Source organism: Pinus tabuliformis, chromosome X (genome assembly GCF_031772625.1).
Source record: "Pinus tabuliformis cultivar Carrire ecotype Pingquan chromosome X, CPIR1, whole genome shotgun sequence".
In the NCBI taxonomy this organism is placed as follows: domain Eukaryota; kingdom Viridiplantae; phylum Streptophyta; class Pinopsida; order Pinales; family Pinaceae; genus Pinus; species Pinus tabuliformis.
Window position 1 is genome coordinate 1,193,659,710 of NC_142308.1, and position 71,304 is coordinate 1,193,731,013.

General features: G+C 38.4%; 1 protein-coding gene across 1 annotated transcript; it reads right to left on the minus strand.

Moving 5' to 3' along the window:
- Positions 1 to 22,348: 22,348 nt before the first annotated feature.
- LOC149144218 (uncharacterized protein C16C9.01c-like) lies at positions 22,349 to 60,184 on the minus strand. The gene is made up of 5 exons (XM_089449269.1): positions 60,166 to 60,184; positions 24,090 to 24,204; positions 23,937 to 23,980; positions 23,582 to 23,790; positions 22,349 to 22,752 (listed from the first exon to the last, which is right to left on the minus strand). Exons 2-5 carry the CDS (start codon positions 24,120 to 24,122, stop codon positions 22,640 to 22,642), a joined length of 399 nt encoding a protein of 132 aa, XP_089305395.1. The 5' UTR covers positions 24,123 to 24,204; positions 60,166 to 60,184; the 3' UTR covers positions 22,349 to 22,639.
- Positions 60,185 to 71,304: the final 11,120 nt, after the last annotated feature.

Sequence of the window (71,304 nt, forward strand, 5' to 3'; positions counted from 1 at the left end):
AGCGATCAAGCTTCTACCAAAGGACCTGCTCTGATACCAATTGTTGGAAATAATACTGAGAGGGGGTGTGGGCGAGGGGGTGGTGAATCAATTTTCATCAAATCAATAACTTTTTATTTTCATACTTTGATTTATATACGCTACTTCAATGAAGGTAACTCACGTGTGTACGCAATTGTATTTAAGGCAACTAGCGTATATCCAACAAACTTATGATTCAATTAATTCATCAGATGTTGATCTTTAATCAATGCATCAATACTTCATTAACCATATAAACAGTAACCATGTGCATTAATAATAGAACAAACCATCACACATAAGAAACACACATGAACACCAAGATTTAAGATGGAAACCCAATGCGGGACAAAAACCACTTGTTGTTGTCTTCTTTTAATATAAGTAAAACCTGTTTACAATCTTGTACTAGTGCAGACTCATACTAGTACACAGGTACCCACTTGCAGAAGGCTACGACCTTCTATCATTCTTCAGCTTCTACTGGAAGGGAGCTACAACCCACTAGCTCTTGTACTAGCTGATCTGTTTACTATTACATAGGCACTGACCTAAAGAAGGCTCAAACTGTCACTCGTTTTCTAGCTGCTACTAGAAGGGAGCTCCAACCCCCTGGCTCTTGTACTAACCGATCCATTTAGTAGTACGTAGGCGCTAGCCTACAGAAGGCTTCAATGTTCACTCGTTTTCCAGCTACTACTGGAAGGGAGCTCTAACCCCCTGGCTCTTGTACTGGATGATATGTTTACCAGTACATAGGCACCAGCCTACAGAAGGCTACGACCTTCTCTCTTCCCCCAGGGACCATGTTTCATTAATTTTCAGACTGGATACTCCTGGAACACAACACCACATTCTGAAGGCCTCATTCATATTTTCATACTAGACCCATTAGCATCATTGAAGCTCAAAATCAATCACCACTACGAGACAACCAATAACTGAAAACCCATCTTCACTAAAGCAAATAAAAGTCAATCAATCTTAACATTCAAAAAATTATCACCAGAACACAGAGAAGAACCCAGAACTATGCATCAACAACCATAACGAACTGCAACTTCAAATATCATATTTCATAATGTAGACACTACTTTTATGTGCTGAACTAGCGTGTATATGGGCTTTTACCAAAGCAAACCAACGTACATACCTACAAATGCTAACTTAAAACATCACAACTATTCCAAACTTCAGTCATAACCAGATCAGAACATTTACAATGTAAATCACACATTAGCATTCATATCTAGACTATCCATGATCAAACCATATAATAATAATTCATTTTAGGTCTCATGATCATGATCCATCATTAGATATCATCCCCCATTGACCGCTAAGTTTCATCCTTAGTTCAAATCAAGCAAAGCACCAGAAACCCATAACATGCATATTTGATTCTGATCTCACTCTTCATATGTTCATTACTTGCACACCTTGGCCTAATGATCTTCTCCTCCTTATATAGTTTTAGGCCTTTCTCAATACCTCGGACCAAAACCACTTATGACCAATACCTTGGACCAAATACCTCAGACCAATACCTCGGACCAAATACCTCAAACCAATACGTTGGACCAAAACCTTTATTTTCCATCCCATACACGCTTTTCCTTCGGTGAAAGTCTGTGTATACGTATACATTCCTTTTGTTCTGTTAACCTATGTGTACACGCTGCTTAGACTAAGTGAACCAGCGTATACTTCTTAAACCACTCTCTTTCTTCAATCTATGGAGTCTGATATGTAATCCTTTGTTTTTAACTTATTGTACTGTGAATTGTCATCTATGTGAGTTGCCATCAAGGACAACACCTGTATCATAATGACAACATTTTAGCCCACTAATTGGGGTCACTAACTTCAATCTTGAATAACTTACAAACCGTGAGGAATTACGAGGAGAGCTATATATCGATAGAAAGATATTTTTGAGTAGAGTATTCCTATAATGGTTATGAGACAAGAAACCATATATATGATGCCCAATGTGCCATGGAAGTTTAGGGTCATCATTGGTGCTTCTTGGGTTAACATCAATGACAAACTCAGATCATCTTTAGATCAACAATTACATGTATAGAAACAAAACCATAAATGTTATCATCATGATTCATCAATCAAATCCATTAACATGCATAAAAATGAATATAATTTATTTCATTTATAATGTAACGGTATCATTAAACATCCATTTAGAATCTATTTTCGTTATGTTTGTCATCGTGGGCTAGATCATCACACTATAAGTGCCATGTTCTCATCAAGATATTGATTTTTTTTTATTCTCATGTCCTCTTATTCAATAAGAAGGTAGAGAAATTTTGGGTAGTTATAGTCACCCTATCATAACACTAAACTTCCAAGTAAGCCTCATCATTTGAAGCCTTAATGTCTAGTTATGCACTTTTCCCTGCCTACAGAAATTTGGTGAAATCCAACATTAAGTTATTATTGGGTTTACTATCACGCCTTAAATCATCATATCAAAATTTAAAGTATTTTCCTTGGATATCATTACCCATGATTCTTACATCACTTTACATATTTTGCTTATTCATTCTGTACCGCTATACCTAAAGCACATAGACACTAGGTTATCATTGTTTTATTTTTTTTTTCATGTATTATCCACTTGGAAAAAGGGAGGGTTAAACCCCAATGTCTTATACAAAGCCTATTAATTATCACTATTCAACTTAAAAAGGATTGGCTCATGTCATCATGTTGCCAACTCAATACCACTTAACTTTTTTATTGTAGATGCACCCTTCATCAAGTTGAAGTAGGGTTTATTCCCCTTCACTTTTGGCCTTATTAGATACTATCTCTGATTTGGAATTTGAAGCACTTGAAACTACTACTACCATTATCATCCATAAAAAGGTTTTGTATTCTTGGTGTTCTTTGGAAATAACTTCTTTGAATGCAAATGGTGCAAACCTGATAAGTTTCTCTATATGAAGTCTTAGTATATCACTGATCTATGCTCATGAAATAATGACTACAATTTAGTTAAATTCACAGCCTATTAGTTGATATGCTTCTTTTGTTAAAATTTTCACAATTCTTTTCAAGTCCTTGTTATAGAATTTCCCTCAACCTTCCTTCTTACACTTCATACTAGGGATTTTCTCATTAATCTTCATAGTCTATTTCCTTTTCCAAAAGGTATACAATTTTTATCCTTTATCATCTAACCTTTAAACATTTTCTCGATTTATCACTCGTCATTCTTGACCAAATACGAGTGTTCATAACTCCCAATCTTAACACTTTTCAATTATATAGGTCATCACTTTGACCCTTACCAATCATATTTTTTAATCCACTTATCAATATCCTTAAGAGAACTTTCCATTTGAGAGATAGAACCCTTAGTATTATCACATAAATTATGCCTAGAAATTATTACATTTTCATATCTCCTTTTACACTTTAATGTTATACACCTTATTAACTATTCCAACTCTAAAATTCCACAGCATTGTTATGTTGATAAATCAAGGGGCAGCTTAATTAGATTATTTCTCTTACTTTGATAACTTCTTATGATGTATTTTTACTTAACTTGATTAGCTTCTTCTTTCTCTTGATTATTATTGTGTTTGCTATCATCAAGAAACTACCAAAAAATGAAGATCAATGAGACAAGAGGACACAAAATATAGGATGCAAGCTAGGGCCAAAACCTCTCCTTTTGAGAGTAAAACCCACAAGAATTCTTCTCTTCTTATAGAATGTTCAGATGATGGATTCCAAGACATAAGAACCTTGTCAAAATTCCCTCCAAGGCCAAGCCAACTTTCTTTCTATATGAGCAATTTCAACCTAGAAGCTTCCAACAACTTTGACCTAGCAACTTCCAACGATTTCAACCTAGCAACTTCCAACAACTTCAATTCCCAATGACTTCTTCTGCAGCTCTGACTTCCCCTCAGCAACTTCTTTTGCAACTTCGACTTCCCCAACAATTTCTTCTGCAACTTCGACTTCCCCAGAAACTTCTTCTACAACTTCGACTTCCCCAACAACTTCTACAATTTCAGTCTAGAAGCTACTTTATAAACCCTAACACAAGAGAGAGAGAGGTCCAAAACTTTGATCTTTCTTATCTTCTTCTCTTCCTTGACTTTCGTCCTTTTTCTTTTTTCTTCCATCTTCTTTCTTAATGAGATTGAACTTGCTTGTCTTCTCTTCAAATGGGGATGAGTTCCTTCTTATATATAGTCTTCCTTGGAGGTTGAATAATTATCCATGGGGTTGACTTGTCTTGCTAGTAGGCCAACTTGTCCTAATGTAGGCCGTCTTATCTTGGAGGGGGTATTTTGACTTACCAAAATTCTTTTGAAATGAAATCAATATTCCAAATATAGTCTTCAACATATTAGAATGACTCTTTTGGCCTCATGACTTCACTACAAATTCCTAGAATCACTCAATGGGTGCTTGACCTATAAATAAATTTACCTTGAGCATGAAATCCATGCATCAAGAATGGCAATAATAAATTTCTTTTTCTCTTTACATCAAATACATACAATCATTATTGCATTAGACATTATGAAGACTTAACCTAATTACACATTTCAACGCTGCCTCTAACTAGGGAGGCATTCATAATCCATACAAGGTACTTGGACATTCTCATACTGAAGAATTCCCATAAGAAGAATCAGATTGGTAAGCCATATCATATGTTATTTTATCAACTTATACTAGTGTATCACATCATATTAACCAACATTGTCACATAGCAATGTCTTGACTAACATCGTTATCTCTCCACAGATCATAGCACAATGTTGGTGAGACAATTACTAATAGAATCATTTCATCATTATCTCTCAAGGCACATAGCCCATCGAATGTTCACAAGGTATGTCCTTTTAGGACCATTCTTGTCTTGGAATAACACATCCTCAAGGAATTTCCTTTTCAACTACTCTTGCATATTGGATGCCCTACCACATCCTTAAAGAGTATCGGAATCAATCTCAGATTCTTACCCAATCTTTCATTATTTCTTCATAATATGAAGACAAGAATGATTTGTCTCTCTCTCCATCTCAACTAGGAAAGATCTACACATTCCTATAAAAGGAATATTCCCAAACTCCCTTTTAACAAGGGACTTGCCCAAGATCCCTCTCAACTAGGGACTTGTTTCCAACAACAACTATCTTATCTTTGGTGGAGATCATGGTACTATCAATTTCTTGTAGGGATCCTCTTTCTACATCATGTCATTAACTTCATCTTCTTCATTATGGAACCTTCTTCATCACTACTACTTTTTAGGGCTTCATCCATCTTTCTCCATCACTTCTCTTCAATGAACCACATGGTTCAACCAATAGTCATGTCATCCTTCTCTTCATCAGAAACTGATTTTCTAGTCCACATCTAGATTTTCTTCATACAATCACCTATTCCAAGTCATGTTTTTTTTTAGTATCTTCCATCCAATCTCATGAGAATTAGTTGTAGTTGACTTCTACAACCCTCTTTCGGTAGCCTTGTTTTAACCCAACCAGATGTTTTCAAAAATCAAAATGAACATTAAATCAAAGTTACCTTTTTGTGATGGCCTTTTGTTGTGACATCAACTTCTTGCAACGTCAACATCCTGCACATGTATGAATCCATCTCCAATACATTCATTACCAAGATTCTTATCTTGCAATATACATACTAGGGTCTTCATACCTTCTTCTTTCATGGAGATATCATAGCTAATTCTTCTAGTTATCAGATGTTGATCACTTATCTTATCTTACGTGACTATACTTGGATATTTTATGAATTCTTCTTCCTTTCTTCACATATTTCTTCCCCAGGAACTTCTATACATAGTTCCTTCATCATAGGAACCATAGTTTCCAACCACCTCATATTCTTCATGAGGTCATATTATGTTGATTTCATTCTGTCAATATGTAGAAGAGTTCAAGGTACATTGTCTACATACCTTCAAATATCATTCATAAGGAAGAGTCCCTTCTTCTTCAATCATGCTCATGAGATAGAGAATTCAACCATTCTATTTGCAACCATATGATGATATGAATTTATCTATCTATTACCAAATATATACATTCCTCTTCCTTCATGTGGTCATCTAGACTTCCTTCAACAACTTCTTTTCCTTGCTTGAAGATGAAAGTACTTCAACCAAGTTGACATGCTACACTCCTTTGTCACCATACCATCACCCTTCTAAACAATGTATCCTACATAAGGTGGAATATGTACCATCAATGAGGCAATTACTTCTTCCAAGTAGAGGTGAACCTTATAATGAATATTTTGATGGAGGATTTTTTATGATCCTCACTTGCGAATTCTCCTCCCTAATAATGATGATGTATGATGATTTTTCGTATTTCTAGATGACTTTCTTCCAACCATATATACTACTACTTGTATTTTCCTTATATGCTTTCTAATGGAGATTCCATGAGCTACTTTCTTTCTATCATGATGACTGCTACAACTATGTAGGCTTTTTACTTCAACTATCCTTCCATGATTCTATGAGGATGCCATCTCTATTTATTTTATAATGCATCCTATCATACTTGTGATTATTTCCATCATGACTTTCTATCTTCTACAAACTAAAAAGAACTAAGTATATAAAGTCATCTTAGTCATAGTAGAGGTCTTTTACTTCTTCCTTCTTTGACTTCTTTTTAGGTTCTTATAATTCTTCGGTGACATGAGCTTCATTTCTATCTTTTATTTTATTGTTATCATTCTTTAGTTTAGGACAATTCCTCTTAAATTTTCCATATTCATAGCATTGGATCTTTGACATGTCAAGCTTCTTATTTTTCCAAGGATCAAACTTTTCAAACTTCCCTTTCTTTCTAGCCATAACTACATATGATTTAGCTTGTTCACTTGATCCAACATCACTCTTTTCCTTCAACCTAGTTTATTCAATCTTACATAATGACCAAATTTCACTAAATTGAGTGGCTTCCTTCTTTCCATAGATACTTGATACAATGTTTCCCCATTCATCAAGTAGTGCATTGAGTACAATGGTGGTCTTTTCTTTATCAGGCATTATTTCTCCTAGTTCTTGTAGTTGATCTCTTATTTGAGATAGCCTCATAATGTATGAAGGTACCCCTTCTTCCTTTGATACCTTCATTTTGTACATTTCGGTTCTCAATGATATGACTTCTCCTGCAATGCTTACTGAAAGCAATTATACCAACTTTTCATATATTTATTTTGATGTTTCCATCTTAGATACATAAGGGATGAGTGAATCCTTGATTGATTCTATGAGGATTATTTGAGCCCTTACTTCCCCTTTCATTTACTTCGATTGTGCTTGATATTTATCTTTAGATTGTTTGGAGATTGACTTTCTTAACATATTCAATAACTTCATTATCTATGAGAATTTGATCGATCCTCTTCTTCAATGCAAGGAAAGTTGATGACCCAACCAATTAATTTCTTTCCTTGCAGAATGAAGTCATTTTGATAGGAGATTAAAACTTAAATATAAATATACTTACTTGACAAGTGAAGATGCTCCTTTCAAGTTGATATCTTCAACTTGATGCCTTCTTGATGATATTGATAATTGGAGATGCCTTTATTCAAAGATGTCAAAGATGTGATTCTTTCTTCAATGTGAGGGAGATGTCCTTGATTCCTTCAATGATGGTAATGATTATTATTTTTTCTTTTGGATAATGTGGTCTTCCCAAGAATTCTTCAAGCGTGGAGTATTTATTTGAATGACGTAGGGTCTTTGAGGTCTTCTTCTTTTACAAAGTGTTGATCCTTCTAGATGATATGATCCTTGTAATGAGATGGGTAGTCCTATTTGATGCTCCTTAGTTCCTTCCTTCAAGATGATGTGTGGATTATTATTTCTTGTTGATCTCCTTGTGATTGAACCTTATGTATCCCTCTTCGAGTGATCTTCAAGTTGCCTCTTCTTATTTTGTCACCTTAGCTCTGATACCATGTTGAGAAATCAAGGGACAACTTAATTAGATGATTTTATCTTACTTTGATAATTTCTTGTGATGTATTTTTACTTAAATTGATTATATTCTTCTTTCTCTTTATTATTATTGTGTTTTATATCATAAAAAAACTACCAAACAATGAAAATCAATGAGACAAGAGGACACAAAATATAGGCTACATGTCAAGGCCAAAACCTCTCCTTTTGAGAGGAAAACCCACAAGACTTATTCTCTTCTTATAGAATGTTCAGATGATGAATTCCAAGACCTAAGATCCGTATCAAAGACCCCTCTAAGGCCAAGCCAACTTTTCTTTTCGATGAGCAATTTTGAACTAACAGCTTCCGGCAACTTCGACTTAGTAGATTCCATCATTTTGACCTAGCAGCTTCTAGCAACTTTGAATTCCCCAGCAACTTTGCCTACAACTTCGACTTCCCCAACAACTTCTTCTACTACTTTGACTTCCACAACAATGTTTGCAATTTTGGTCTAGCAACTAGCTTAGATACCCTAACATGAAAGAGAAAGAGAGAGGTCCAAAACTTTGATCTTGCTTCTATTATTCTTTTCCTTGATTTTCATATTTTTTCTTTTGTCTTCCATCTCATTTCTTGAGGAGATAGAACTTGCTCATATTCTCTTCAAATGGGGCCGAGTTCCTTCTTATATATAGTCTTCCTTGGAGGTCGAATATTTGTCCATGGGACCAACATGTCTTGCTGGTAGACCAACTTGTCCTAATGTAGGTCGACTTGTCTTGTAGGGCATATTTTGACTTACAATAATTCTTTTGACATGATAAAATATTCCCAATAAGGTCTTTAACATATTATAATGACTCCTTTTACATCATGAATTCATGACAAATTCCTAGAAGCACTCAATGGACCTATAAATAAATTTATCTTGAGCATGAAGCCCATGAATCAAGAATGATAATAATAAATTTCTTTTTCTCTTTACATGAAATACATAAGATCATGATTACATTAGACATTATGGAGACAAATCCTAGTTACACTTTTCTAAATGTTATTCATACTAGCACCCAACTTGACTATCATTAATTTTGAACTTACCATGAAAATACTATATTTGTGTTGAGGCATTTTACCCTTTTCACTCGCAAAATATTTCCAATTTCTATTTTTATCTTTTTAATTCCCATCATCCATGAATTCATGGGTTTATTACCATTGTAATATAATGTTTGCATTCTTCCTACAATTCCTTAAAATGTCCTTAATCAGTATCCCATATTCATTGGTTGATTGATAATATTTACTTCCTAATAGACATTGTCCTCATTTAGACTTGATAGTGATCCTTATTATGGAAATACTTTTTTGATTCCACTACCATTTGCCACAAGGTTTATTTATTCATGGAATACCTCGATAGTGTAAAACTTTTTTTTTATCTCTGATTGTTTATAAATTCAAAATATTCCATAATGTTCTATGATTAACCACGACTTCTTACTGATTTCTTACACTTGTTTGGTAAAAATTACACTCACTTACCTCAATAATCTATCTATTAATATTTTATGTTTTTCCCATCCTTCAAATTTGATTATGCTTACAAGATCTACAATAATTTATCATCATTAGAAATATTGTAAGTTCATCATTTTCCCTTCCTTCATAAGGTAACCTACTTGTATTGTTAACACTGGGGATGAAACTTATAAGCCTTCTTTTATTTATTAAAACACTTGTCTCATGTACTTATTTTTCGATCTTCTTGTTCTAACGATGTGTTTACTATCTTTTTAGGGTAGTTGTATAATTCTATCTTATGGTATTTTTCTTCCCATTTTGACTCTCATTTGAATCATGTAAACCTTTGAGAACTTGGACTACTTATTTCTCACTTTGATTAGTTACAATTATTGTCTTTTATACTTACTTAGGTTACCTTAGCAAGTTTCACATATTTTATGTGATTGCATATAACTTTTTGTCTAATGACCTCTTCTTAATATCTCTAGTCAATTGATTGAGTTTATAATATGAAACAATTAAGAAACTTAAAGATATATCTTGATTTCTCATGAAATCATTAGTGCATGTGCACAACATAATTCCATTATCTTATTACTTGATTGTGAGCACCAACATGCTATAAGAAGTGTATGAAAGGTTTCTATGATCTCTTTCAAACTAATTATAATTTGTTGCCTTTTCCTTGATATATGGAAGTCTTATCAGTAGATTCAATATAATTTCATGAATCTGAGTTTAATCATATCCTCATTTTTTTCATGTCTATCTTATAGGGGATGGAAAACATCCTTCAAATCACTCTTTCTTTCAATGATATATCCTTTGTTCGTGTGTATTGTGAAAAAAAATGGTGGAAGATTCCTTGCCCAAGCGTGGGGTTTCCCTGTGTCCTGGAAGGATGTTTTATCAAATTCTTCTTGATGGCTCTACCTGTGAGGAGGGCTCCTTCGAACTCTAATTCGGATGCCTCTTGTGCATGGTTTTTCGACCCTTTTCTATCTATTTGCTATTGTTCCTGTTCTTTTTTTTCCTTTGCATGATTTCGATTTAGAATTTCTTGGACTGTCAGCCACACTGAATACACTCTGCCCTATTTTGGAAATGTATTTTGGAGATGTGTAGTGCCAGATGTAGTAATTAAGTTCTTAACTAATAGGCTATCTGATCGAGGAACTTTATCCTCCCAAGCTATATGAAACTCTTGTTATTTATAAAGGAAGATATGTTTTTTTCCTCTGGAAAAACAAAAAAACAAACAAAAAAACAAAAACAAAAACAAAACAAAACAAAAAAACGAAAACAAAAACAAAACAAAAAAAACAAAGAAAACAAACAAACAAAGTGTGTTGCAATGTCTTTTATAGATGCTCATTCAAAATATCTTAAGCCACTATAACTCAACAATCGCTCATATATATATATATATATATTCTTAATCATTCACTCTTCTTTAAACCATAAAGTTTTCATCACTAGTTTCCTTTTCATTATTCTCTTCTCAAAATTGTGTAAGTAATTAGAGATTACCTCCATCCTTGCATCACCTTTTGAATAAAAAGCATCACAAACTTAATAATTTATACGCATTTTTAACTTATCCATTACTCAATTTTATTTTATTTTTAAATAAAATTTTCAATTTTATATCTACAAAATTATATATAAACCTTAGCACATTGATTGGTCTAAATTTCTTTTATACAAATACGTAACTCAAACTAAAATATTAATTCATCCACTAATGATAATAATATATTTTAACTTAAATAATTATCACTATTAATCCCTTACGGACACAAAACTTAGAAAATCTCATTTTTAATTTAACTTTATTGAAATGTCTCAACATTAAGCGACCTCCTTTAAATTATTGGCCTATACCAATAGCTGTATAGTTAAAGGAGCGTATAGTAATGGTGGGAACATATCACTTTCTTATAAAAGAAATCTTTCTATTATGTCGTATCCCAAATATCAAACTACTAAATAATTTGAAAATTCATGTGCTTTTGTGTCTCTTTTACATCAAAATTTAATATTGCAAATATTAAAATTGAGCATGAATAAGAAAACATTAAAGATGTTATATATGAAAAATTCTAATTAAAACGTAAATGTTAAAATCAGAATGATATGAAAAAGGTATTAATAGTGTAATAAGCTAACAAAATTAGTTATTAATTTAAAGGTAGTGTTAGTGCAATAACAAGGTAGTGTTAGTGCAATAACCCAACAAAATTAGTTATCCTATTTCCAAGTTAAGGATATCATTAACCCCTGGCCTCATTTAATAATTAAGCAAATCATATGATTTTTTGTTATTTTAAAGGTAGTGTTGGTGCAATAACCCAGCAAAAGTGGTTATCCTATTTCCAAGTTAAAAATATCATTGACCCCCAACCTCATTTAATAATTAATCAAATCATATGATATGTAATATGAGCATGTACGAGATAAAGAAATATAATTTACACTAACAGTGTCGTAAGAAATGTGACAAGATTTTTGGAAAACTCTCATAAAGATCCCTTGCAACTAATATAGGATTACTCCAATGGCCGTATGTAACATTTAATCTAAAATAACTAATAACCCAAACCCCAAAATTGTGTATATTTGTGAGGGGCCTTTGTTGTGAAAATGTTGTATAACATTGTGTTGGCACTGCGGTATCATTAATTTCTTAAAAAGTTATTTTTTTACCTTGGTCTATGGGATTTAAAGCATATACTTGAAAAATTCATAGAAGTGCTAGATTTTCTTTGTGTTGCAAAAAGATCAATACACCATCAAAAATTGATACCAACACCTTGCTTATCTTTTGAAGTGTCATATATTTCATCTAGTATTAATTTCCTTAAACTTAAGTCAATAATGTTAAATTTTATTTGTGTCATCACATATTCTTTGGGGAGATCCTTCAGAAAATCTGCATTGTAAGTTAATCACTCATTTTCATTAGTTCTAAAACTCTTATTAATTCACTACAAATATTAATGTGCTTGCATGCTACCCTATTTTTCCTTGGTTTGAAGGCATCATTAATGAAAACAACATTCGAGCTTTAGGAAGCTATTTACCCATGTCACAATTTCTCTTGAGATTAGGCATAACATTATATAATTTTAAATAAATAATTTATTATCCTATGTCTCAATTTTACTTCAGAATAGGGAGAACATTATACAATTTTAAATAAATGATTTACTATCCCCTAAATCAACTTATACTTTGTAATTTTTAGTTGAAATTGTTTGCTCGAAAGTGTTGTTGGAGGCATAAAGCAAAAATTATCTACTCTGAAAATGTGATTTTGCCTCCAAATTATGGTATTTATCGATTACATAGAAATCCAACATATCACAATGGTGAATACAACAAAGTAATAATTCGTGGAATACGGTAAAGATCACATGAGTGGGTGTAGTTTTACATCATAGCCCTAACATAATCAACAAAAGAAACAAAGAGTGAGTAATGTTAATGCAACCAGAAGAAATAAATTTCACTGATCTTAGAAACAAATATACAAGTAAGAAAATAGTTGAGCCCAGACCTAACCCATGAAAACTTCAAACAGGTAATTAAGTGGAAGCCCTCCTAAAGAATGAGTTTACAAGGTGGGTTTCAACAAAGTTGTGAAAGGAAAGAAACTCACATATAGCAAGGGTAGGTGTCATAATCAAGCACTGCAAACTTCAAACAAATTAATTAATGGAACACTCATGAGCCCTATATATGAAGTTGGTTTCAACAAACTAAGGAAACTATACTATAGAATGGGTAAGAAGTATAATCAATGATTTCTCTCATACATATACCTAGGAGAAAGAACAAGCAATATAACAAAAAGCAAAGAAGTTATTACAAAAATGATAGAAGAAAAGGGAATTGGGGATAGTAAATCATGATTGAAGAAGAACCCAAATTCATCATAAATATTTGCAATGAGAAGATAGTGAGAAAGCTATATTGGAACTAACCAAAAGTATCAAACAATTATTATAAATGGAGTAACATTTCAACACATACATATTTCAAAATGTGAAAAGGATGACCACGTAGTTAGTACACTGCATCACTAGTCAAGTTATCTTGTTGGGTAAGGAGAGAATTAGGAATTGTCTAATGGAGAAATCATAAAGACTAGATATTGGAAGTTGTCTTAGAAAGAAAGTTTTTCCAATTAGTCTAACTAGACAAATGATAAAATTATACTCAAGGCAAGCTTAAGCCAAGTACAACCCATTCAAATCCAATCTGTACTATGGAAGATAGCCTTAGTATTTTTTTCATATTAGGTAAACTTTTGACATCATTGAGAGCTTAGAGAAGTTCGTTCAACATCATCAGAGCTTCCGCAACATGTTGGTTGTAGCCAATAAGATCACAACAACACAATATTCACAAGTTGTAAGTTGTGTTGGTCAACTTCAAGGTATGATTCCTCCCACTCACCTATCATGTGGATTATGTAATTATTAACTAATTTTTTTCATGTTGTTAATTAATGGTCTCGAATTTATGTAAGTAATTTCATATTTAATTGTGTTTTTTAATTACGAACCATTATATATGACATTAGAGCTTTGAGGATGCCCTCAAATTAATCTAAGAAAATGAACAAAAGAAAAGGATAAGCCAAGGATGAACTAATCTATAAAAGATAAAGAGGTCCCAACACCAAAAGGTAGCACCACCCCCAATTTGAATATAAATAGCTCTTGATAAAGAAATTTGTTTATATAGCAATGAATAGATAGCCATGGCCACATAAGGTGATGGACAATACAAATGTATTGAGCTCTGAGTAGTCCAAGAGGAATGTGGGGATAGAGAAAGATTTGGAGGAACTTTAAAACAAGTTGAAGATGCATATAACATATGATTGTGAGTTTGAAGAGAAATATTAAAACCCATTGAGGAACATCTAGAATGAAGTGATATGGAGTGAGGAAGCACATGCTATTGTGAAATATAACACCTCACCTCAGAGTAGGGGTGCCTACACAATGTGGCCAATTTTCTTAAGTCTTATGTTATTTGTTATTAGTATGACTCTAGTATACACATTGTAGTAATCATATAAAGATGGCTTCTTATTGTGTTATGTATACACCAAACTCAAAGTTGAGCCCATGAGCCCTTTGACATTTAATCAATCAAGTAACATCACCTCAATGTGATATATTAAGTAATATAGATTTTAGATTTTTTTCCTAGCTTAAGAAAATATACACTAAAATAACGCAAATCACAGTATCCTTCAAACAAATTGATTTTTTTTGGCATAAATATTTAGCTTTAGTTGGCTTCCAAAATCAACGGTACTCAATACTAATGATGAAAATGTTATGAATAATAATTTTAGATGAGGTAAATCCTATTTTTTTAATAATTTAGGACTAATCTTTTATTATAAATATGAGAAAAATTATACTATTCAATTATAAAGAAAGTAACTCAGAGGTCCAATGTTATGCTTTAATACCATATGTAATGGTCAGTAATTAAAAAATATAATTAAATATGAAATTACTTAGATCAATTTAAGACCATTAACTAACAATACGGAAAATAATCTGTTAATAATTACACAAGACATATGATAGGTGAGTGGCAAGAATCATATCTAGAAGTTGATGAATCCAACTTACATGCAACTTGTGAACATCAAGCTGCTATAATTCTGAAACCAATGTGTTGTGGATGACTCTCCACTCAACCATAAGCTCAATTTCACTATGTCTTTCTACAGTTGGCTACCCCCTAGTCCTCAATCAACTACATCTACCAATGAATCCCTCATATTCCCAGAATTTTACTCGAAAAAAGATTTTTTCACATCATCCTTCTCATCTATTAAATATAAAAACTTGTTACAAATATGGAAGGAAATTCTTCATGCCCATAATGTTGAAGAAGGTAACTAGCTTCGGTCTTCATAATTGTACTTGAAGTCAAAATGTGATATATTTGTCTAAAGAAAAACAAAAATATTTATTATTATTATTGAATTGACTTGTTAAAGCATGGGTTTCATTCTTGGGCCAATTGTTATAGGTCAAGCCTCCATTGTAGGCTTTAGGATTATTTATTTGGGTCAAATTCAAATTTTTTATTGGTCAAAGACTCCTCCATCAAGTCTCCTTGTTGTTGAAAGAATCCTCATGAAGTACGCTACCCTCAAAAGAACGCATGTCGGCTCAATACAATGATACATCTCCTCACATGCTCATGTCAGCTCATTTCAATATGAAAACAACAATATATAAAAGCCTAAATGCCTTCGCTCATATCACACGTTCGGATAGGAATTTCAAAGGATATATTATGGTGTCCCTACAGGAGCTCGATAGGGATGATCTCGGTGCTACCAGAAAAGGTTGGATCTCAGAGACTATTGTGGATTACAGTGAAATGTTTTCACTGCTATTACACAAAAGAATAAGCACAAATCTCTCTGAAATAAGTTTGGAAACCACAAAAGGTGTTCTCTTAGTGAATCCACATAATAAAGGTTCATTGTCAACATAGTGAGAAGGGTTCGATACTATCACAGGGAGAAGGCTTCAGTGTCCTCCCATTTAAGACAATTTTGAGGCTACCATACCACAGTTTCAGTGCCAACATATCACAGTCTCGGTGCAATCACTATCTTAGTGTAACTGCAAGTTGGATTTGGCGTTACCACAGTGAGGAGATCTCAATGCTTTTAGAATGAGAAGATCTCAGTGATAAAATCTCGATGGCATTACAATGACAAGATCTTGATGGAATTACAATAATGATGTCTACACATTGATAAGAATTTAGTGCTAATATAGTGACAAGTGAAAGGAAGATAAAACAAGGATGACTTGATGGAGGTAGTCTTGATTCTAAGTTGTAAGGGTCTTGGTCGTCTCATTCTGAATCTATTGAAGGAAGAATTTGACTAGGTTTTCCCTTAGAGTGGGGTTTTTCCTTGACATCGTGCTTACATTTTGTGTCCTCTTCTATTTGTTGGTTGGCATTAGTCTTGATGATAAGAAAATATAAATTGAAAGAATTAATAATAATAACAAAAACATCCCAAGATAATGTCCTAATAAGAGAAATATTTTAATTGCCTCACTTTAGATTTCTCAACATGGTTTCAGAGCTATGGTCATGGTCAAAGGCAATTTGCATTTAAGAACATGTCAGAAGGACATCTCTGGGCTAATAGAACTAAAATAAAAGAGAGAGGTTCAGTAAAATCACAGTCAAGAAGAGATAAAAATTTAAGAGATGAATTTCGATGGATCATAGTAAAGAAGTTCGGTCAGTTTCAAAAGGGAGAATGATAGTGATGAGTTCGTGTAATCTCAGAAATGAGTACAGTACAAGTTCGGTGCAAATCTTAGTAGGAAGTTTGATATAACAGTGATGCATTTCAATGTATATTGGTAAGACAAGTTTGGATAAATTTGCAATAGTATGAGGATCGATGGAATCATAGTTCAGTATAGAGGAACAATTTCAGATTTGAATTCGATTAAAATCTCAGAGAACAATTTAGACGACAATAAAAGAGGGTATACCTCGCTCCAAAATTATAGTCATGTGTTGACGATAAGGTTAAGGTAGTGACATGTCTATGTGCTTAATAAAGGAGTACAATCTACATCTTGTTGAAGGAAAAGAACATGATACAATTACCTGGGACCAAGGACAAGGAAATCTCCACGTAACTGAAGAATATGAAGTTTGTTCTAACTCAAGTCTTCAGGAAATTCAAGTAAGTATGCACATGCAAGTCTAATAAGTTATCAAATCAAAAGTATGTAATCACAAGGTACGTATGTACATAAGCTTTTAAATTTTTAGATGATCCTTATTTATAGCTAGTCAAGGATAACGATTGTACTCTCTAAAATAACAATTAGAACATTAATCCTTATCCTCTAGGATTTACAATCAATCTAGATGTCAAGTAAAAGTCCTAATGTTGGTTAAAAAATAAATAACTTGATCTTTGATATCATAGGATTCCATCCTCCATGCATAGCATGAAGAAATTAAATCATGTTCTTGGTATCACATGTTTTTCTTGTAAGTATATATTATAGGTAAAAAAGGTCATGGCTTAGAAGATACTACAAGGAATCCTTTCAAGGTTTGTTAAGGAACATTTCCAGGTATGTCTTAAACTATACACCTTACAAGATTCTCTTAAAAGTGTGATCATTGTATTTTTGAAGTTTGCATTACATTACTAACATTGTTATGTCTAGTTGTATTGAATCATAATGATTCTTGTTTTGGGTGATTCATCACTCGATAAATCTACTCTCCTCATATTCTTAATTGATTTTATAGAACCCTAGATAGGTTCTCTAGAAAACCCTAACCTAAGGGTATGTTGACAATGTGTGAAAACCCTAATCTGCTTCGGGTTATTGAGAAATTGCTATTATGTTTGTTATATTGATGATGTCAGGTTTGGGGTTTTGGTATGATCATGAAAACCCTAACTTGTTAGGGTTGAAAACGATGTCTGAAATCCCAAACCTTTGAAGTTATGGTAAAGTAGGGTTTGCTATGTTATGAATTGAAACCCTAGATCCTTAGGGTTTGGTTGGGTCTATAAGTGAAACCCCTGTTATGTATTTAGAGTCCTAGGAATGAAACCCTAGGTATGTGTCATTTTGTTGAAACCCTATCCTGTTCTAGGTCGGTATATGTCTAACATATTAATATCGCCTAGGATATGATGTGCTTATGATATGCTGATGAATTCCTAAATATATGTGTTGACCTAAGTGTAATGGTCATGAGTCCTAGGGTTTGGAAACAAGCCCTAGTCAAAGTTTGATGGTTTAGGATGATGTTTGGAAAATCTAGGGTTTAACAGCTAAAACCTAGTAGTAGTTAGAATTCTTTACTATGTATAATTGTCTTGAATTTATGAATCTATAAAGTGATTACTGAGAATTTGTAGATGAAAATCTAGGGTTTACTTCAAACCCTAGTAGATGCTAGTCATGATGTTGATTAAGTTGTGATTGGTTTTGATTGTTGATGCTCATGTATGAAATCTAAGGTTTACATGAAATCCTAGTAGGAAGTCTAACATATGAAATTTGAAAACTGATAGATGCATTAACGTGATTTGTTTCTAGGGTTTCCTATATGAAATAACTTATCATTGAAATAATATTGAAACCCTAGATATAATGAGCTTGATATCATGATGAAGTGTGGATGTGATTTAGGGTTTGTAACAAAACCTGGGTAAGAAGTTGAAGTACTGAAGTATAGTCTCTTGTTGATTATGTTTGTAAATGCTTCCGTTATTATAAGTTTTTGATATGGCTAACATCATGCTTCTATAGATTTGGTTGTACTTGCTATCTAAGTGGTGCAGGTACATAATCTTCAAGATGGTGAGATGTACACTGATGTGATAAGCATGATGTGAATAGTGATGACAAAGATAACTTTGATGAAATGGTTGGAAGCCACAAAATATTCTCCAATGATGAAAAGAAGAATTTGATCTCCCTAAGTTAAGAGGGAGCTTGGATAAAAGAAATCTCCCTGAATTAAGAGGAGCCTGGATAAAGGTAATCTCCCTGGTTAAGAGGGAAAGCATAGTTTTGATTGCAAAATGAATTTTTAAGGATATTTGTTGCATGTGAAGTAGGAAAGGAAAGTGTATGATTAAGGAATATTCTATCAAAGATTCAGTTGATAGTCCTACTGTGTTGAGAAGCAACATCTGTTTTCTAAAACACCCGAAAGGTTTGTGTTTATTTATCAATACGTGAAAGCATAATATTGATTAGGGTTATGTTTGTACAGGTACATCTCTCGAAGGTTTTGATAGCATGTTGGTTACTGATTAGTTTGATCGAGAGAGATTTGTTGTCCTTGATCTGCTGAATCAAGGAGTGTTGAGGCTTTGTGAGTGAAACATTCCCCGAGAGGACATCTGGCCAACACTCTGTGTTGATGTCTAGGTCTCGAAGTTGGAAAGGTGGTGTTGGTCATAGAGCTCTGATTTTTGGATACACACCTAGATTCCTGGGTTGATGGTTAGCAAGTAAGCTTGATGGTATGTACAGAGGCTAAAAGATTGAGTCCATCTTAGTCCCACCCGGATAGATTTCCCTGGTCAAGAATCTAGCCATGGCATTGCAGTGCCTAAATTGTTGAGAGACCAATGGATAGATTCCCCAAGTCAAGAATCTAGTCCATAGCATTGCAGTGCCTAAGCATCTTTGTAGGTGATGTGATTTGAGGTCTTTCATGTACCTCTTTGATTGTATATGAATACCTCCCTAGTTAAGAGGGAGTGTTGAAGAATGTAACTAGGTTCGGTCTTCATAATTGTAATTGAAGTCAAAATGTGATATATCTATTAGAAGAAAAAAAAAGAATTTTTATTATTATTGAATTGACTTGTTATAGCATGGGTTTCATGCTTGGATCAATTGTTATAGGTCAAGCTTCAATTATAGGCTTTAGGATTATTTATTTCGATCAAAGACAATTTGTTTATTGGTCAACGAATCCTCCATCAAGTCTCCTTGTTGTTGAAATAATCCTCATCAAGTCAGCTACCCTCAAAAGAACACATGTCGGCTCAATAAAGCGACACATCTCCTCACATGCTCATGTCGACTCATTTCAATATGAAAATAACTATATATACAAGCCTAAAGGCCTTCGCTCAGATCACAAGTTCGGACAAGAATTTCAGAGGATATATTTCAGTGTCACTACAAGAGCTCGATAGGAATGATCTCGGTGTTACCACAGAAATTCGAATCTCATAGACTATTGTGTATTACAGTGAAATGTTTTCAGTGCTATTACACAGAAGAATAAGTTTGGACCTCTCTGAAATAAGTTCGGATACCACAAAAGGTGTTCTCTCAGTGCAATCACATGATAAAGTTTTGTTGTCAACACACTGAGAAGGGTTCGATACTATCACAGGGAGAAGGCTTCAGTGTCCTCACAATAAGACAGTTTCGATGCTACCATACCATAGTGTCAGTGCTATCATATCACAATCTCGTTGCAATCACTATCTTAGTGTAACTATAAGAAGGATTCAGTGTTACCACAATGGGGAGATCTTGGTGCTCTTACAATGAGAATATCTCAGTGATAAAATATCGGTGGCATTATAGTGACAAGGTCTTAATGGAATTACAGTAATGATGTCTACACAATGACAAGAATTTGGTGCTAATACAGTGACAAATGAAAGAAAGATTAAACAAGGATGACTTGATGGAGGTAGTCTCGAGTCTAAGTTGTAAGGGTCTTGGTCGTCTCATTTTGAATCTACCGAAGGAAGAATTTGACTGGGATTTCCCCTAGAGTGGGGTTTTTACCTAGCATTGTGCTTGCATCGTGTGTCCTCTTCTATTTGTTGCTTGGCATTAGTCTTGATGATAAGAAAAGATAATATCGAAAGAATTAATAATAATAACGAAAACATCACAAGATAATGTCATAATAAGAGAAATTGTTTAACTACCTCACTTTAGACTTCTCAACCCATAATTCATGTGCCATCATACAATTTCTATTTTTTCTTAGGTTTTTTTTCCATAAATTTATTCTTACTATTTTTATTCTTTTAGTTTTTTAATAAAATAGTTTTACTTATTTATTGATTACATACTTGACTTTATTATTTATTATTTTATTTCTTTATTAATTATTATTCTCATTTTTGTTATTTATTTTATTATTATTATTATTATTTTGATAATATGGAGCATTACATCAATGAGAGTCAACCAATTTGATGACTCAAATGTACTGAGGATTTCATGAGCAGACTTCAACCATACAAATGGAAGGCTCTTAAACAACAAGAGGACAATGACAATGTGGCTTACAAATTGTAACTAGCACCCTCATCAAGGGACCTAATTTTTTATGTATCATGCTTGAAGAAAGTTATTGATGATTGGATTCTACTATAGAGAAAACTTGTAGAGCTCGATAAGGAAGGAAAAATTATATTACATCTGGAATTAGTGATAGATTGATGAGTAAAAAAGTTGCAAAACAGAGCAATCAAAAAGTTTCTCACAAATAGCAAAACCAAACCAACTAATTCAAGATGCTACATGGGAATATGAACAATTCACACAAAAGCAACTGCAATTAGCAAAACACCTTTTTGAAAAGAAATGACATTTTAAGGTCCTAAACCTAAGTGGAAATAAGTGGGGAAATAGACAACATATAAAACCTAACCCTTAAGAAGTCAAATTGAAATTCTTAATGTATTACTTCTTTCAATTGCCATCCATTGTTTTTATGTTTCATATCTAGTTAAGTGGGGAAATGGACAACATATAAAACATAACCCTTAAGAAGTCAAATTGAAATTCTTAATGTATTACTTCTTTATCAATTGCCAACCATTGTTTTTATGTTTCATGTCTGATTTTTCCATTGTGTGCATTGGGGCATTCCTCATATCCAACACCTTGCTTGCAATATTTACACTATTAGAATGAATCTATACCATGACACATAAGATTTCATGTCTGGTTTTTCCATTGTGTGCATTCCTCATATCCAACACCTTGCTTGCAATATTTACACTATTAGAATGAATCTATACAATGACACATACATCACATAAATTTAGATGCAAGGTAAACGTATTGGCAGCAGATCAACATAAGTCGTTTTTATATTTCGCATATTTCTATCATTCTCGCTTTTCCAATTGGACGCCACTTTATAAATATTGCAATCAATTCAAAACGGAAAAGGAAAATATATACGTTACGGTAAGAAGAAGTCACTATATTCTTTTTCCGGGGAAGAAAAAATCGAACATGAATTAGAAAAACAGAAAAGCATGTTTACATATAGTGTTCTGATGAAGTTACATATAGTGAACCAGCTTTCGTCAAGTTCACTCACAATTCCAGTCATAAATGAAATAAGAGAATTAAAAAAATAAAAATCTGTACCCATGAAGCATGCAGCTTCTCAAATGGCTTAACAATGTTAAATTAGTGTGTTATTTAATTCAATGGAAAGTCTTGATAGGCAGACAAAGCCTCCACATAAAGCTATGCTGCAACTCTAGGATGGTCACTGCGGCATATGAAGTTTCTTTGCATACGGCCTGAGTATATCCAGGCGCACCTGGGCTTGTTCCCTCCAATGTGATAATGGAGGGGGTGGAAGACCCTCGTATTCTGCCACTGAGAAACAGTAACATCATCAAAATCAATGACAGCAGGAAATAAGTAATATATAAAAGTCAATATACAAACTGCTGGTCAGCGAAATGCATGTGAATGATGCGGAGAACCAAAGATCGACGGTTCGAATAGACGCTATGAATAATTGAAAACAGTGGAATCCCATGCGAAATTGCCTATTCTAAACATAAGTTTTGTGACATGGCGAGTCCATGACTCATATCTGGATTCTTATGGTGATTACAACCCTACTTTTTGTGAGAATGGGCTAATACACTCCATATACGGTTTCAAAGAATCACAAGTGTATTTTTTAATCCCAAGTCTATTTGCTCATTTCCTTGCAAATCACAAGCGTTTTTTTAATTCTTAACACTCGAGTTCTTGCACTCAAAACGCATATTTCAATAGTGTTGAAATTGATCTCCAGAACTTGGCAGAGCTTCAGATTGTTCTGACTATATAGGAAACCAAATGGATAGGTCTACGCACCGACTCCAGCATGAACACACACTCCCCGAGCTTCTTACATTTCCCTTAGTTTTGAGGTGGATAAAAATAACCAGAAGACCGATAGATATGGAAAGGAAATGGACTTGGAATCTAGAAAAATAAGTAGAAAGATGATTTTTTAAATATTTAGGGCTTTTAAAATATTACAAGAAAAAATTCATATACTTTTAGCATGATGAGGTCACAAGCTATTCTAAAAGCAAATTATCATAGCCTTGAATTGTGCCATGCTATTTACACTGATGGAAATGAATATCCATGAATCCTGTTTCATATTATGCAAAATTGTGGAAGTATGTGGATATTTTATACTTACTAAAGCTTGCTGCGACACTACCCCACAGGCCTGCTGTTAATAAGTCTCGAGTCTTCCAATATCCAATAAGGAATGCACCACAGAATGTATTGCCACACCCTGTTGGATCAACAACATCTTCCATCATAATTTCTCCTTGCATTGAAGACTTTAGCATTGTACAAATTGTGTGAAAAGCTGGAATTTCCCATGTCTCCCGGGTGTCGGACCTGAAATAATATGACGTAAGATAAAGTGAAACGATAAAATGTTTGGAATGACGATAACTTCTGGTTTTGATTATGGAATAACACTAAATCCAAAAACATAGGACAATAGGACAATATGAATGTTTAATTGAGTACTAATATCTTGCCTGTGAACAATGCTTCCCGAAGAGCCTCTTCTAAGAGTCACTACCTGCAATTTGTATTTTATTAGCATTACCATCTCAATTCCAGAGAGTTTGCAGCAGCTCAAAACAACTAATAGATGGCAACAAAATTTTAACATATACTAGAAGCTAAACCTCAGCTCCAAGTTCCGCAATACGCTCGATCATCTCCAATGGTGATCCAGGTCCAACAAGTGAAGCAGCTTCCTTTTCGTTTGTGGAAAATATGTTCCCAGCAGAACCCAGTGCCCTGTAAGATGAAAATCCATATTACTAAATTACTGCATTGCTAAGATAATTTAACTCAGTCAAGTTAATATTTCTAGTGATTCAATTGGCTAAGGAGAACAAGAAAATCTGATAGCAGCACGTAAGCTAATTGAGATGATCAATTCTCATGAGTCAGGACACATTCAATGTATATTTCAGAGAACCATTCATTTTGTTTAAGTGATAAATATGCAAATCGTGTAATTGCGTGCCTTGTCGGCAGAAAAAAAAAATGGTTTTCTTAGATTCCAGACAAAGCACGTTGTGTCAATTAGTAATTTCAAATATACTCCAAGCAGTAAAAAAAAAAAACTAAGAGCAGAAAAGATAACTATTATTTCTATGAAGAGATAACTTGCACTAATGTATGAAATAAAGGTACAGTCTACAGCACTTAAAATCCAATAAAATTAGAAAATATACTCGCACCAACCCCAAGCCAAATGTGCCCTATCATGTCTTGGACTTTTCCATTTCTGCGTTCCCTCCTTGGAAGCATCTTGGTGGTATTTCTGCATTGGACAACTTGTTTGTCCTTTATTATTACACGTATTTTCCAGATACTGTGCTTGCACACCGGTCTCATCAACTGTCCCATGATTAAAGAGAATCATTTGCCTCCTTAAATGACTGTGCAGACCTCCCCAGATATTTGAGGAGTGTACCTGGGTTCTTGGGAGATATATCCACATAACGGTCTTTTCAATGAACTTGGTGGCATACTCTCACACACTCTGCCCTCATTTCTGCTGGAAGTAATGCCAAAGGATCCACTAGTCCTCTTCGTACCCAATTTAAGGGTAGAACTAAGACTTAGTGAAGGTTTTATCACCTCCCACTTAGTTATTGGGGAACAACCTCCAACTTACGCATCTTTGTGTGACTTTCCCACCAAGTATGGGCATGGTCCTCCAATTTTAGTCAAGCAGATGAAAACTTTTGGTCTTCTGCTATGTTACAAACACTAAAATAACTTTTAACTGTTGCAACCATTGATTCAATTTAACATCAATCTCACCTTGGTAAGGTTTGATGTTCACTTTCACTTCCACTTTAAACAAAGATTGGGAAGTGATGGAACTAAAACTTGGTCTCTCTTTCCTTGGTCTACTTTTGAACCCTTTTCTAGGTCTTTCTTTCTATGGCTCCTTTTTAACTCCTTTTTAGGCCTTCATTATCTCTAGATTTCCCTTTTGAGCCAGCTCCTAAGTTAGAGTTACCAAACTCTTTGAAAGATCCAAACTTACTCTCTAAAGCTTGCATGAGGATGGCAATGTTGTAATGACTTGTGCTTCCAGCTTTGAAAATATCTACTTTGAATCATCCTATGGATATACTCATCTGTCATGGCTAGGATCTTAAGACTTCTTTCTTACACTACTTCCTGGATTTTGCAAATTCCCACAAAAGCAGCAAAAAAAGATGCTCTAATATCAATCAGTGTTATAAGGACCGAACCGGACCAGCCAGTTCAGACTGGTCCGACCATTTTGAGGCAAAAACCGGTGACTTGAATTGTTCTTGTCCGGTTCGGTACGGTAAAGAAGCACAGAACGCAACAAGTGGGGCCTGTTTTGTTTTTTTCTTTTAATGTTTGTCGTAGTTGGGCACTAGCCCATAATAGGTGCCTAATATTAAAGCATATGACCTTACTATTGCTATACATTTCATGGTAATCTTAAGAATCATGGTAATGTTAAATTCTTTTAAGTAAATTACTTAAATTTTTAACATTACCATGAAATGACTTGGGATGTTTGAGGGTGTTTTTTACCTCATTGGATTTCATATGGAGAAAGTAGAATTTTAGATCTCACTCAAAATTTAGCAGACTTAATAGTTTTCCAGGATTTCAGGATTTGGGAGATTGCAATGCTACATTGGATTTTCTCATGTACGAGGGTATGGAAATAGTATTTAATCAAGAGCAATGAGCCCTTTATGCACCTTGATGTTAGTGGCATTGGCTGTTGAACTCCTTTATCATGATTCTACTAAAAAAATACCCATCACTCAAACAAAATCTTGACTTGACATGCTATGATTTTTCTATCTTATTTTGATACTTAGAGAGTGATATTGATGACGAAGATCTCAATATAGGCAATGATTTTGATGATATGTAGGTATTTGTTGTAGCATAATTTTTTGTGTATGCTAAAGGCCATGTGGAGCTTGTTTGCTGATCTTTTTTTGGTTTAAAATGGATTGCACCCAATGCTATTTTGGTTATATGCACCCTTACATGCTATATAAATGAGAACTTTTGCTTATTTGTGTATAAATGATTTGGATTCATATGGATGCACATGAATATATATGTTTTTCTTTAAAATTTGAACATTTTATGTGTTTTTGGTTGGTCGGTCTTTTGGTCCGGTTTTTTTACCGGTTTTTGTATGGTTTTGACCGGTTCCCAGTCTAGGGGGTCTACCGGTTCAATGAACAGTCCAGTTCTAATAACTATGATATCAATATGATCTGTGTACTATAATAGATATTCCACTAGAATAGTTTTTCATAATAGATCTCACAATATTTTGAAATCTCTTGTTATGTAGTGTTTTTCTTTGGATTCAGATTTAATATTAATAACTTTGGCCTCAAAACACCGAAATAAATTGATATTGAAATGGAAGAAGCTCAAAAAATAACACACCATCCACACAATGAACACAAGATATACCCTCGAAGAAACCAACATGGGAAAAATCCAACTAGTAGTTGAGGCCTATGTCTTAGTCTTTCCTTCTCAGTGATGAAATGCAAATAGAAAGCGAATGCACTCATCATGGATAATTTGGCCTACATGGCTGCTACAAGATCTACTACTTCCTCTACTCTTCTTCAATATCCTACTCTGAATGCTTTTCTCAACTATGAAACAATAACAATAGTGCCAGAATGGAAACCTTTACCTAGTGACCTAGTATTTAACATGCCTTGAAAATTGTTTAGGGTTGGGGCTTGTTGCACCCATTTTTTCAACATTCCAAGGAAGCAAGATGCAAAGACTTGAAGAATGTTTTTCAAAGTTCAGAATCATCAGCCAACAGTCTATCATGTCATTGTAAACCCATTATGCAAATTTGTAATGTAAATGACGCTAGTACAACCGTTTAATTATGTAACAACCTAGGTAAGCCTATGATTTTGGGGATGAATTTCATCTTAGGAGGTTTTTCATCTCACTGATTATCTGTGTTTCCAAACATGGATGATCGGCAAAATTTTTTCTCCAGCCTCACCCCAAAGCTAGGGTGGAATTTATCGTTGAAGTCTTAGGTGAGTTCCAGTGTTTTAGTCGAGTCTATTGTAAAAATGATTTGAGAATAATTTAAGCTAATTGGCTAGATTATTTTATTACAAATCACTTGGTCTACTAGATCATATTGTGTTGCAGAATTGGGTAACTTTTATGAGGTTTTATAACGAATGGGTATTTCCCCTTTGACGATTGAATTTGTAAAATCTTATGTAAAAATATTTTAGTGCATGGTCCCTTATACTTAGACACCATGGCTAAAATATTTGAGGATAGAAAAAAAATTAATCCCCTCATGAGTCAATTAATTAATTTTTTTGGCAAAAATAAAATTAAACCTAAGCCAAAAAAATAATTAATTTAGAGTTAAAACTAAAATGTTAGAGAAATTAATTTTTCCAAGTGGAAAAATTTGTGGGTCTAAAAGAGGTTAATTTTTTAAGGTCCCCCACAAAGGGAATATTAGAAATTTCAAGAAAATTTCGACCCTTGGACCTTGGTGGTTACGTCAAAGTCAAAATTTTGAGGAAATTAATCCAGAATAATTATTTTTGGATTATAAAAAATTATTTTAATGAGAAATTCGAAAATTCCTCAAAAATAAATATTTTCGACAGTAGAGATTAAAAGTTGATTAAAGATTTATCAACGGTCGAGATTATTTTAACAGGGATCAAAGTTCCAACTAGCCATTATTTTCCACTTGGAGGAATTTTTCTATAAATAGAAGGTATTTTGTTTCTATTTGGATGATGATCTTTGGTCTGATGTAATTTTGTAGCATTGGTGTGAAGCCATTGTTCTGTTGGGAACGTTTGAATCTCATAATAAAAGACTTTGGGGTACATTTCAGAGTGTCTTTGTCTTATTGATCTATAGTATGTGCTTTCCTATATTGCACTTCAATATTATCTGAATCATTATTTCATTTGTAGATGATAGGAACATTCTATTGGTAATTTTTTGGACTTATCTTAGGTGATTTGATTCATTGTATGTTCTAACAGTTTTTCTTAAGAAAATTTATAGAGTTTGCAGGTTCCCCGCCCTTGGGCTCCAAGTTCACAGATTATGGACACAGGCTGACCTTGTTTGGATCTCGAATATTTTATGTGATTTTCTTACTTCGCTAAGGTTGTGGTTGAATATCTATCTTTCGAAATACATCTAGCCATTGTCAAAATTTTATTAAAAATTATTCCTCAAAATTCTTTCAAGCATTTGTACATTTGTATAATTTGTAAATTATTTGTGTAAAATATCTTTTTGTAAATAAATTTTATTTTATTTTCTCTAACCCTTGTTTGCAGCTAGGGTTTGGGGTTTTGAAATTTTTGTATATATTGGGGTTTTGGGCATTTGTATTTTATTTATGCAGGTGATTTTCAAGAAGAATTATTGGATTAAAGCTAGATCTAGGCCCTTGGGGGTAAGATCTAGTCTTTGGAATTTTTGTAGGGCCAGCAATTGAAGATTTTGTAGTGAAACTGAAGATCTGAAGCAAATTTCATTTTGGCAAGGATTTGTGAATTTTTTTAGGGGACTTTAGGCCCAACATCCTCTTTAACCCCAACCGTCAACCTTTTTCTCCTTGTCGTGGGTGTTTGCTGGCTTTTGTAGCCCTGGCCGTGAGGCTCTAAGGCCTCGGCCTCCCTCCAAGAGTTGGACGACAACCCTTTAGGGCTTGCGATGGGCCATTTTGGGCCTCTGAGGTCTGGCCGCAAGCCATTATAGGCCTCCTCCTTGCCTCAGCCTCCCTCCTCCTCCTCCTCGTCAGCTCTCCTAACCCCTACGCTAGCCCTTCCTCCCTCTCGGCCCCCCTCTATTTGGCCTCCCTTGCCCTCCATCCTCCTCGGCCTTCCCTTGTGACCCCTTCCGCAAGCCTTGGCAGCCTTCTTTAGGCTTTTTGTGGGCTTGGCAGCCCCTAAACCCCTAGCCGCAGCCCTAATTTGGGTTCCTTGCCTTAATGCAGGCCTATAAGGCCTCTTCCTTGCCTCTTGCCTTCTCTTTCCCTCATTTGTCTATGTGGATTAGCATTTGATTTTTGGGACTGAGCATTGGTGTTTTGCAGAAGTATTTGGTAGAAATTTGGGTGATTGTAGGTGTTCCAATCACTGAAAAAATTTGGGCAATTTGGGAAAGTATCTTCAAGGCCTAGGGCCTCAAGGGTTTGATCCTCTAACCCTCACTTTTCTCACTGTTTACCTACAGCAGTCTATTCTTGTTCTAGCAATGGCGAAATACTTATGAAGATGCTCCTAAAATCACTCATAATTTGCTTGACATATTGAGGAACTAATTACATGAGTTGGGCATCCTTCGTTTGGCTCATTTCATAATTTATTAATGACTGTCATCTCTACATTCTAATGTCTGATATAACGGTGTTGATTGCATAATAAGAGGGTTAGTCATTTGATAATTTCATATTGGCAATATTGGTTTCACACTTGGTTCCTCATTGCTCACATTTGGCTAGTATATGCTTATCATTTTGCACTTAAAAGAGCCCTAAATTAAAAGTTACATACTGCTGTCATAAATCTATCTTAACATTGGAATAAAAGATTGTATCAATGCTTTACACTCTAATTGTAACTTATTTTATGGTTTTATGTGCCATTGTGAAGAAGGTAATTGGTATTGATAACATTGAGTATCTAAGCAAAGTTTCCATTGGTTCTTATTTGTTCAAGTGCACTAACACATTTGTTGTGGTGAAGTTGACTACATTTTTCATAAGATCACATCTAATTCATTCCCCAAAGCAAATAACCTAATGATCTTGGTTGCCTAAGTGCAATAATCTAAGAGTTCATTGGATGTTGAAAGATCTATGTCACATCTCTTGTCTTCGAAGTATAATTGTTTCCATCATTCAAATTGACATAAGAACCTTGGTGAAATGTGCTCTCATGTTATCTTTCTTGTTCTTGGTTGTAATCTAATTGGCATCATCTAACTATTGAGCAAAGAATCTAAATAGCCAAAGGACTTGCTAAATCTTATTGGACATCTTGTTGATATTGTCTAAAGAGCATTGATCTTGTTGTGGAATCATCATTGGAATATCTTGGAAGATTTCTAATTATCTCAAGTAATTGTTATTGGCATCTTGAATTGGAAATCATTGGCTAATTGTTAAGTGGATAAGTGCTCCAAGTTTCCTGAATTGCTATCATTGTTATCACTTGTTGGTCAATATCCTTCTGGAATTATTGTGAGAAGATCTCTTGTTTATTGTTGGCACTTGTATCATTGAGCACTTGGTCTTGTTTAAGATTGTCTTTCAATATATTGTTAAGTACTCTTGTTATAAGTTAATCAACATCAAATACTTGAATCACATAAACAATCTTACCTTAAAAATCACTCAAGATCCTTGCACATCATTCTATGCTAATCTTGCACCTAATAATCTACCTCCAAGCATAAGCTTCATTGATAGACTTTTAGGGCCACCCATTCTCAATTTAGCTTGAGGGATTTAACACCTTTTTAGTGGTGAACACAGTGACCTTGCAGTCGACAAAGCCACAGTATCTGCAGTGCTAGAGGCATCGGGTGGTTGGAACACAGGGGGAGGTATCGTTAATCAATCCTTTGTTTGCCTCCCATTGGCTTCCATCCCACAATCTACTCTAGAGACTAGTTCCAAAACAGTTAAGAGGAATGTTACAGGCATCTAACTTAAAATCAACTAAGATTTTGCATTTCACCTAGCTTGTGGGACTTGCACTTCATCTAGGATGGTCAAGCATCTAAGCGACAATTGTTCATCCGGTTAGTTGGTCTCTAATTGATCTAAAAGCAAGTTAGTTGACTCCATAAGTCATTGGTATCATTGATAATTTGTAATGTCCCTTCCTAAAAATATTTGTCACATGTTTAGTCTCCAACAATTTTGATTAATTTTTGGTAAAGATGGAGCCATACATTTTTGACTTAGGAACTCAGGAGAAATAAAGGGGTTGAATTACATCACTAGTGGGATATGGGGAGCACCCACATAGCGGAAAACACACTTGGACACTTGGGCAATTCGAATTACCTTGGAGAGAAAATCGAATGGCTTGGGAGAGGGACCCACATGGGAAGGAAGGCCCACGAAGTTATAAGGAGAAGGAACTCCCCAACCCAAGGCATCATTTGGCCATCAAACTCATTTGTGTTGCTCGAGTTGCATAGTTGAGTTACCAAGCTGTTTAGCATCAAGTTTTCCAGGTGGGAGACTCAACCTTTCTTCGGGGGACTTCGAGTGCCACCCTAGGAAGGCAATTCGTACTACCTTGGAGGAGAACCAGAGGAGTTTTACAACCACATCAATTAGCCTTCGATTCAACAATGTGTATTTTTGGAGACGCAGGAGGGGAACATGCAGTAGTGATTTCGGGGTGCTCCTAGGCAGCATTTGCTAGGAAAGTTTGGGAGTTGAGGTTTCATCAGAAGATCAGCCCTTGGGGAGAGTTTTGGATCGGTAGATTACTGCTTTTGGGTAGCACGACTTACAGTCATTGAGGACAGTGCAGATGGCCGCTCCTAGGCTCCCGTGGGAGTTAGGAGAAAGGAGCTATAAAGCTGGAGTCAACCAGGAGAAGAGAGGAAATCCATAGGGGACAACATCTCCGCATTTGGGGGTGATTTGGAGAGCCTTTTCAGCCATTTCCAGACAGGTTATGATTCCCAGCGTGAGGAGGAGGACGTGGTACTTGGGGGTTGATTTTCGGGGTTCTGAACTAGGCCAAACCCTTTCTAGGTTTTGGTGGGTTTTTGTTGTGAAGCCGGGAGCTGAAGTTGCTGCATTTTCTAAGCACGGAAGTGGAGTTTCCAACACATCCTTCCCAACGGACAGCACAAATCATCTTTGGAGCAACAGTTGTGCAACACTAGGGCCATCATTTGCTCACTTGGGTTTTGTCATGCTTGTCCCTTGAGATAAGCCCAGGTGCACCATTCCATCACTATTGTACTTGCTCCAGAAAGAACTAATAAAATGGCTCAGATGATCTTTATTTGCAGTGCTTTAATGGGTGTTTACTGATTGTGTCTCATTGCTAGATGTTGGTTTGTTTATTTTCTTTGTATATCACTAAATTTCCTAGTTAGGAACACTACAATGGTATTAGAGCCCAGATCTTGGCTCAGGCGTGGAGTATTTTTCCTATGAGTGAGGAGGACAGGTAGAATATTACGTATAGAAGGAAGAGGTACTGGAGCAGAGAAAGGGCGTTGGAGATCACTCCAGACACGGAGGACAGGGGGAAGGCAGTAGTAGCAGAGGGCATGGGAGAGCCCAAGAGCAGGGAGGAGATGGCCTTTGAAAACCTCTTGAAGGCTCTGAATGATTTAGCGAAGGTGTTAATTTTAGGTATGTTCTATGTTAGAGCAATTTATTTAAATTTTCATAGTCAGCAATCACATAAGCATTAAAGTAAACTGCAGATAGAACATAAATATAAATCGCAGAAGACAAGCCAAGACAAGAGGACACAAGATGTGGCGCTAGCCAGGGACAAACCCCACAATGTGGGGAAACCCTTGATCAATTCTTCTTTTATGTTCTTCAAAGTTCAGCAGAGAAAGTGAGAGAGATAGTACATTTACAATAGAAGTCAACACTTTGACTTTTGATATCTGCAGAGATCAGTTGAAGACATATTGCTTCAACTGATTCTCTAAGGTGACTTCTTCACCTATCATAGTGCTGCATCTCGTCCATTTGCTGCACCTTACCATGTACCACCATCATGCTGCATCATGCATCATCATGTTGCTCATGATCACTATGCCACCCATACATCATGTTGTCCATGATCTCATACATCAAGCTGCCCATGCATTATGTTGCTCATGCATCATGCTGCTCATGCATCATGTTGCCCATGCATCATGTTGCCCATGGTCTCATCTATCATGCTGCCCATGATCTCTTACATCATGCTGCCCATGCATCATGTCATCATGCTGCTCATTATGCTGTCCATGATCTCATACATCATGCTGCTCATTATGCTGCTCCATTAAGCTTGTTTTCCCAGTTGTTGTGAAGGTGACTGGTTAGGGCACCTCAGATTGCTGCAGCAGTCCTCAAACAGTGATCCGAATAACCCTTAATCTCAGCAACCTTTCCTGGTGTGATTACACTGAAGATTAAGGCACAACAAGACTCCAAAACTGCCCACACTATCCCTTGCAGTGGTGGTATGGCCTGCGACCTACCACATAGCTTGGCTGTAGCTTAATAGCCCTTGTATCAAATAGGCCTCCTCTATTGACTGCGGTTAAGCATCATAAAGACCGTAGCTAGGTGACTGTGGCTAGATTGCTGCATATATACCTCCATGAATTATAGCCTTGGTCAATCTGCGTCTAGAAGACTGTGATACGATCATAGGTTTATCATTCTATGACCATGACTGTGTGTCTCCATGAACTGCGTGTAAGGTCTATGCCTTGCATATAACAGTCTTCAAGAAAGTGAGTGAGTTCTTCATGATTGTGTGATAAGTGTCTTTATGCTATGCGTATGTATATCTGCGTATGTACAGAGGTTCCATTACAGCAGATAAATTCCTTCCCTTACTGCGGCTAGGTCGCAGATAGATCTTCATGACTTGCGTATTAATCTTTATGCCCTGCGTATAAATGACTTCAAGTACTGTGTGTAACAGGAGTCTTCTATGCTCTGATCTACGCTGCCAGATCCAAGAACATTACAGCCTCTATTGACTACAGTTACCCTTTATTAGGACTGTTTAGACAGCGTATAGGTACCTACGTTTAGGGCTGTATAGGTATCTATGTTTAGGAGCCTCTTTCTTCATTTGCGTCTTGATGCCTTCTCCATGACTGGAATTAGGGCATCACTTGAAGACCAGTGTATCACTCTTTGGTGTCTCTCCCATTTACCAAAAACCCAGACGTAGAGAGGAGGAGACTACACATGAAGAGGTGTGTGTACCAAATGATTTCAAGTCCTCTATATTTATACTAAAAACGTAGATGATGAATAGGCACTACTATTGGGCTTCCGAACCTACATAAGATGTTGGCCGACTTGACAATATGTCTTATAATACAAATAAATTCATAACTCCATGAATACTTATCGAAATCGGATGATCTTTAGATCAATCCTACACCTCTCGATGAGAGGGATCCAATAAAAATATCAACTGCCATAAATAAGATGACCCAATGGAGTTTGGCCCTAGTTGCCAATTTTAACACTCCCTCTCAACTAGGGAGAACTCCATCCGCTGATCCATATGTCCGGTTGTACTATCTCTACCATCAGTGCTCTGCACTGCTCTGCCCAGCTCTGCTTAGCTCTACTCAGCTCTGCTGGCTCTGCTCAGCTCTGCTCAACTTAGCCCTACTGAACTATGAAGAAGAAGAATTGATTGAGAATGTCTCATACCATTCTCCACTGACCCGAAGTCAGTCTCAAAGTGCGTACCACTGGTCCCAGACCAGTCTCAACCAACCCAAAGTCAGCGTCATAGTGGGTACCACTGGTCCCAAACCAGTCCTCCACTGACCCGAAGTCAGTCTCAGAGTATGTACCACTGGTCCCAGACCAGTCTCAACCGACCCGAAGTCAGCGTATTAGTAGGTACAACTCCTACAACTGGTCCCAGACCAGTATCATTGATCCTAGAATCAATGAAGGTCATTCTAGCATAGAGAGTATGGTAGATACAACGATGCGTCCATCGGTACTACTATGGTCCCTATCCTCATTTCCTTGCTCATTGATCAGATAAGAGGTACTTCCCATGAGTCCCAGACTGCATGGGTAGGATCCCTCGACAGGAGAACTAATCAATCCTGTCCTCACAGGAGAACTAATCATCCTGCTACACAATCGTCATGGAGAACACATCATCCAGACCTCACAGGAGAACTAATCATCCTGCCACACAATTGTCATGGAGAACACATCATCTAGAGCTCACAGGGGAACTAATCATCCTGCTACACAATCGTCATGGAGAACACATCATCCAGACCTCACAAGAGAACTAATCATCCTGCTACACAATCGTCATGGAGAACACATCATCCAGACCTCACAGTAGAACTAATCATCCTGCTACACAATCGTCATGGAAAACACATCATCCCATAGCGATGGAGCTTCCTTGCTCATAGACTTACCATATCCCAGATAAGGTAGTATCTGATGTCTATCTACTGGAGGCTGGAGCAATCGTCGAATATGGGATTCCTCAATAATCGAATCCCACCTATAGTTGTTACAGAGAATCACAGTGGTATTCATCATGTGTACAAACAACTCACTGAAGAGTTTCTCCAACCAGGCAGCTTCATACGAGATCATACTCGTAGTTATGTATCTGGTCTCGGCGGTGCTTATAACAACTGACTTCTGCTTCCTGCTCATCCATGATATCGAAGCAAAATCCAAAGAGAACCAACACTGAGAAGTGCTCTAATCAACGTTCGAATAATCATGCAGTTTCATATTTCCGGCAGTGTATCTCAATTCATGAGAGACTGTGCCCCGAAGATATCTCAGAAGATTCTTGGCACCAATCCAGTGAGGCTCAAACAAATATGAGCTCACCATGCTGACTGCAAAACATATGTCTGGACGGAAGTTCACCAAGAACATCAACGTGAATGAGTTTATGAGACTTAAAGGCATTTCCCAAATCTGGTCCGACATCACTACCATATAACTTCTGAAAGTTGAGATCCTCGAGGTAGTCATAGGTTTGCAATTTATCATTCCACATCCAGAATCCAACTCCCTCTTACTTCTGCAAGTGAGAGGGTCTGCCCTGTTTGAATTAGGTTGTCCTCAGAGGGTGCTTGGTATGAGAGGTCTATCATCCACAACCTTCGGATGGTTTGGATCGGTTTCACTCCTAGTGAATCTCAGCTTCATCAGACAACTATCAATCCTCTCATACTACGCCCGGGGTGTTTTGCTTCAAGCCATAGAGGGCTTTCTGCCACCTACATATGTGATATTCCTGATTATCAATCTCAAACCCCTCAGGCTGTTCCACACCTGTGGACCTGTTACATGAGGGAATGGTGCCCTTGAAATATTTTCCTTCGGTACATCTCAGACATGTACTTTCATGCTCTTTTTGAATTCAGGCTTCCCTGTCACCATCTGACTCACAGACCTCCGGTGCTATGTGTCAATGGTCATGGTCACCAGTGGACTTCCTTACCATCGATGAGTGCCACCTTAAAACTTTCAACTTCCATTCCTGGGGTTCCTTGCTTTCTATAAAGAGTCGACCATTTTCTTGATGACCTGCATTACCAGTCATTCCTTTGATCATTGAAGATGTCCCTAGAATGATTGTTATCTTCATCAAGAGATGTGTCTCTGCCATTCAGACACTCCTCCGCATAATGGCCGAACTTATTTCAACCAAGGCATTTGCCTTTTCTTCCACCCTTAGATCCATACTTCCCAATGAAGTGATCTTTACAAAGGCCATCAGAAACTTTTGCTGCGCCATTCTGATAATATTCTCTGCTTCCACTTCACCCTCGCTGAATTTGAAGAGGGATGAGGAACCCATTGATCCTTTTGTCCTTGTCCCAACTGTCTTTGGTGATTGCCCTTTCACTCTTGCTTGGGCATTGTCTTCACCTTAGCTCTGATACCATGTTAATTTTAGGTATGTTCTACGCTAGAGCAAATTATTTAAATTTTCACAATTAGCAATCACATCAGCATTAAAGTAAACTGCAGATAGAACATAAATATAAATCGCAGAAGACAAGCCAAGACAAGAGGACACAAGATGTGGTGCTAGCCAGGGACAAAGCCTACAATGTGGGGAAACCCTTGATCAATTCTTCTTTTATGTTCTTCAAAGTTCAACAGAGAAAGTGAGGGAGATAGTACATTTACAATAGTAGTCAACACTTTGACTTTTGATATCTGCAGAGATCAGTTGAAGACATATTGCTTCAACTGATTCTCTAAGGTGACTTCTTCACCTATCATAGTGCTGCATCTCGTCCATTTGCTGCACCTTACCGTGTAGCACCATCATGCTACATCATGCATCATCATGCTGCTCATGATCACTATGCTACCCATACATCATGCTGCTCATGCATCATGTTGCCCATGCATCATGTTGCCCATGATCTCTTACATCATGCTGCCCATGCATCATGTCATCATGCTGCTCATTATGCTTTCCATGATCTCATACATCATGATGCTCATTATGCTGCTCCATTAAGCTTGTTGTCCCAGCTGTTGTGAAGGTGACTGGTTAGGGCAACTCAGACTGCGGCAACAGTCCTCAAACAGTGATCCGAAAAACCCTTAATCTCAGCAACCTTTCCTGGTGTGATTACGCTGAAGATTAAGGCACAACAAGACTCCAAAACTGCCCACGCTATCCCTTGCTCTAATGGTATGGCCTGCGGCCTACCACATAGCCTGGCTGTAGCTTAACAGCCCTTGTATCAAACAGGCCTCCTCTATTGACTGCGGTTAAGCATCATAAAGACCGTAGCTAGGTGACTGCGGCTAGATTGCTGCATATATACCTCCATGAATTACGGCCTTGGTCAATCTGCGTCTAGAAGACTGTGATACGATCATAGGTTTATCATTCTATGACCATGACTGTGTGTCTCCATGAACTGCGTGTAAGGTCTATGCCTTGCGTATAACAGTGTTCAAGACAGTGAGTGAGTTCTTCATGACTGCGTGATAAGTTTCTTTATGCTATGCATATGTATATCTGCGTATGTACAGAGGTTCCATTACAACATATAAATTCGTTCCCTCACTGCGGCTAGGTGGCGGATAGATCTTCATGACTTGCGTATTAATCTTTATGCCCTGCATATAAATGACTTCAAGAACTGTGTGTAAAAGGAGTCTTCTATGCTCTGATCTACGCTGCCAGATCCGAGAACATTACAGCCTCTATTGACTGCGGTTACCCTTTATTAGGACTGTTTAGATAGCGTATAGGTACCTGCGTTTAGGGCTGTATAGGTAGGTATCTGCATTTAGGAGCCTCTTTCTTCATCTGCCTCTTGATGTCTTCTCCATGAATCGAATTAGGGCATCACTTGAAGACCAGCGTATCACTCTTTCATGTCTCTCTCCTTTACAAAAAACCCAAACGTGGAGAGGAGGAGACTACACATGAAGAGGTGTGTACCAAATGATTTCAAGTCCTCTATATTTATACTAAAATCGTAGATGATGAATAGACATGACTATTGGGCTTCCGAGCCTACATAAGATGCTAGCCGACTTGACAATATGTTTTATAATACAAATAAATTCATAACTCCATGAATACTTATCGGAATCGGATGATCTTTATATCAATCCTACACCTCTCGATGAGAGGGATCCAATAAAAATATCAGATGCCATAAATAAGATGACCCACATGGAGTTTGGCCCTAGTTTCCAATTTTAACAGAAAGGGTAGAAGGAAATGCTAGAGGAGATCAAAATGCAGAATCGGGAGAGAAGCACTCATAGGGAGTTTATGTTTGGAGAGACTTTGGGGGCCTCTCAACAATTCGCCCATTCTTCACCCATTGCGCAACCTCCATCAGCGAGTAGGCCAACTCAAGCTACACTGCCCTCTTTCGTTACTTTGGCGCAAAATGACCAACAGGGGTCAAGATCCTTCACCAATGGGAGAGCACTTCAAGGAGTGGCAGTCCATGGGAGCAGACTTCAGGGAGGCACTGTCTTTTAGAGATTTTTGCAAGCTCAAGCAGAATGAGAAGGGAAAGAACTATGGAGGACAGGGCACACAGACTTATGAGTTGCAGCATACTATTGGGAGAACGTACTTTCCCACATATGATGGCACTGCCAAGTACACAGCTCGAGCCTAGGTAGAGAAGATGGACACTTATTTCCAGCTCAATCGGATGACGGTGCTGGAAGCCATCAAGATGGCCATGCCACACTTCGAAGGGGAAGCCCACGACTGGTGGTTTCATGGCTTGACTACCTTGGGGCATGCTAATGTGATTTCATATGAGGATTTCACTAGGAGGGTGGTGTTGCGATTTGATCAGAGGGATCTGGAGGCTCACTTAAGGGAGCTAACCCAACTCAAACAAACGGGTAACCCGTAGCAGTACATATCAGAGTTCTTGAGAGTCCTAGTGATGGTGTCAGACCTATCAGATGCTCAGAGGGTGTACACCTTCATAGAGGGCCTGATTGAGCCCCTACGTGCACTGGTGAAGCCACGCAGACCCTCCAGGCTATAGGAAGCAGTGACATGTGCCAAATATTTGCAAGGGGCCATCCCCAAGACACGAGCATCCTTCCCTACACGCACTCCCTACCCCCAGAAGGGGAGTGATACTAGGCCACCACCACATAGTGAAGTCCAGGGACATGGGCAGTTGGATGACGAGACCAGGAGGGACCTTAGGAGGAGGAAACTGTGTTTTACCTGTCGGGAGCCCTAGGCACCAAGCCATTGGTGCACAGCTGGCAAAGCCCACTATATCGAGCTCTTCTCAGATAGCGATCAGGAGGATGATGTGGAGTTGGAGTGTGGTGTCGGAGATGGTGAGAGTTCAGCAAAAAGGGGACCACCACCACCACCTCCTCGAGAGGGGACATATTTTGCTCCATCAGGGGGAGTCCTTGCTTCTTTATGCCGGGTCCCCAGATTTCTGACATTGAGGATTCCAGGTACAATCCATGGGCAACGTGTCTTAGTCTTAGTTGACAGTGGGGCTACCCACAACTTCATTGATGCCCAATTAGCTCAGAGGAGGGGCATCACTACGATAGAGTTTGAGGGCTTTTCAATTCTAGTGTCTGGTGATTGTACTATGCAGTGCACTCGGTATGTCCCCACCTTGACCGTGACCATGGGGAACTAGTCCATGACAAACCACTTCTTTGTGGTAGATGTGCCAGACACCAACGTAGTCATGGGTGTCCAGTGGCTATACTCCCTTGGACGAGTTACCACGGATTGGAAGAAGTTGGAGATGGAGTTCACTGGACCAGATGGAAAACTGGTGATCCTCAGAGGCATGCATTCGTACCCACCCCACACAATGTCAGAATATAGGATGGAGGCAGATTCGCGGCATGGAGACATAGCGTGGGCAGTAGAGCTAAGGATCTCAGAGGATGGGAGACAGACCCAGTCACCACCCCCAGATATACAGGCACTATTAGATAGATACTCAGTGGTATTTGGGGACATTCCACTAGAGCAGCCACTAGACAAGGGATTCGATCATTCCATTGAGTTGGAGTCAGGTGTGCAGGCAATGATTACCATCCCTTATAAGCACCCCAAGGCTTATAAGGACGAGATTGAGCAGGCCATCAAAGAGTTGTTGGCATTGTTCCACATCAGGCTGAGTTCCAGTCCCTTTGCTTCTTTAGTAGTGCAGGTGAAGAAGAAGGATGTGACCTTGCGCATGTGCATCGATTACCGGGCGCTCAACAGGATGACATTGAAGAATCAGTACCCCATACCCCGCATTGATGAGTTGATGGATGAACTTAGAGGAGCCAAGTACTTCTCTAAGATAGATCTGTGTTCGGCGTACCATCAGATTAGGGTGAGGGATCAGTAGATCCCCAAGACAGCCTTCCTATGTCGTTATGGACACTTCGAGTTTTTGGTCATGCCCTTTGGCTTGACCAACGCCCCGACCACCTTCCAGTCATGTATGAACCATGTGTTCCAGAGGCAATTGACGAGGTTTGTATTGGTGTTTTTTGATGACATACTAAAATACAATAGGACTTGGGAGGAGCATCTCCAACACCTGGAGGAGGTGCTACGTATTTTGGAGGAACAACAGTGTTATGCCAAACTATCCAAGTGTGAGTTTGGCCTGACTGAGATGCTCTACTCGGGGCACATTATTGGCGCAAACGGAGTGAAGGTACATGAAGAGAAAATGTTGGAATTTCTAAGTTTGACACGTTAGAAGCCCTTCATGCACTTTACTGATTTATTCCTACCTACTTGTTCTGTTAATTAACAAGTTATTTACCATGTAAACACTAGAAATAAATACAAGTACATGCTCAACACATTACAGATCATCAACTGAAGGAAATAGAAACAAGCACACAAGTGACACCGTTATTTTTGGACTAATATCCCCAGAAAAACCCAATGCGGGAAAACCGGTGTAGCTATATGAGGGTTTGATTTATTAAGAAGTTTCAGAATACCATCTAGGTGCCAAATCTGGCTCCCTCAACAGAGAAAAATCCCGGCAGTAGTACTTCTCTACTCGGAAGCAGATATTCCGACTGAAACCCTGGATAAACACTCCGACAGCTCCACAGCTCCAATCTGCCCCACGAAACCCCAACGTCATCCTCTAGGGACTGCGTTAGCCTCTCTTTGGCCCAGCGTTTGCCCGGTGTCAGCCTTTGGACGCACTACGTCAACCCTCTGGTCCTCTGCATCACCCACGCTAGCCCTCTGAGGCACTGGGCAGCTCTTGGCTGCCTCTGCATGAGCCCTTGGCTGGTTTTGCGTCCCTCTCTCCAACTACTGCGCTGATCCTCCCAGTGCTATCTCTGCCTCCTTGCTTCTATATTCACTGCCCCTCAACGGCAACTCTAATCACTCTCTCAACTTTCTCAGCAAACCCAACCCCATAAAGTCGAAATCTTGATCTCTTAGTGTGTTCTCCAAGTGACCCTCAAGCCTCCTCTTATACTTTTCTCGTTGACAAATCAATGGTCGAGATTAAGTCCCTAATCAACGGCTAAGATTAGATCTGGCTTGATCCATGACTTTTGGACCATTCTAACACAGTTTTATATTAATTCACATTAATATTTTAATTTCCCTAAGTTTAGACTTAGGGATAGACTTAGGGACTCCATTAAAAATATTAATTATTTTAATATCTTCCAAACTGTTTAGAATCTACCCAAACCCTTTTTGGGTATTAGAGATCTCATGTGCCTTAGCCTCTCCACCAATTTTCGTGGCTACAGCCTACAGCACATCCGATGCTACCCCAAATCAACACTCCCTCTTAGCGAGGACTGTGCTCTAGTAATACTCCTCATTGAGCATCACTCTGATCATCCGACATCAATCCATGTGTTGATGCTAGGCCTGCTGCCCAACATCCTCTGCACTACTGCATTATGTATTGCTACCCATGGCCCTGCCACTACCACTGTTGCATCCGTACTGCAACTCCCTCTGCATCCGTGTTGCTGCCCATGGCCTTGCCACTACCAATGATGCATCTGCATTGCAACCCCTCTCGTCATGCTGCACCGTGCTACCCATAGCACTACCACTACTAACTGCTACACTACAACTCATTTACTAAGAAGTAAGTAACTGATCTCCCAATTCTGACATCTCCATCAGGCTAGAAACACTCCTGATGCTGAAGCTCCCTCTGTCACTGACAAGTGCTCCCTCTCTAACCTCTGCGCTCCTGCAACAACTTTGTGCATCTCGCACCGTTGCACACCTCTCTGTGCCATCTTGCACTGGTGCAACACTCCCGTGCTTCTCGCACTGTTGCCTCACTCTGTCTTGGGAATCCTGCACTACTCTGTTGCTCCATCCGCATCCGTCTCTACCGACATCCGCCAATCCTGCTACTCCTTTTTGGGGCTCCCGTGGCAAGGTATAATCCAAGAGGTTAGGTACCTAGAGGATCCTGCCCCTCATTGCCTGTAGTCCATTTGACTACAGCTCGATGTCTCCCCACTACCTCTCAAGTGGTGTGTGTGCACTCATGGCACAGTCATCGTCTATCTCCACTTCCTTCTCTGCCCTTGCTGGTGCTGCCTTGGTCTCGAAGGCCCCTCCCTTGCTCTTCTTCCTTGGACACTGGGTCGCATAATGACCCAACTCCCCACAGTGGAAGCGTTTGACCTTAGAGAGGTCCTTCTTCTTCTCTTTCTCCTGCTTTCCCTCAGATGCTAGGGCAACATCCTCCTCCTCCTCCTTCTTGATTCTGATCCCCTTGCTGCTGCTTCCCGCCTTGCTCAGCCTTCTGATCTCTTCTTGGCGAAGAGCAGCCCACATTTCCTCCCAATCTGGAAGGGTTGCCCTGCCCAGTATGCTCTAGACAAACACCTCCCAGTCTTCTGAGACTGCGTTCAGGGTTGTTCTCACCATCAATTCTGGATCCGACGTTGCCCCTATGGAAGTCAGCTGATCCTAGATCTCCTTCAATCGACCGAGGAATGGGTCGATCTATTCTCCCTTCTGCATCTGGTATGATCGCAACTGATTTTCTAGTAGCATCTTCCTCTGCACGAAAGTATGTTGATACAACTTGGTCAGGACCTCCCACATCTCCCGTGTCGTATTCTTCTCGGCAATATGTGGTACTATATGATCCTTGACACCGTCAAGGATGATACTGTTAGCCCTCACCATTGCATCCTCATACCTGTCGTTATCAGCCGGATCAACTGGGATAGTTATCGTCCTCAAGGCGAAGTGCTTGACACGATTCCTGTCTAGTATGGATAAGATTCTGGCCTTCCAGACTACGAAGTTTGAGGCTCCTTCTAGTCTGTCCTAGTCTCTTACTCCATATAGTGCCATTTCACTGCTCCTCTACTCCCCTCCTTGAAGTTCTAGGTATGACTCCCTCTGAGCCTCAATTTCCCTCCTAGAAACCCTTCTGCCAATGTTGAGATGCCACTCTCCAATCGTCTATGCAACTGCAACACTGATCTAGATTTCCTGGCTAGAAATCCACCTTGGCAGCAACTCCCTCTACCTTGGCCTTGCCTTGTTAGGTATTATTCTGACTACAGTACCCCACCAGCTTCACTCTGCAACTTACCCACAGCCTCCTAAACCCCAGCAAACTGAAGGTTAGAGCTCCTAGGCTCTGCACAATCCCAACACTGGCAAATCAACCTCCTCAACCAACTGTGTCAACCCTCTTGGCCTCTGCGTGGCTCTACATGAGCCTACCTTTGCCTCCCTCAGCCTTTGCGCTGCCTCTTCCTGGCTCAATCTTGATGACGCAAGCACTGCGCCACCCCTTCCTTGCTACTACTCTGCTAGGAACAACTTCTGTCACTCGGGACAACTGTTTTCTGTTGCTGCTTCTCTATTCGGCTAATGTCCTCAGTTCTCCTGTGATCTGCAACCTCACTCTGATACCATGTTGGAATTTCTAAGTCTGACACGTTAGAAACCCTTCATGCACCTTACTGATTTATTCCTACCTACTTGTTCTGTTAATTAACAAGTTATTTACCATGTAAGTACTAGAAATAAATACAAGTACATGCTCAACACATTATAGATCATTAACTGAAAGAAATAGAAACAAGCACACAAGTGACACCGTTATTTTTGAACTAATGTCCCCGGAAAAATCCAATGCAGGAAAACCGGTGCAACTATCTGAGGGTTTGATTTATTAAGCAGTTTCAGAATACAATCTGGGCGCCAAATCCAGCTCACCCAATAGAGAATAATCCCAGTAGTAGTACCTCTCTACTCGGAAGCAGATATTCCGACTGAAACATCGGATAAACACTCCGGCAACTCCACAGCTCCAATCTGCCCCACGAAACCCCAGTGCCAGCCTCTAGGGACTGCGTCAGCCTCTCTTTGGCCCAGCATTAGCCCAGCATCACTCTGGCTTAGCCTGCATCAGCCTCTCGAGGCACTACGTCAGCCCTCTAGCCCTCTTTGTCACCCACGTTGGCCCTCTGAGGCACTGCGTAGCTCCTGGCTACCTCTGGGTGAGCCCTTGGCTGGTTCTGCGTCCCTCTCTCTGGCTATTGCGTTGATCCTCTCGGTGCTATCTCTGCCTCTCTGCTTCTGTATTCACTGCCCCTCAGCTGCAAGCCTGCAACTCTGATCACTCTCTCAACTTTCTCAGCAAACCCAGCCTTAGAAAGTCAAACCTTGATCTCTTGGTGTGTTCTCCAAGTGACCCTCAAGCCTCCTCTTATACTTTTCCTATTGACAAATCAACGGCTGAGATTAAGTCCCTAATCAATGGCTAAGATTATGGCTTGATCCATGACTTTTGGACCATTCTAACACAGTTTTATATTAATTCACATTAATATTTTAATTTCCCTAAGTTTAGACTTAGGGACTCCATTAAAAATATTAATTATTTTAATATCTTCCAAATTGTTTAGAATCTGCCCAAACCCTTTCTGGGCATCGGAGATCTCATGTGCCTTAGCCTCTCCAGCAATTTTTGTGGCTAAAGCACATCCGATGCTACCCCAAATAAATAGAAAATATGGGCTATTCGAGACTGGTCGGTACCTAGGGATGTGACAGTGCTGAGACGCTTCTTGGGCATCTGCACATATTACCAAAAGTTTGTCAAGGGATTTTCGCAGTTAGCAGCTCCCCTCACGGATTTTTGTAGTTAGCAGTTGGAAAAAATGAGAGGGGGGTGAATCAATATTTCTTTTCAATTGTTAACCAGTTAGATTCTAAACAATTTAAAATCAAAGAAATGAATAATTTTATTATTGAAATAAGAAGGACAAATGATCCTTTTACACATGAAGGTGTACAATGATTGCCAAGCACCAACTTGGACTTAATGAGACTCTGACCTCTAGGGCTTCGACCCTACCTTCACCAAGGCTCCAACCTTGAGTTTAGGGGCACCTACCCCAAGGAAACCAATCCTTCTCTGCTGCTTCACTGGACTTATTTGATCAAATGCTTCATTTAACCAATCTGCACTATTCTGCACCATCTTCAAAATTCTACACTGCGCCAAACACCAAACTATACCATTGATATGTCTTCACACTTCCCAAAAAAAATTAGCACCATAATGCACCAACTCTGCACCTTTTAATCCTCATCTCCACAGTTCTGAAATGTATTATTCACTGTTGCACCACAGAAGCAGGGATGAAATGATTTTGTCACCATAGGTTAGAGATTCATCACCAAAGAATACACTGAAGTTCGTTAGTCTTGATCCGAGGTTGTTCGAAGTCCTGAGGCTGCAATACAATTCTTGGTCCAAGGTTGTACTAAGAAAAGACATTTTGAAATCTTGTAGCTACCACAGGTCCGAGTCAAATAAAAGTTTGAGCCTCCAACTACAACTTCCTGTGGTTTGGTTCTGTTCCCAACAAGTGTTCCGAGACCAATGTCCGAGACAGCTACAGGTCCGAGTCTCTGTATAAATGTCCTATTGGAGACTACTGTGCTAGTTGTTTTCTTCCACGGGTTCAAGCCTAGGTACAGGAGTAATACATCTACTGCACCAAGGTAAAGTTCCACAGGTCCAAGGTACTCTCACTGAATTATAATTCGAATCTCCACAAATGATTATCAATCCGAGCTTCCACAGTAAAGATATATCCAATCACAGTTAGAAAGCTCCTTTTTCTGGCTGTCCGAGAAGGTATAATCTTTTGTTTGCTTATCTTCTACCTGTTCACAAGATGTGAACAAGTTTCTTATGTCTTTTCTATGTCATCCGCTTCTCATCTGTGCTTGAGGAGGAGGTCCGAGCCTATATTAATAGGATATTCTGCCCATAAACCTGAACGGACATTTCTTTTAGTGCAAGCCGACATATATAAGTTTGTGTAGGTCGGCTCCATGAACAGAGTATAATTTAACTTATAAAATCAATTTCTCTCCCGTTATTTGGAATTTCGAGACACATAATAGCTCATATGAAAGGTAAAATTATGCCCTTCAAGATGGTCTAGGTCTCATGATGATATTCTTCCTCTAAGATGGAGAAAAATATTATTTAATGTGACAGACCATTCATTAGTGCAGAAATGGAGGCAGGGCAGAATGCCTTTGAGTGTTGGGCTTCTTCATTGATTGCCTTCTTAATCATATCCTTGTCTTTTTCAACATATCATCATGTCCTTGATGTCCTTGCCTTCTTCATCACCATGTCCTTTCCTTCTTCAAAATATTGACATCAATGACAACTAGATTAACAATCTCTCCCTTTGTCATTGGATGGCAATATTTTTCTTCTCTCCCCCTTTGACATCAATGGCAAAGGAGTGCACAAGGACTCCCCCTATCGAACTGCTCCCCCTGTCATGCGGCATGTTAAGAATCAACTTAGTGTGATGCTAGAGCAATAACCCCCATCTTTTGGCGAAGATGTTCAAATGCTTCTCGAGGAAGAGGTTTAGTGAAAATATCTACAATTTGTTCCTTAGTATTGATATACTCCAACTTGATGTTTTGTTCAGCCACCTGTTCACGGAGAAAATGATACTTGATTGGTATATGTTTGGTCTTTGAGTGCATCACTGGATTTTTACTAACACTGATAGCACTTGTGTTGTCACAATAGATGGTGATTGGCTATTTAGTTTCTATGTTGACATCCTTCAAAGCTTCCTTCATCCATAGTATCTATGTACAACAATCTGCAACAGTTATATATTCGGCTTCGGTTGTGGAAAGAGATACAAATGATTTTTTTTTTTGCTGAGCCAAGATACTAGACAATCTTCCATGAAGAATGCATTTCCACTAGTACTTTTTCGATCATCCACTCTTTCAGCCCAATCAGCATCAGTGTAAGTTGTCACTATAAGAGTTATGCTTTTGGGATACCAAAGACCAAAGTCAGGAGTTCCTTTCAAGTATCTGAGAATTATTTTTACAGCCAACAAATGGGATTTCTTAGGAGTTGATTGAAATCTTCCCACCATTCCTATTGCTTGCATAATGTCGGGTCTTGTAGCAGTTAAGTATAGGAGAGCTCCAATTATTGACCTGTAAAGAGTTGCATCTACCGAGGGGGATTCATTATCTTTGCTCAATTTGCAGCGTGTGGTCATTGGTGTGCTCATAGGTGCACAGTCTTCGATTCCATATCTTTTAAGCATGTCTTTAAGATATTTTGCTTGAGATGTGAACATGCCTGCTGTGGTTTGAGATACTTGTAGTCCAAGGAAGTAAGATAATTCACCCACCATTGACATTTCAAACTCTTTTGACATATTTTGAGCAAACTCATGGCTCATCTCATCATTATTGCTAACAAAAATCAGATTATCAACATAGACAGGAGTGACTAGTAACTTATCCTCATCCATCTTCATGTAGAGATTACTTCTTCCCACCCCCTTTTTGAAGCCTTGTTGTTGTAGATAGTGATCCAATCTTGCGTACCAAGCTCTATGAGCTTGTTTCAACCCATATAATGCGTTTTTCAACTTACAAACAAAGTCTTTTCCTTCTGCTAGATCAAACCCTTCCGGTTGCTCCATGTAGACTTCTTCCTTGAGTGCCCCATTTAGTAATGTTGATTTTACGTCCATTTGATAGACTTTGAATCCTTTTGAGCAAGCAAATGCCAAGAACATCCTTATAGCTTCCATACAAGCTACCAATGCAAAGGTTTCTTCAAAGTCGATTCCTTCAATTTGTGAATAACCTTTACAAACAAGTCTTGCCTTATTTCTGATGATTTGTCCATCTTCATTCATTTTGTTTTTGAACACCCAATTGGTTCCAATTATGTTTTTATCCTTTGGACGAGGTACCATCTCCCATGTCTCATTCTTCTCAATTTGAAACATTTCTTCTTCCATGGCTTCCACCCAATGACGATCCTTGCTTGAGTAAATGTAATTGGTTCTATCATAGATAGGAGAGAAACATCATTTTTCCTTGGTGTACTTGTCATCCTTCTTCGGGTTTGTATCCCCTCATCTACATTTCCAATAATCTGCTCTTCCGGGTGATGTTTTTGGAGGAATTTCAATTTTGAAGGAGTTTGAGATGGTTCTTTCTCCTTTTGTTTTTCTTGATCTTTTTCCTCTTTTTCAAGTTCTTTTTTTTTTCAATGAGGGGGTCAACTTCATGATCTTCAATTTCCTTTTCTAGAAGGGATTCATCAATCTTCACATCAAGGCTTTCCACTATTTTCCATAGTCAATTATTGTAGCACTTGTAAGCTTTGCTCCTAATAGAATATCCAAGGAATATTCCTTCGTCAACCCAAGAATCAAATTTTCTTGGTGAGTCATTATTGATTTTTATGAAGCATTTGCTTCCAAAAATCCTGAAGTATTTTACTGAAGCAGGTCTTCCTTTCCATAATTCATAAGGAGTCTTCTCATTATTTGGTCTTAGATGAGTTCAATTCAAGGTATAAACTGTTGTCCTAATTGCTTCTCTCCAAAATTTTGGCTACAAGTCAACGGCTAGTAACATTGTTCTTGCCATTTCTTGAACAATTTGGTTTCTTCTTCCAACTACCCCATTTTGCTTGGGTGTTCTAGCAGTAGAGAGTTCTCTTTCAATTCCATGTACTTTACAGAATTCATCAAATTCTTTTGATATGAATTCTCCCCGTCTATTCATTCTAAGACATTTAATCTTAGAATCCTTTTCATTTTCTACAAGAGCTTTAAGGTTCTTAAAACATTCAAATGCTTCGGATTTATATTTTATGAAATATACCCACATCATTCTAGTATAGTCATCAACGAATAAAGCAAATTACCTTTATCCTTGGAGCGTTGGAGTTCTAGTTGGTCCACATAAATCAGCATCAATGATCTCCAAAGGTTTTGATGTAGAGAACTCCTTGGTCTTGTGGCTGGTTCTAGTTTTCTTTCCATGTTGACATGGACCACATACAGCTTGATTTGGCTTGAACAACTTTGGAATGTCTCGCACTGCATTAATCTTGATGATATTAATCAAGTTATCAAAACTTGTATGTCTCAGTCGCTTGTGCCACAGGCAACTTTCATCTGTTTGACTTAGGTAACATTTATCTTCTTGAATTTTGTTCAAAATGTAGACTTGCTTATTTCACAATTTTTAGTGCTAAAGACAACATTATGTCTTTGATCATAGAGTTGGCTAACACTCAAGAGATTGTGTTTGAGTCCGTCTACCAGCAAAGCATTTTGAGCCTTTCCTTTTCCATTAATGAGGGTAACGGTTCCCTTTTCAGCGATTTTGGCAGAGCCACTTCCAAAGGATACATTTCCTTCCATTTTGTTCAATGAGACAAACTTCCTTTTGTCACCTGTCATATGTCTGGAGCACCCACTATCCAAAAACCAATGATTTTCATCACTGTGAGCACATAGAGCTAGGCCACATTTATCCGTATTGGGATTCCATCTTTTGCTTCTCTTCTTTTGAGGGGGCAATTTTGTTCATTATGTCCATTATCATTACACAATGAGCAAGTTGGATCAAATTTGGCCAAAGGATCAAAAGAGTTGTAGGTCTTGATGTTAAAATTGGCAACTAGGGCCAAACTCCATGTGCGTCATCTTATTTATGGCAGCTGATATTTTTCTTGGATTTCTCTCTCCGCGAGGTGTAGGATTGATCTAAAGATCATCTGATTCCAACATGTATTTATGGAGATATGAATTTATTTGTGTTATTGACAATTTGTCAAGGTTGGTCAGCAAGCAAATAACCCCCAACTCAACCTCAACGTTGCATTATAAATAGAGGAGACCTCAAGTCATTTGAGGCACACACACATCTCTCATGATCTCTCTCCACTTGTTTGGGTTTGGTGGCAAGAGAGGTCAAGTGGGAGACCTAGCCGCAGTCCTAAAGAAGGAGATCTAACCGTAGTCCTAGAGAGGAGATCTAGCCCTAGCCGCAGACCTAAAAGGAGCCATAGCCATAGTCACAAGCAAGCCCTATACGCAGTCAAAAGGAAGCCCTAATACGTAGCAAAAAGGAAGGCCTGATCCGCAGCAAAGGAAGGCTCCTATCCATAGCAAGAGGGAGGCCCTAAACCGCAACAAGAGTATGCCCTAGCCACAGCAAGGAGCATTTAGCGTGTGTAAAATAAGGTTGTTCTGAAGCCATTTCAAGAAGACCATGAGGCTGTTTAGGAGGGCCAAGTTAGAGGAGCTAAGGATCAAATCTGTTGGGGTATCATTGGAGGGACAAGGATAAGGTTTATGCTGCCTAGAAGCTACAGGAAGACAGTGTTAGGCCACAGGACATAACACCACAGTCAAGTATTGCGTAGGGGTGTTTGAGGGCTTATATATGCCCCGACCAATAGCGTAACACAAGAGTTGTCTTGTGAGGCAACATCACAAATATTAAAGGCTGTTTTGATGACTGTTGGAGGATTGTTACAGTAGTGCTTGATGCCCTAACTAGTCATCATGATGATAGCAACAAAACTATTCTTGACTGTGTGAAGGATAAGGTCTGAGGCAGTGACAGCTAGTACAGCTAGAGGTTGTGTTAAGAGTAGTCTAGGGTGGAGGGAACCTTTGGAAGGCAACTGGCATCAGAGCAGGGTCTCCAAGGTAAACCTCAATCCTAAAAGGACTTATCTCCTGACTGTGTGGTGGATCTAAGGCTATAGGACAACTAACCACTGTACTAACATGTTGCAGCAATATTATGTCGAAGGTTTCTAGATTGATGATCTCCTAAAAGGGTATGCTCCAACACTCTTAGTGATAGGTTGAAGACTGTCATGAGAATTTAGGGTTGCATCTTTGAGCAGTCATCATTAGCAGAATGATGGAGTTTCCACTGTTGTCATAAATATCAGTTTTGTATATTTGTACTATCTCTCTCTGTTGAACTATTGAAGAATATAAGAAGAATTGATCAAGGGTTTCCCCACATTGGGTTTGTCCTTGGCTCGTGCCACATCTTCTGTCCTCTTGTCTTGGCTTGTCTTCTACTGTTTATGTTTATGTTCTATCTGCATTTTACTATCATGCTAATATGATTGCTAATCTGAACATTGATAATGGGTTAACAAGAAAATTGAAGTAAATTGCTCTTAAGCATAGAACATATCAAAAATTAACATGGTATCAGAGCTGAGGTGAAGACAAAGCCCAAGCAAGAGTGAAAGAGCAATCACCGAAGACAGTTAGAAAGGACAAAAGGCTCAATGGGTTTTGTTGTTGCACAGAGTGTCTAGGCACCGCGACAATGCTCAAATCGGGGGCTGTCACCCTGATGCCCGATCTCTCTGTTTAAGTTGTCTCCCTATAGCAAGCTAAGGGGGGTGGACCCTACGAGATGAAGGAGAACCAGCTGGGAACCAACCGGCTCAAAAGACACAACGAGGCAATCAAATACTTGATTAAATCTTAGCGATGATTTAGATTCAATTTTAAATGATTAATACCAGTGCCTTATGGAGTTAATGAAAACCAAGTAATTGATTAGCTACTGTTGCTAATGAAAAAATTAACAATTGCTTGAAAATATTTGCAAAATATCTAACATGTGACGAGCATCAAATAATTCAAGCAAAATGATCAATTGCACAATCACTTAACAGTGTTCCAACAATTAAATTTCTAAAGTTTAAATATTTGAAACAATAATGAAATTTAAATGCTTACTAATTTCAATCCTAGAAATAAAAGATTTATGCTTGGAGAGCCCAAATCTAGAAAAAATTCACCACTTTCAATAGTTAATCCTAAAATATTGAAATTTAAGCATATTTAACTATAGTAAAATGACAAATACCAAGAAAAAATTGTTGTTAGATCTTTCCTCAGCACCCAAAAAAAAAGACACCAAAATGAATTTCAAGTTTAACAATTCCTTGGGTGAATTCTTCAACATGCTACGCAAGACTAAATGCAAGAAATGATCAACAAATGATTTTTAATTTTAAACATGACCAAACATATCCAATTCGCTCAAAAATTTAAATGTTGTTGGACCTTTTGAAATTATATATATATTAAATAAAATGAATCTAAATCTAAATAAAACAAATAAAACTCAAATCTAAATCTAAATAAAAATCTAACTTCTTCTTCTTCTTTTTTTCTTTTTTTTTTCAAATTTTTATTGATTTTAAATCAAAATAAGACAAAGAAAAATAAAAATGAAACAAATTAACACAAAATTGAACTATATGCAAATTTATGCCTAATGGAAAATATAATTAAAAGGAACTAATCTTAAGCTAACACCATGGAATCATACGATGAAATAGAAAAAGAAAACCTAACTTAACAAAATAAAAATTGAAATGCTAAATCCTAAACCAAATTATACGTAACAAAAAAAACTAAAATTAAAATGTCTAACCCTAAACCCTACCCACGCATAAAATCTTCATTTGTTTTATTGTGTGTGTATGAGGTGAGCCTGACGAGGCTAGGGAGCTAAGAACGAGCTAGAAACAGGTAGCAGGTTGGAGACAAATAGCAGTGGACGCAGGGTTGTGGAAAGGCAGCTCAGGTAGCAGCAAATGAGTGGAGCAACTTGAGAAGGATCAAGGTTAAAGGGAAACGATGGCAGCTAGGGAACAAGGGAGAGCATGCAACCATAGAAGAAAACACGCAGGTCTGATGAGGAGCAGTAATGACTGCGTGGAGGAGACGAAAACTTGAATGAAGGCTACGATGAAGGTTCAATGGATTTGTTTGTAAGTTTGGAGGTCGATTGGACGCAGATCTGGAGCTCGTATGGCAGCGAAAGGAAGTTGCAGGCTTGCGGGAGAAGACTCAGGTTGCCGGAGGAAAGACTGCCCACTGTTTGGGTAACTTGATGACAGACAGAGATAGCTATGTGGGGATTTGATTGGGAAGATGGATGAGGAACTGTGTAGGGAGCCCGGCGGGTAGTGGCAGATGGAGGTGTGGCAACAGATGAGGGAGGATGCAAGGATATGCAGTTGTGGAAGAGCTGGACGTGATGGGTATGCAATGTCAGAGAGATGCGTAGAAGGAAAAATGCGTGGAGGAGAAAAAAGGGCTTTGGGTTTGAGGAAACTCAGAGAAGGAACCCGCATGGAGAGAAAGCACGGATATATGGCAGCAGCAAGGCCTGTGGGCCTTAAAAAAAAATCGAATTCTTTCTCCAGCAATGAAACCCCGGGCGGTAGCACTGTACACCTGAAAAAAACTGATTCTGAGGCCAGATCTTACCCTCTAGGGCCTAGATCTGGCTTCAAAATTGAACTTCACCTTCAGATCTGCAACCTGTAATGACAAAAACAAAATACCCAGAAACAATATGTACAATGATGAAATTAAAAAAAGCCAAATAACCAGTTAAATAATTACAGTAATTACAAACTGAAAGCTCTAAATAGCCAGATCTATCATTATGCTACACATTTTTTTTAAAATTTATGATTTAAAGTGAGGTGCTTCAGAGAAAACCCTTCATGCATCAACAATGAAATTTTTAATGATAAGCCCGGGATCAAATCAAACTGGGCTCTTCAGGAAATGCTAATCGGGAGTTGGCTGGTCCAACTGAAAACTTCCTCGAATGTCTGATGATTTCAAAATCAAGGATTTTCTGCACAGCTCAATTCAATCATTAACGTAGAGAGAGAAAAAGACAATAAAATTCAGATTTAATGGACATACCTGTCATTACATTCAGAATTTAAACTACCATTCAAACCCTAGTGCTCAAGCAAGATACTTGTGCTTAAACCACTCTTTAGAAAGCTATTACCAATGGCTCAAAATGAAATCTATGCATGAAAATAACACATCTTACAGCGTTCCCACGAAGAGTAACACCGGCAGAGATTAACTCCAAAGTCTTTATTTATTGCTAAAAAGAAAAGTTTACAAGAGAGCTTTCACTTAGCACACGATCACAAGATCGGATGATCTCAAATGACAACTGACGCCCTATTTAAAGATAAATTTCCCAACGACTAGTTCGAGTGATCCTTATCAAAGCGATCTCGACCGTTGATGAGGATCAAAATTTCTTTTAATCTCATCTGTCGAAATTTTAAATATTAAGGAAATTTCAAAATTTTCAATTAAATGCATTTTAATATCAAAACTTTGACTTTGACTTAACCCTAAGGACCTAAGACATAAAATTTAGCAAAATAATCAATTAACCTTAGTCCCCGGACTAGTTAAGATTTAATTTTTTAAAGTATCCACGAATTTTACCTATGGAAAATTTAAATTTACCTAGGACCTAGGACCTAGGACCTATGAGGGGATAAATTACTTTTCTAAGCCTCAGGACATTTTACATCATGAATTTTTTACATTTTTTACATCTCAAGGGGGGGAAACCCATTTCTGCGACACAAATATAATCTAGCATATCAAGCAATTTGTAATAAAATAACCTAACCAAATGGTTAGGATTATTCCCAAATTACTTTGACATAGACTCGATCTAACACACTAGGACTCCCCTAACATTCTGGTGACAAACTCCATTCCGGCTTTGGGGTAAGGCTGAAGGAAAACTTTGCCGATCATGGATCGGTGAGACAAAAAACCTTCCGGAATGTAGATCATCATCAAAAAATTAGGTTTACCTAGGCAATTACATACGCAACACGGATCTGTTGAGATTATTTACAATTTACACATGCAGAAAGGGTTTACAATATAATATGATCAGGCTGATGATGATAGTCAAATGACACAGACACGTTGATCAAGCGCTATCCTTTTGCGAAAAAAGGGGGTGTACTGCTATGGGTAGTTGACACGTAGTGGTCAACATCTGGCTCTACTTGGGAACACGTTGCTGCACCGTAGGAATGTGAAAATCGAAAATCTGCATTCGCGCAACACACAACCAAACATAAGTAGCGTCCATCCAAAAATCATCATATAACATTAAGCACAGGAAAGATATAAGCTCTTCATTTATTAACTATCTAGTAACATGAAAAGTAAATCTAATCCTAAAATAGAACATAAATGAAATGTTGAAATGACGAGGTGTAGGGTTAGAAATACAGAGGATGCCCCATGGCATCAGATGCATTCAATATAGTGTATATTGAGCATTTGCCTGCTTTTAGGCAAATCTGTCAGCTGCTTCTCGAATGTGACATGTCCAATCTTGCATAAAGTAGGACTTTTTCCTATCCGAAAATCAAGCTGTTTATGACCATCTGATGCATCAAATCGCTTTCTCATTCTCTTTCTCTTGTGTCTTTTCTTTGTGGAAGGCTGTATCACTGATAATGTGGAACACTCTGCTTCAAAACCATCAGATGAAGTATGTAAGATATGTGTGACATGTCTTTCTTCATTTTGCATCTGATCTTTATTGTTTTCAATTTTATCCGGGTCACCTTCAATTAACCACTTTTCAATGGAACAAATGACCTCCTCATAATAAGACGAATCTTGTTGCAGCAAATGAGGTTTCTGTTCTATTGACATCTCCTTGTTTCTTTCATCCTCTGACCGCTGTTGAAATTTCTGTACCTGTATTCTAATGGCATCCATCTGGCTAGAGTGTTCAACCTTCATAGCACTGATTTCCCTGGCATGGTCTTCCTCCATGCTTAATAACTTATTCTGAAAATATATCTGACTAGCCTCCATATCTTTTATTACTTTATCATTCTTTTCCTTTATGGTCATCAAGCAATGTTGCATAGAGTTTATCTCTTTCTTATGATTTGCTTGCATGGTAGCCAACTGATTTTTATAATCGAATGTCATGATAGTCATTTCTTCATCCATAGTTAATAACTTGTTTTGCATAGAATTAATTTCCCTATCATGATTAGCTTTCATGGTTTCCATCTCCTTATCTTGCTTTTCCAGGTGGGTGTATAAAGTTCTCATATCATTGACGTAATCAATTACAAATTTTTCTTGATTAATCTCCATATTTTTTACCAGCCACATTAGTTCTTTTGTAATTTGCTTCTAATTTTCCCTTTCATTGTCGACACTGATTTGACAATTTATCCCTATCTTCCCATTGTCATGAATTTGATCTGTAACGGTGCAAGTGGATGGCACACTCTGATATGGAGAATTGTCTTGAAATCTTTCATCAACAGCTGGATCCTTCACCAGATCACTTTCATTCTGTTGCATAATTTTAGGGGCACAAGGCGAGCTATCTTGATAACAATATCTATCTTTAAAAGCATGAACGATGTCTTGTAAAGAAGTGAAAGAATCTTCAGGACAATTATTAAGCCAATTCAAAGCATCACCCTCTAAAGAAATGGCAAATAAACGCATTTTGACATCTTCATGATCATACTAGGGAGAATTACAATATATGAGCATTATACGAGAAAACCTGCATAGATGCTTTCTAACAATGACTGAATCACCACCCGAGAACAAAGACAATTTATGAATGGCAACTTCTGGAATATCATGGAGAACATCAGTAAAATGACATGGGGTAAACGAATAATCCATGATGAATAATGAGGGACGAAATGGATGATAGATAGAGACCTCTGCTCAAGAAAATCAAGAGATGAAAGAAGTGGAGTCGCCACTTGAACATGAATGTAACTCTAGGATCCAAAAGGCAACAAACAACCGGATATAAGGGAGGGCTTCTTGTTTGAGAATAAATGAAAAGAAATGAAGTCGCCACCCAAACAAGAAATGAACCGAGAAGTCCAGGTGATTAACGAGATGATGAAAGATAGGGCGATGAAAAGATCAAAAGACGCCAGGAAAGGCTAGCCACTTGATAAGCTAATGAATGGCGGAAAAGATGAGATATGCCAAAAAATGTTGACCTTGCCAGCTCAAATGAATGATAGAAAGACGAAAGATGAATGACGAATGTCGTAAAGCACAGGCCCAATAAATCGGTCCCCGGCAACGGCGCCAAAAAATGTTGTCGCATAGAGTGTCTAGGCACCGTGACAACGCTCAGATCGGGGGCTGTCACCTTGATCCCTGATCTCTCCGTTTAAGCTGTCTCCCTACAGCAAGTTAAGGGGGTTGGACCCTACAGGATGAAGGAGAACCCGCTGGGAACCAACCGGCTCGGAAGACACAACGAGGCAATCAAATACTTGACTAAGGCTTAGCAATGATTTAGATTCAATTTTAAATGATTAATACCAGTGCCTTATGGAGTTAACGAAAACCAAGTAATTGATTAGCTACTGTTGCTAATGAAAAAATTAATGGTTGCTTGAAAAATATTTGCAAAATATCTAACATGTGACGAGCATCAAATAATTCAAACAAAACGATCAATTGCACAATGACTTAACAATGTTCCAGCAATTAAATTTCTAAAGTTTAAATATCTGAAACAATCATGAAATTTAAATGCTTACTAATTTCAATCCTAAAAATAAAAGATTTATGCTTGGAGAGCCCAAATCTAGGAAAAATTCACCACTTTCAATAGTTAATCCTGAAATATTGAAATTTAAGCACATTTAACTATAGTAAAATGACAAACACCAAGAAAAATTTGTTGTTAGACCTTTCCTCAGCACCAAAAAAAAAGACACCAAAATGAATTTCAAGTTTAACAATTCCTTAGGTGAATTCTTCAATACGCTACGCAAGACTAAATGCAGGAAATGATCAACAAATGATTTTCAATTTTAAACATGACCAAACATATCCAATTCGCTCAAAAATTTAAATGTTTTTGGACCTTTTGAAATTATATATATATATATATATATATATATATATATATATATAATGAATCTAAATCTAAATAAAACAAATAAAACTCAAATCTAAATCTAAATAAAAATCTAACTTCTTCTTTTTTTCTTTTTTTTCAAATTTTTATTCATTTTAAATCAAAATAAAACAAAGAAAAATAAAAATGAAACAAATTAACACAAAATCGAACTATATGCAAATTTATGCCTAATCGAAAATATAATTAAAAGGAACTAATCCTAAGCTAACACCATGAAATCATACAATGAAATAGAAAAAGAAAACCTAACTTAACAAAATAAAAATCGAAATGCTAAATCCTAAACTAAATTATATGTAACAAAAAAAACTAAAATTAAAATGTCTAACACTAAACCCTACCCACCCATAAAATCTTCATTTGTTTTATTGTGTGTGTATATAGGTGAGCCCCACGGCTTGGCTAGGGAGCTAAGAACGACGCAGGGGAAGACGGCAATGGAGAAACGAGGGTTGCATGAGGGAGGAGTTGCAGGTTCTGCTGCAGGTTGGAGAGCGAGGAATGGCAGTGGAAGTGTGAGGGTTCAGTGATAATCGTGGCTGCGGAAGAGGAGGGAGTAGCAACTACAGGTAGTAGCAAATGGGCAGGAAAGGCAGCTCGATGGTGGAGCAGCGTGAGAAGGATCAAGGTTAAAGGGAAACGATGGTAGCTAGGGAACAAGGGAGAGCAGGCAACCATAGAAGAAAACACGCAGGTCTGATGAGGAGCAGCAATGATTGCGTGGAGGAGTTAGAAGCTTGAATGGAGGTTGTGATGAAGGTTCAATGGATTTGTTTGTAAGTTTGGAGGTCGATTGGACGCGGATCTGGAGCTCGTATGGCAGCGAAAGGAATCTACAGGCTTGCGGGAGAAGACTCAGGTTGCCAGAGGGAACACTGCCCACTCTTTGGGTAACTTGATGAGAGACGGAGATAGCTACATGGGGATTCAATTGGGAAGATGGATGAGGAACTGCGCAGGGAGCCTGTTGGGTAGTGGCAGATGGAGGTGTGGCAATGGATGAGGGAGGACACAGGGATATGCAGTTGTGGAAGAGCTTGATGTGATGGGTATGCAATGTCAGAGAGATGCGTGGAAGGAAAAATGCGTGGAGGAGAAAAAAGGGTTGTGGGTTTGAAGAAACTCAGAGAAGGAACCCGCATGGAGAGAAAGCACAAATATATGGCAGCAGCAAGGCCTATGGGCCTTAAAAAAAAATTCAAAATTTTTCTGCAGCAATGAAACCCCAGGCAACAGCATTGTACACCTACAAAAAATTGATTCGGAGGCCAAATCTTACCCTCCAGGGCCTAGATCTGACTTCAAGATTGAACTTCACCTTCAGATCTGCAACCTGCAATGACAAAAACAAAATACCCAGAGACAATATATACAATGATGAAATTAAAAAAAATACTAAAAAACCAGTTAAATAATTACAGTAATTACAAACTGAAAGCTCTAAATAGCCAGATCTATCATTATGCCACACATATTTCTTTTTAAATTTATGATTTAAAGTGAAGTGCTTCAGAGAAAACCCTTCATGCATCAACAATGAAATTTTTAATGATAAGCTTGGGATCAAATCAAACTGGGCTCTTCAGGAAATGCTAGTCGGGAGTTGGCTGGTCCAACTAAAAACTTCCCTGAACGCCCGATGATCTCAAAATCAAAGATTTCCTGAACAGCTCAATTCAACCATTAACATAGAGAGAGAAAACGACAATAAAATTCATATTTAATGGAGATACCTGCCATTACATTCAGAATTTAAACTACTATTCAAACCCTAGTGTTCAAGCAAGATACCTGTGCTTAAACTACTCTTTAGAAAGCTATTGCCAATGGCTGAAAATGAAATCTATGCATGAAAATAACACATCTTACAGCATTCCCATGAAGAGTAACACCAGCAGAGATTAACCCCAAAGTCTTTCTTTATTGCTAAAAAAAAGTTTACAAGAGAGCTTTCACTTAGCACACGATCAGAAGATTGGATGATCTCAAATGACAATTGACCCCCTATTTAAAGATAAATTTCCCAACGGCTAGTTCAAGTAATCCTTGTCAAAGTGATCTGGACCGTTGATGAGGATCAAAATTTCTTTTAATCTCATCCGTCAAAATTTTAATTATTGAGGGAATTTCAAATTTTTCAATTAAATGCATTTTAATATATATAAAAATTAAAATTTTACATTTATTTCCTCAAAACTTTGACTTTGACTTAACCCCAGGGACCTAAGACATAAAATTTAGCAAAATAATCAACCTTAGTCCCTGAACCAGTTAAGATTTACTTTTTTAAAGGATCCACAAATTTTACTTCTGGAAAATTTAAATTTACCTAGGAACTAGGACCTATGAGGAGATAAATTATTTTTCTAACCCTCAAGACATTTTACATCATGATTTTTTTACATTTTTTACAACTCAAAGGAGGAAAACCCATTTCTGCGACACAAATATAATCTAGCTGATCAAGCAATTTGTAATAAAATAACCTAACCAAATGGTTAGGATTATTCCCAAATTACTTTTACATAGACTCGATCTAACACACTAGGACTCCCCTAACATTCTGGTGACAAACTCCATTCCGGTTTTGGGCTAAGGCTGAAGGAAAACTCTGCCAATATGGATCGGTGAGACAAAAAACTTTCCGGAATGTAGATCGTCATCAAAAAATTAGGTTTACCTAGGCAATTACATATGCAACATGGATCTGTTGAGATTATTTACAATTTACACACGCAGAAAGGGTTTACAATATAACATGATCAGGCTGATGATGATAGTCGAACGACACGGACACGTTGATCAAGCGCTATCCTTTTGCGAAAAAGGGGGTGTACTGCTATGGGTAGTTGACACGTAGTGGTCAACAGGTTCCTCATCCCACTTCCCAGCTGAAGACAAGTTTCGTGAAAAGTCGGACTATCACGGATGGAAGATGTCTCTTGATCTAACATTGGAAAAACAAGAAGTGTTGGACTATGAGAAGGGTAAAATCCTTGAGCCTCCATCAAATGCACCAGCTATTACAAAGAACAAGTACACCAAGGGTCAAGTCAAAGCGAAGAGGATTATTAGAGATTCCATTGACAAGCGTCTGGTGGCCTACGTCTGCGATTTGAACACCTCCAAGGAAATCTATGATAGGTTGGTCAGCGTGTTCAAGGTTAGTGATGCAAATCAAATTTTTATTTCTTAAAAACAAGCTGAAGGATATTAAGAAGGGCAAAGACGAGGATATTTAATCCCACTTCTTAAGGATCACTGAGATCAAGAATGATCTTCTATCGATTGGAGAAGTCATTCCTGACAGGGAAAGTACTCTCACTACCCTTGGAGGGCTCCCACCCGAGTGGTATATATTTAGAACCACTATTCTCAATAATGATCGAATTCCCGGATTTGAAGAACTAATGTCAAGATGCATTCAGGAAGAAACAAGAATGGTGGAGCAAGAAATGCCTTCTAATAGAAGCAACCCCACTGCTTTCTCCGCTCATGCCAAAAGGAGAAATAATGCAGGGTCTAAAGGTCACTTCAATGGAAAGCCCGGATCTAAGGGTGGAAGGAAGGGCAGGTGCTTTGTTTGCAATAAGTTTGGCCACTATGCAAGGGAGTGTCCGAATAGAACGGACACATCACATGATGATGATCACAATCACTCCAGGGGCAACTTCAACAACAATGATCGAAGGAATGAAAAGTACAATGGCAAAGGAAAAAGGAATGCAGGACATCAAAGAAATGGCCGACCCTCCAAGAAAGCAAGGAACTCCAGATGAAGAATCAAATGTTGTTTCTAATAACCAAAAGGAGTATTATCTTATATCAACCCTCTCCACTACCTCTCCTCTGAACTCTTTGGGAAATTGTCTCATTGATAGTGGTGCTTCAAGGAACTTCACCGGATACAAGGAAGTGCTCTCTAATCTAATAAAGAAGGAAACAAACTTGGAGATTATTCTTGGAGAAGATGCCACCTATCACATAAAGGGTGTAGGGAATGTTACTCTTCAATTGAATCAGAGTAACACGATTCATTTACAAGAAGTTCTATATGTACCTGATCTCAAGAAGAACTTGGTGTTCATTTCGGCAATGGAAGACAAAGGTTACAAGGTGGCATTCATCGATGGAAAGGTACGTGTTTGGAAAAGGAATTTTAAAGATGCTTTTACTCTTGGGTTCAAGGTTGGCACTTTGTATCAAGTTGCAGGAAGTCCATTGGGGACCATGTCTTGTAACATATCTCTACAATCTGAACTATGGCACCAAAGGTTTGCCCATCTTCATTACAAGGCCCTACCCGATATGAGACAGATGGTGACAGGGATGCCCGAGTTCAAAGAAGAGCATGAAGGTATATATTCGGGATGTACTGAAGGAAAACTTACAAGTAATAGCAAGACCACAGATGTGGAACAACCCAAGGGGTTTGAGGTTCATGACCAGGAATCTCATATTTGCAGGTTGAAGAGAGCTTTCTATGGTTTGAAGCAAGCACCTCGAGCTTGGTGTGAAAGGATTGACATCTATCTAATGAAGCTGAGATTCACTAGGAGTGAAGTCGATCCAAACCTTTGCTTTAAGGTTATGGATGATAGACCTCTCATATTGGTACTTTATGTGGACGACCTCTTTCTAACATGTGCAGACCCTCTCATTCACTAACGTAAGAGGGAGTTGGATTCTGAATTTGAAATGAAGGACCCAGGACTGATGCACTACTTCCTAGGGTTGGAGGTCTGGCATAAGTTAGGAGAAATTTTCCTATCTCAAGGAAAATATGTTGTGAAGATATTGGAAAGATTTGGGATGATGAACTGCAAGCCTGTGACTACCCCGATGGAGCTTAACTTTAAGAAGTTATGTGATAGTGCTTCTAGACCTGAATTGGGAAATGCCCCTGAGTATCGTCAACTCATAGGAGGATTGATGTTCTTGGTGAACTCCCATCTGGATATATGTTTTGCAGTTAACACGTTGAGCCAATATATGGTTGAGCATCATTACACACATTGGATTGGTGCCAAGAATCCTTTGAGATATCTTCGGGGCACAATCACTCATGGATTGAGATACACTGTCGAAGATGTGAGGTTGCATGCTGATTGGGCAGGCAGTGTGGTGGATCGCAAGAGCACTTCTGGGTGTTGTTTCTCTTTGGTTTCTACTTTGATATCCTGGATGAGAAGGAAGCAAAAGTCGGTTGCTTTGAGCATCGCTGAGGCCGGATACATAGTTGCGAGTATGCCCTCCTGTGAAGTTGTCTGGTTGTGAAAGCTCTTCAGTGAGCTGTTTGAACATGTGTTGGATACCACCGTGATCCTTTGCGGCAACCAAAGTGGGATCCGATTGTCGATGAATCCCGTATTTCATGATTGCTCCCAGCACATAGACATCAGGTACCATTTTATTCGGGATATGGTACAGAGAGGAGCAATAAGGCTCCATCACATTGGGACTGATGTGCAGGTCGCCAATATTTTGACGAAGCCCTTAGGAAAGGTCAAATTCTTGACTTTCCGAGAACGACTAGGAGTCATGGAGAGACCCTCTCATAAGGGTCCAGTATGATATGGATATTGAGCTCTAGGAGCTCCAGGGGGCATGGGGTACTTCTTGGAGCTATGAGCAACCATAGGGTGAGTGGTTCAGCCTTCCCCTAGTGGTTTGCTATGTAGGTAGGATGAGCGTTTCATCCTTCTCCTGCTGAGACATAATCATAGGGTGAGTGGTTCAACCTTCCCCTAGTGATATGTTGTGTATAGGGTGAGTGGTTCAGCCTTCCCTTGTGATACCCCATGGCGACATGTAGGTAGGATGAGTGGTTCATCCTTCTCCTGCTGAGACATCCTACCCATGCAGTCTGGGACTCATGGGGAGTACCTCTCATCTAGCCAATGAGTAAGGAAATGAGGATAGGTACCATAGCACTACCGATGGACGCATCATGTACTACTGTACTCCCTATGCTAGGATGACCTATATTGATCCGGATCAATGGAATTGGCTTCGGGTCAGTAAGAGTGGTATGAGACATTCTCTCTCTTTGGAACTGATTTCGGATCAGTAAGAGTGGTATGAAACACCCTTTTTCATCTGGCATTGACTTCGGGTCAGTAGAGAATGGTATGATACATTCTCGATCACTTCTTCTTCTTCATAGTTTAGCAGAGCAGAGCAGTGCATTGATGGCAGAGATAGTACAGACTAGCAGATGGAATAATAGATGGAGTTTTCCCTAGTTGAGAGGGAGTGTTAAAATTGGCAACTAGGGCCAAACTCCATGTGGGTCATCTTATTTATGGTAGCTGATATTATTCTTGGATTCCTCTCTCTGAGAGGTGTAGTATTGATCTAAAGATCATCCGATTCCGACATGTATTTATGAAGATATGAATTTATTTGTGTTATTGACAATTTGTCAAGGTCGGCCAACAAACAAATAACCCCTAGCTCAACCTCAACGTTGCATTATAAATAGAGGAGACCTCAAGTCATTTGAGGCACACACACCTCTCATGATCTCTCTCCACTCGTTTGGGTTTGGTGGCAAGAGAGGTCAAGTGGGAGACCTAGTCGCAGTCCTAAAGGAGGAGATTTAGCCATAGTCCCAGAGAGGAGATCTAGCCCTAGCTGCAGATCTAAAAGGAGCCATAGCCACAGTCACAAGCAAGCCCTATACGCAGTCAAAAGGAAGGCCTAATACGCAGCAAAAAGGAAGGCCTAATCTGCAGCAAAGGAGGGCTCCTATTCGTAGCAAGAGGGAGGCCCTAAACCGCAGCAAGAGTATGCCCTAGCTACAGCAAGAAGGAGCATTCAGCGTGGGTGAAATAAGGTTGTTCTGAAGCCATTTCAGGAAGACCGTGAGGCTATTTGGGAGGGCCGAGTTAGAGGAGCTAAGGATCCGATCTGTTGGGATATCGTTGGAGGGAGAGGATAAGGTTTATGCTACCTGGAAGCTACAGGAAGACTATGTGTTAGGCCGCAGGCCATAACACCATAGTCAAGTATTGCATAGGGGTGTTTGAGGGCTTATATATGCCCAGACCAAGAGGATAACCCAGGAGTTGTCCTGTGAGGCAAAACCGCAGAGATTAAAGGTTGTTTTGATGATTGTTGGAGGATTGTTACAGTAGTGCTTGATGCCCTAACCAGTGATCATGATGACAACAAAAAAAACTATTGTTGATTGTGTGAAGGATAAGGTCTGAAGCAGTGACAGTGAGTACAGCTAGAGGTTGTGTTAAGAGCAATCTAGGGTGGATAGAACCTTTGGAAGGCAGCCTGGCATAAGAGAAGGGTCTCCAAGGTAAACCTCAGTCCTAAAAGGACTTATCTCCTGACTTTGTGGTGGATCTAAGGCTATAGGACAGCTAACCACTGTACTAACATGTTGCAGCAGTATTATGTTGAAGGTTTCTATATTGATGATCTCCTAAAAGGGTATGCTTCAACACTCTTAGTGATTGGTTGAAGACTATCATGAGAATTCAGGGCTACATCTTTGAAATGTCATCATTAGTAGAATGATGGACTTTCTACTACTATCATAAATATCAGTTTTGTATATTTGTACTATCTCTCTCTCTGCTAAACTATTGAAGAATATAAGAAGAATTGATCAAGGGTTTCCCCACATTGGGTTTGTCCCTAGCTGGTGCCACATCTTGTGTCCTCTTGTCTTGGCTTGTCTTCTATTGTTTATGTTTATGTTCTATCTGCATTTTACTATCAGGCTAATATGATTGCTAATCTGAACATTGATAATGGGCTAGCAAGAAAATTGAAGTAAATTGCTCTTAAGCATTGAACATACCAAAAATTAACACTTGATTTATCCTTGCCCTTTGAGACCACATGGTTTGTTTGTTTGATCCTTCAATCTTGGTGCTTCATTCATACGAGCCACGCAATGTTTAGCTTGATGACCAAAATTTTTAGAATAATAACAATGCCCAAGAAATATAGTTTGATACCTGTTGTAATAGCCATGAATTGAGTCATCTTTCTTCCTTGAGGTTATTCTTTCTTCATTCTTTGGATTTGAGGTGTATCTTTGCTCTTTGAAATATGACTTCTCTTCTTTTGGGTAGCTAGAGAGAATGTCGGCATAGCTTTTTGCATAATCCTTTGAGCTTAAGATTCTCCTTTGAAACCAATCCCAGACTTGTCATTTTCAGATTTTTGAATATTGAGAATGTGATCAAGTGTTTGAGAACTTTGCCAACTACTTTTGACTTGTTCCAATTCCTTCTTCAGAAATACTATTTCAGATTCATGATTTTCATAGATTTCTTCCTTTTCTTTTAGCTTATTTTTCAAGGGGTTTTCCCTTCTTTTTGCTTCCTCCTTTTCTACCTTGAGAGAAATGGTTTTATTTCGTAATTTCTCATTTTCTTCAATGGCACTCATTAACGATTCATCTACATTTCCTTCTAGTCTTGAATCATCATCATTTGTGAATGCCATAAATAATACTTCTTGGCTTCCAGCATAGTCATTTCTTCATCTGATTCATCATTACCTCCTTTGCGATGAGGGAAATTTTTAGTTGATTTCTTTTTTATGACTACAAATTCATCTTCATCAAACTCATCTTGCTTAGAGAAGAAATTTTTCTTATTAAGCCCTTTCTTTTTGTAAACCATCCTTTTAGAATCCTCATCATCATCACTATCACTCTTATAAGGACATTTTGCAGCATAACGACCTATTCTTCCACATTTGAAACAAACAAGAGGATGCTTACCTTTTAGCTTGGATCCTTTCCTTAGTCTTCATACAAATTGTGCCAATTCGGATTCAGCATCGGAGTCATCACTGTTGGTATTCCATCCTTTCACCTTTTTTTATTTTGAGGCCTTGAATGTTGCATCTTTGGAACTCGGGATTCCTTTTCTCATCTCATAGGCAATTAGGATTCCATGAAGTTCATCCATCTTGAGAGTATCTAGGTCCTTCATTTCTTCTATAGCACTTACTTTGGAGTCAAATCTATTGGGGAGAGATCTTAAGACCTTTGAACAACAATGCTTTCTTCAATATTTTCTCCCAATCCTTTAAGAGAGTTGACCACTTTAGCTACTCGAGGAAATTATGATGCAATATCTTCTTCATCATCCATTTTCATACTTTCAAATTTCCTTCTACGAGTTTGAAGATTTGCCTTCTTAACTTTGGAGTCTCCATCATATAAGCTAACCAGTTTATCCCACACTTATTTGGCCGAGTAACAATTCACGACTTTTGTAAATTCAGAATCAGTGATTCCACTAGTGATGGAATTTAAGGCTTTTGCATTTGCAATGTACGCTTTCCTTTCGTCTTGATCAGTTGCAAGAGTGGAAGGAGCAGTGTACCCAATCAAAACAGAATGCTAAACTTCAGGGGCAAGGGACATTAAGTAGTAGGACATTCATTTTTTTCCAAAAACCAAAATTTGTGCCAGCGAACAAAGGAAGCCTCCCTGTCACTTCGTGATCCTTCATTGTGCCTAAGAATCCTTCTTTCAGCTATTAGGCTGATAATGAAGAAGCTGGCTCTGAAACCAATTGTTGGAAATACTGAAAGGGGGTGAATCAATATTTCTTTTCAATTGTTAACCAGTTAGATTCTACACAATTTAAAATCAGAGAAATGAATAATTTTATTATTGAAATAAGAAGGACAAATGATCTTTTTACAAATGAAGGTGTACAATGATTTCCAAGCACCAACTTGGACTTAATGAGGCTCCGAACTCTAGGGCTTCGACCCTATCTTTACCAAGGCTCCAACCTTGAGTTTAGGGGCACCTACCCCAAGGACACCAATCCTTCTCTGCAATTTCAGTGGACTTATTTGATCAAATACTTCATTTCACCAATCTACACTATTCTGCACCATCTTCAATTCTGCACTGCTCCAAACACCAAACTATACCACTGATCTATCTTCACACTTCCCAAGAAGAGTTAGCACCACACTGCACCAAGTCTGCACCTTTTAATCCTTATCTCCACAGTTCTGAAATGTATTATTCAATGTTGCACCACAGAAGAAGGGACGAACTGCTTTTGTCACCATAGGTTAGAGATTCATCACCAAAGAATACACTGAAGTCCTGTAGCCTTGATCCGAGGTTGTTCGAAGTCCTGAGGCTGCAATACAGTTCTTGGTCCGAGGCTGTACTAAGAGAAGAAGTTCCGAAATCTGGTAGCTACCACAAGTCCAGACTTCTCCCAGCCCTTCACTGTGGAGTGTGATGCATCAAGAGAGGGAAACGAGGCAGTATTATCTCAGTATGGGCACCCCATTTCTTTCGAGAGTCGGAAGCTCTTACCCCATGAGAGGTCATATTCTATATATGACAAGGAGATGTTGGCCATTATGCATGCCTTGGCCAAATTTCAGTAGTATTTAGTGGGTAACCGATTTAGAGTGAAGACTGATCACAACAGTCTTTGCCACTTCATGGGGCAGTAGGGCCTCAATGACAGACAGTAGATATGGGTCAACAAGGTGCAGGCCTATGATTTTGACATAGAGTATGTGCAGGGGAAACACAATGTAGTGGCCGATGCCCTATCCAGGAGACCCGCAGGCCTCTCACTCATGAGCATTTTCCATGATTGGAAGGTCCAGTTGCCGATAGAGTATTCCAAAGACAGGAGGGCATGCAAGATTCTAGAGGGGACCCACGTAGATGAGCACTACTAGGTGATGGACGAGGTCATCTACTACAAAGGGCACATATTCTTGGAACCCAGCTCGCAGTTGAGGGAGAGAGTGCCCCAGGCAGCACATGACTCGCCATTTTCAAGACATCAGGGGTTCAGAAAAACATACATGGCATTCAGGGAACGTTTTACATGGAAGGGCCTCAAGGGGGACGTGTTGAGGCACATACAGGAGTGTGAGGCATGCCAGAGGAACAAGGGGGAGTTGATCCACCCAACCGGGTTATTGCAGCCGCTCCTCATTCCTGAAGGGAACTGGGAGAGTATCTCCATGGAATTCATCACTGGGCTCCCCACAGTACAGGGCAAGGATTGCTTCTACGTGGTAGTTGATGGTTGACAAAGTACGCCCATTTCTTCGCCATCCCAACCCAGTATTCAGCTTCACAGGTTGCAGTGATGTTCTTTAGAGAAATTTTTTGTATGCATGGACTTCCTAAGAACATAGTGAGTAACCAAGACAGCAAATTCATCGGGGGATTCTAGAAGGAGCTCTTCAGATTCATTGGTACTGAGCTCACCCCTAGCACGAGCTATCACCCACAGACGAATGGCCAGACTGAGCGATTTAATCAGTGGCTGGATGGGTACCACAAGAACTACGTGACTGGGCAACGGAGGGCTTGGATTCGTTGGCTACACTTGGGCGAGTATTGCTACAACACCACCCATCACCTGTCTATTGGTATGACCCCTTTCCGTGCCTTGTATGGTTATGATGTATTGTCTTTCGCTGACATTGTTTTTGGAGACAGTCGGGCCCCAAAGGCCAAAGATTGGATCTTGGAGAGCCGAGACATTCTCAAGGCTCTCAAGGACAACTTAGTGACAACGCAGAATTAGCAGAAGATGTACGCAAATGGACACCGGACCGAGAGACATTTTGAGGTGGGGGACTTGGTGTATCTTCGGCTACATCCATATAGACAGTCTAACTTGAAACAAAAAGGGGTCAAAAAGCTACAACCACGTTTTTATGGGTCATACCGGGTGGTCAAGCGAATTGGAGAGGTGGCCTACGAGTTGTAGCTTCCCCAAGGGGGCAAGATTCACAACATCTTCCATGTCTCATGCCTCAAAAAGGTGTTGGGACAATAGGTGACAGCAACAATAGAGCTAAACCCACTGGATGATGAGTGACACTTGGTTTTGGAACCAGAGGCCATCCTGTAGACTAGAGAAAGGGAGCTAAGGAGCAGGACCATCAAGGAATTTTTGGTGTGATGGAAGACCCTACCAAATGAGGATGTCACATGGGAGGGTGAACACATTTTGGAGCATCCAGCATTGAGGTTGCTTGAGGGAAAGTAACATTTGGGAGGGGAGGATTGTAATGTCCCTTCCTAAAAATATTTGTCACAGGTTTAGTCTCCTGATTAATATTTGGTAAAGGTGGAGCCATACATTTTTTACTTAGGAACTTAGGAGAAAAAAGGGGGTTGAATTACATCACCAGTGAGATGTGGGGGCCACCCACGTGGGAGAAAATGCACTTGGACACTTGGGCAATTTGAATTACCTTAGAGAGAAAATCGAATGGCTTAGGAGAGGGGCCCACATGGGGAAGGCCGGCCCACGAAGTTATAAGGAGAAGGAACTCCCCAACCCAACGCATCATTTGGCCATCGAACTCATTTGTGTTGCTTGAGTTGGTTAGCTGAGTTACCAATTTGTTTAGCATCAAGTTTTCCCAGGCA

Coding starts and splice junctions, on each gene's coding strand:
- LOC149144218 (XM_089449269.1), bottom strand. CDS start 24,122: ATGATCGAGCGTATTGCGGAACTTGGAGCTGAG. Junction 23,981..24,089: donor TTGCGGAACTTGGAGCTGAG/GTTTAGCTTCTA, acceptor TACAAATTGCAG/GTAGTGACTCTTAGAAGAGG. Junction 23,791..23,936: donor TCGGGAAGCATTGTTCACAG/GCAAGATATTAG, acceptor ATATTATTTCAG/GTCCGACACCCGGGAGACAT.